Source organism: Tetrao urogallus (assembly GCF_951394365.1).
Source record: "Tetrao urogallus genome assembly, chromosome: 4".
Classification (NCBI taxonomy): domain Eukaryota; kingdom Metazoa; phylum Chordata; class Aves; order Galliformes; family Phasianidae; genus Tetrao; species Tetrao urogallus.
In genome coordinates this window covers 31,923,284-31,995,372 of record NC_136817.1, presented here as the reverse complement: position 1 = coordinate 31,995,372, position 72,089 = coordinate 31,923,284, and the positions used below count along the sequence as shown (strand labels likewise).

The following is a 72,089-nucleotide window of genomic DNA, read 5'->3' as shown; positions in this document are numbered from 1 at the left end:
TACACACTCAGCTGCTTCATTTCTGTCTGCAGATGACTGTCTTCCACAGAGACAGCTTAAGTAGCAAAAAAAAAAAAAAAGTGAGATGTGAACACTACTGTGTTGCATCAGTTATCTGCACTGCCTATCCATTTTGTGCAATTTAGCTGGTCTGAAGTGCACAAAAAGAGTCAAAAAAAGACCTCCGATATGAAAGAATCTTCAAGAGAAGGATAGAGTTCCTACCTCTGGTTTCATACCAGTTAAAGCACATCACAGAAGGGGAATGGAAACTGTTGATATCTGGAAGAAAAATCACACCCACAGTTCAAGGACATAAAAGAAACAATTATAAATGACAACATTAAATAAAGAGGTTGAAAAAAAGGTAAGAAGGAAACAATAAGTGTACAGAAATAACAGAATACACTGCTTTCCAGTGTCAGCCTAATTAAAAAACAATCCCACACACTATAACAACTCGCTAATGGTTCACAGGGCCTGGCATTTCTTTACTTCTCTCACAAAGTAGAGAAAAACAATAAGAAAAGAAAAACAGAAGTACACATTGACATTTACATTTCCATTCAAAAATACTGTCCATTTTTCTGTATGAATATAATCTACTTACTAATTCCCCCCTCACAAATACTGAAGCCTTAGAAGGTCAGATGTGCCACCATCAGTGCTCTTCCAGCAGGGGTCTGCCTCTCCCAGCGGTAACCTTTCCATTCCCCTTTCCTCATCCCAGGGTAGTAGAATTAACTGTGGCTCCCTGGCCTTCCCTCATCCTCACAGGCACATGACACTTCATAGGAGATTCATAGTTAGGGAGGAAGAAGAATGAAGTACCGTAAAGTTTTGGAGAAGGACAGAATACTGGTATGGAACCCCCCAAAAAAGAGCATGGAGGCAAGGCTGCACACTTTCAGGTCAGATTACATGAAGGTAGGAGAGCATCTCCAGTCACACAGCTTTCCACAACACCTTGGAGCAGCCTCTGCTTCTTTGCTCTTTCTGTGAATTCTTCACCAGTCTGGATTCACTCTAGACACACACGGATCATTTCTTAGCCTCCCTGTTCACTTCCACTCACACCCTCCTCTTACACTCTCCTCTTGTTCTCCTACTTACATCAATCCCACCCAGATCCTTTCATCCAACTGCTTTCCACCACTCTTGTCAGAAACACAGCACCACAAAACTAAGCTTTGCCTGCACTACTGAGGAGTCCTGATCCAGCTCTCAGTTTCCCAAACTTGGAAGCATGTAGTTGGCCATCAGTGTTGCAAAGCCTAGACTAGAATCTCTCCACCCATAAAGTATAAATCCAGGCATTGGAATAGAAATTCACTCTAACAGGAAGCAGGTGAAGTTGTAGATACCAGCTGGCTCTAGCTCTTGCATTCCTTTCTTCTGTTTTTAAATTTTAACTTTGACCCCATTTCTTTCTCACATGTACATGTCATTAGCCAAACAACTCTGTGTTTCACAATTAAATTTAAGAAATGATAATAAATTGCCTTTAGTCTAAACAAAATGAGAAAGCTGACACAACTTACCTTTCCTCAATAACAATTGAAGTTATGTGCTTTCCACTTTCCCCAGTGACAATAATGGAAACAATTTGCATTATTGTTTCAATGAACACATAAAGTAGATAAGTAGACATTGATCATACCTAGTGCTGTACAACAGATGTTGCAAAGAATGAAAGCCAAAACACTGAAAATGTTGCATTCCTAATAAACAAGCTGTTCCTTTTTTATTGCCTTAGTTACGGTATACTGGTAGATTCAGATAGCTCTGATAAATGTAACAACACAGATCTGCTTAATAGTCAAACACTGTGCAGGTGCGCTTCATTAATGTCAGACATGGAAGGATTGTCCCTTAGCGACTACAGATTTATATAGTTGAATGCTTTACATACTGCACACACTGCAACAAGCTGGATGCCATGACTCTAGGCCAAAGCAGAGCCAAAGTTCGCAGCTAGACTCTGCAACATAACTACCAATCAACTACCTTGCAACGCAAAACAGAATTTTTCCTTTAAAACTACCATGGGACATAAGCTTATATTTAGTTTTAAGTTCTTTTGAAGCTCAAGTCAGAATCCTCTTTTTTCCCTCAATCAAGTTTCTCACAGAAAAAGGTAATAATATTCTTGAAAAAGGAAAAAAAATTCTCAGAGAAAGCCATGCTTGCTGCCCTGAGGTTCATCTGGACACCAGCTTGTTGGGAGAGGCCAATAGGAGCTTTCATCTCCCATCAGTGCTAACAGACATAGCCTGTGATGCCACATTATGTAGTAGTCAGAACTCCATGACCATATAATTTGCCACATCAGACATGAGGACTGTGGGCTTTGTGTATCTGTATTTGTCTCTTCTAGTTTCTACTTAAGTGGTAAAAGAAAGAGTTGTGGTTTTGAACCCATGCAACACAACCATTCCTCCCACTGTGAGCTTGAATTTGTTGGTCTTACTCCTGAACTTCTTCCTATGCTTCAGTAGGACAACTTGTGCATGAAGCGAATAGAACTGATAATGTTTTAACAAAAGCTTCCTCATATACCATCAGCTCAGTTTCAATAGCTTTCTCATATTAAATGCTCTTACCTTTCCCAAAAGGAAAAACTAGCCAGCTTTACTTTAAAAAAAAAAAAAAAAAAAAACCACTAACATTTCCAGAGATTATTTCAGCTACAGCAAATAATTAAATTTGATTCTTGTGTTAAAAATATTCCTGATTTATTTTTGCTTCAAGTTTTTCCCACTTTTATTGAACTTCCACTTCTGAACTGGCAGCCTAACTCCCTTTGGATTGAATGTTTTAGCAAGATCTAAGTCATGAAACTTTCACAGCCTGTCAGAGCACTGAAATATCAACATACATCTATGTATTCTTCACTGAAGCATGTCAGCCACAAGCAGGTGCTGTGTAGCATTTAATATTATACTACTGCTAAAGAACCTGTGAGAAGGTGGGATTCATCTGCAGCTGCTGATGAATCACTTGTCTCATGCAAAGAAGAGAACAGAGGATTCTGAAGTACTTCTGTGTACTTCTCCCCTTCCCAGCCATAGGATGTGACTTTTGACATAATCTAGCAGTTAGTATGAACAGAATTAGTACTGCTTGTACTTTAATGCAAGCATCTGTAAGTACTCCTGTAAATATCAGAAACTTCACTGCACATATGCTCTAAATCCTCTTCAAGAAGGAAAAAGGGGAGGTTAGATTCCAAATATAGAAGGTGTTTGTCTTATAAATTCTTAACAGCAAAGGCTGCATTCAGGGTTTTCATCTGAATGCATATGCATCCAGTATGGCTATTTCAAGACGCACAGCAATGTGAATCACATGTCTAACTTCAGAAGGGGACTACAGGAGTGAAATGCAATTGGTAATATACCATGGATCTTCCCCACTTAGAGAATGAAGCCCAGAAATTTTCTGTGTGTTTCCAAGAGGCAAATTCGCACTAAGTAAACCAACTTAGGAAAGATGCCAGAGCCACCTCTAAATAGGGGATAACTGGAGTCCTTTCCCAGCCTTTCCCCATCTGCTTTGCTGTGTCTGTGTGACCTGCTAATACTAAAAAAAAAAAAAAAACCCTCTATGTTCACAATGACTCTAGAACTGACAACTTAATTTTATAATTATTTTCTTAGAGCAGCCAATTATTTATCAGAGCAGCCAATCCTCTTCACATTAAAAAAAAACCAGAGTTTTTTCCCAGTGAGAAGGAATGGGAAGCAGGTCAGTTCACAGAAAGAAACCACAGCAGAAGAAAGCAAAAGAGAAAGAAGGAACAAGGAAAAGCAAAGAGTAGGAGAAGTGACAGGCAAAAGGGAATGAGACAGATATGCTGTTCAGATCCCTCTGGCTTTGAGTCCTGCCAGTTATACCACAGAACTATGAACTATGAACAATAATGGGCACAGAAACCCTCAATACTTACACTATGACTTACCAGCAAATTATGTATTCACATGGTAGTAGCTTCATCTACACTGTCTTGCACCCATTTGCTTAACAGAATATCATTTTAGCATCAAAAAGCTTTATTAAGGTGTGTGTGGCATTTTTGCTGCTAATCGATATCCACCCGTGGAATCCCACTAGAGACAAGATCAAGTTGAATTAGCATGTTTAAAATATTTTTCTTTCTAGTCCCACAGATGCAAACTTCAAATGAAAAACTCACATGTGTGGGCTATACCTGCATGCTGGGTTTGGGCACACAAGATATTTCTGTGCCACTTCATCAACCCAGGCCTCCTTACCACACAGAATATTTGTTACAGCAAGGGCTTGTGCCAGACAGCCTCCTTTTATTTTATATCTTTCTGTACTTTTTACTAGACAAAAAATTTGCCGAAGTCTTGAAAAAAAAAAAAAAAAAAACAATGTTTTTTTTCCTATCCCTTGGCTGGTAGATAGAATTCTGAAATTAAGAGTACTGCAATTTCAATTAAACAATAATAACAGCTGTGACTGCCATTATTCCATAAGGTTATCTGCCACAATATTTTGTGGGAACACATAGGAGAGTAGGTAATATCTCTCAATGCAGTAACTTTGATCAATAATCTAAGAAATTATTTTGTAATTGCAAAGTTCTGTGTATTTTATAACCTAATCTTGAATAAAGAAAGGGGATATGGACAATGAAGCTAAACATGCTACAGAATAACTTGTCATTCTCAAAATCCATGTGTGTGTGGAAAGCCCGAGTAAAATTGCATCTCCTAGCTAAAAGGCAGTCCATCAAAGGAATCTTATAAAGTATATTAGAAAAGACCACAGGAAATCAGAAGGACCCAGACTCTCATAATGCAAGAATAACCAGATCTATTTTTTCCACACGTTGAGAAACCGATGTGAAAACAAGGTGGAGACTGGGTGAATACCAGATTTTAAAAATGCCCCTCCTGGCAATTACTAAGAGCATATCAAAAAGATGAAATACAAAGTGTTATACCAGTAGAATCATAGAATAATTAAAGTTGGAAAAGACCTCTAAGATTATCCAGCCCAACCATCCACCGACCATCGATATTGCCCACTACATCTTTAAGTACCACATCTTCATAATTCTTGAGCACCTCCAGGGACAGTGACTCCCCTGCCTCCACGGGCAGCCTATGCCAGCGCCCAACAACCCTTTCTGAGAAGAAATTATCCATAATACCCAATCAGCAGTTTCATATCAAACCACAGGGCACATTTCCAATATTATACGACCTAAGTCCATCATAAGAAGACACCATGATGACAAAGCCCTTGCCTTTTTTCCCAAGGAGGTATCACATGCATTAATTACAGCTGCCTCCCAGAAGAATAAGCCTACAGACCAGCTATGAGGGTCTGTGTTAAAGAAAGGAAACATGCCAAAGAAAGCATGAATGTTTCAAAAACACTTTTGGAGATGGCTTTTTTCCTAGATAAAAAACAGAAAAAACCCTCTTTTAAAAAACAAAGGAGAGAACAGTAAAAAAAAATAGAGGCAGAAAGGCAAGAGGAAGTATTCAGATAATACTGCCAAAGAAGTTGAAGTGGTTGCTGAAAGAAGCAATAGTAAGTCATTTTATCAGCTCAACAGAAATGCCAGATAGCCTGTTTACATTATCTGGAAAGGTTGTCAAGAATAAACAAAAAATACTTGAACACATGGGGGGGGGGGGGGGGGGGGGGAAAGTATCACTTTTTAAGGACAGACTCAAGTAGCACCCAGAGACATTTCCACAAAGAAATCACATTCCTAGAACTACACATTAAACGTATCACATTACAAAGTGAAGACTAGAAGACCCACAGAAAGTTGAAAATAGGAGAAGTGAATGCAGCAGAGGAACAATACGGGACCAAGAAATGCCTTTAAAATAACACCACATGAAGCAGAGATAACAGTTGTCTTACTGAGTGTGACTCAGTGCAACCATCATTGAGGTGAGCAAAACTATAGACATAAGTCATCTGCAATGTTATTTTAATCATTTTTTTTTCTTTAGCTAAAGCAAGCAAGAATAAGCTGCATTTCATGTGTTAGCCAGATTTTCACCCAAAGTATAATCAAAGGAGCATCAGATACCATTTAGTCAGCACACTTCATAGATTCTCCCAGCACATGGAGAGTTTCTATCACAAACCATTGCAAAGTGTCTTGAATTGTTATTATACCCTAACAAAACTAATTGCCATCATTACAATAGAGTTTACATAGTAAAAACATGGATTCAAAAAGTGGCTCGTATAGATTGTTATTTAATAACAAAGCACTCTCCAAGCTATCTTGTTTGGCATTGCCATTAGCTTTGGTATAAGAAAACACGACATAGAATATATGCATTTCTTTCCACAGAAACGACATAATCTGAAGATCTAGGCCCTGTGAGTGACAAAGCTTTAAGTGCTAGCTCAACAAAAAGATAAAAACAAGAACAGTGTAATAGTATTAAAAAGATTTGTTATGCAAAAAAAAATCTAAAAATTCCATACTAGACTGTAAATCAATCAGTTCATTAGAAATTCAAAGTACAACACAAGTCGTTCTGCATGCACAAGCAGTGAAGAAGAAAATCTTGAGGATTTTCAGAGTTAAATAGTTAATAAATGGGGAAGGAGGCAGGAGTATTTCCTTGTTTAGCTGAGACTTGATTATGAAAAAGCAATTCCCAGACCAAAAGACAATTCCAACCTGCAAACCCACAGCACACAATTTCCATCACACCTGATGGATCCAACAGTTAGAAAACAACCAGAGGTAAAGACTTGCACACCTCATCGTTAAGGTTATCAAAAAATTAACTAGAAATACTCAGGACATAAAAGATGGTCAATTAAATTTATCACAATTACTTCTTCAAACTTGTTGGAAGAAATACTGCCTGAGAACTAGGCCTCTCCTTACATTTTAAGATGAAATAACAGAATTCTCTGATACCCTTACAAAACTGTGGTGTTATAAAAAACATTCAGACTTCAAATAATCTAAACCTGGTATGAAACAGCTTTATTTCAACAATATTTGTTAATATTACATGCTATTTTTAGTTCTTGCAGCAAAACAAAACAATAATAAAGTAGAACCAGATTTTTATTCTTATCATTAGTTCAGCTAACTCAGTTTGTACTATAAACGATAGTCCTTATCTGATATCCAATATGAAAGCTAAATAAGTTTCAAAGAACAAGCTGAAAGGTACAAGTCTGAAGTTCACTCCATCATCACATTGTGATATCAATCCCTCTTAGCCAATTTAATGTAATTTTCACATGAAAAATATAGCCCTTACATACCAGTCTTCCTCCATGAGGTACAAAAACAGTATGGAATAAAATCAAGAGTGGGCATCAGTCACAAATGAGTAGTAACTGGGATGTTTACATATGGTATTTGCAGATGCTATTGCTACACAAAGAAAAGGGAGGGAAAATAACCACGCGGTATGATTACACAAGTTGGATGATGCTTTGTATTGCGCACTAGATTATCTTCAGTACCACGTGATTCAAGCTTTCTCTTCCTTAGGAGGACAGTAGCAAGAAAGCCACATAAAAAACAGCATCACTCAATTTTCTAATTACCTTAGTCTAAACTTCAGTTTTTAACTCCTAAATACGATGATCTGAGAGAGGAAAGTACATCAATTGTCCCCTTTATTATCATAAAATCCTCACTGGAAACCATGCCACAAACTAAGTGCAAGGAATATGGAGGATAAGGAAAGATACGAACAGTACTGAAAAATAAGAATTGTAGATAATAACTGTTTGCACTCTGACTGCCTCTGAAATGGCTATACATTAGTTCTTCCAGCAGCTTGCTGGAGATGCTGCTGCTCTTGTCACACATGTGAGAACAGTGTGGACTTGTGGATGTTGCTGCCACACAAGCTGAACAAAACCAGCACCCCAGTGTCACTCCTGTGTTCTGTCAAACAGACTGAGATACAGGACCAACAAATGCTTTATTACAGGAGGTTAGACTAAAAAAAGGACAATGCTGCATGACAGCAGACCTACAAAGAGACAGTCACGTCACAGAACAATTCTTGAAAAGATGTAGTCTCCAAGACCATTTTTCTTTTTATCTTAATGACAAAAGATCAGCTTCCTCTCTCAGTTACACACATGCAGTCCCTCGCTTGTGTTAAAAAAAGGCAAGCCTTTGACTCAGTCAACTGAAATAGCAAGCATGACTGTTCAAAGAGCAAAGGAACAAGACTAAGGTGAGAAATGGGAAAGCAGAAATATTGAGCACTGGAATGTGCAGAGGGGGAGGCAGTGACAGAGGCAAACCAGCTGTGCTGTCACACTGAAAGAGAATATTACAACAGGTGCTCTGTGTCAGAGTCAGAGACACTCCAGGCACACAGACAAGAGTGTTTTAAGATGCAGTATTAATGTATGATAACAATATGTATGCTAATATGGCAACTTCTATTGAAAACATGGTAAATTTGCATTTTTATAATTATTTCCATAGCTGCATGAAGATTTCTCTTCGAAAAAAATATCAAGAAAGGGTTGCCACTTTCACACATAATTCAGATCAAACAGGCAGTTACTGACTTTCCTTTTTTTCTTTTCTTTTGTATAGAAGAGACTCACCTCTACTATTTTTTTTTTGTTATTAGAAGGTATTTCACCATCAACGCCATTAAAAAAATATTTTTCACTGCTTCTGCAATTCGACGAGTTATAAAACCTGGTAAAGACAATGCCTTTGCACTTCTCAATTTGTCTCAATCTGAAACAGGGTTGCTGATTTTTAAATAGTTGCTTTTCAGCTTCTTGTTCAGGATTCCTCATAGAACTGGTATCTCAGCTTGTCTCCTACTAACTAGCAGACTGCTGCGTTTCCACAACAAACACACTGAACAAAAAGTACCCCAGATATAACCAATCTGATGTTTCTGAACTATGAAGGGAAATGCAATATTATTCACTGTACACAAGTCACTCCTATTTACTTTATGAAACTACAACAGCCAGAAAGAGCACAATAACACTATTTGATAAAGTTCTCAGCCACAAGATGCTATTTTTCAGCAGTTAACACTGTTAGCTGATTGGCACAGATGAGATGATCAAGATGCTCTTCATTTTGTAGTGTGACATCTGTGTGTGGCCATGTAGAACACAGCTTGCCTTTCACTCTCATCACTGTGAAAATACACCATCCACTGTATCACTGTGCCCCACATCCACTAATCAGTCTCTAGAAACATTCAGCAAGCATCAGTGGCACCATTTCCTTCACATGGGGGAATCTGATGACACACCTCTGCTTCATACACACTTCCACATCAGAAACCACTTTGTCAGACTGTTTCTCTGCTGCCGTGTGTTGCACAGCAACAAAATGCAACGGGATGCCAGTGTGAAGGTTCAACCTCTACTACCATAATACAAACATCTGTCTCTGACATCATGGGCCAACATCATAAAATAGGAAGCACTACTTCTGGAGCAGCCCAGTTTACAAAACAGAATTTTGAAGGAGCGTTTGACAAAACAAGTCTGTGGCTGAAGTGATTTTACTTTTGTATGCAGACTTATCTATCGGTGAAGGGTGTATATTAAAAAAGGGGAAATATGTAATATTGATTTTTTTCCCCTTTCCCAGTACTTGAGCTCTTGCCTATTAACCATTTTTAGTTTCATTTTCTTCTGAAAAGTAGCAAAAAAACCCCTCAATTTACACACATTAATATGAATATAATTAACTTCTTTTTTCCTGCTCAAATTTTATGTGATATTTGATACAGCACTAATAATAGGGAAATTTGGAGGTCACAAAATTAGTGCTGTGTGTCTTCCTCTTCACTAGTAATTATAGACAGCTCAGTGACTATTCCTGTGAATATTCATCAAAAGAAAAGCTCTAGTCACCTTCAATTTACCTGTTGCCTGCCTCTGTGATAACAACTCACCTGGAAGCTCTTCACAGGTAGACTAACCAAATGAACAAGGTTGTGAAGGCCCCTTAAACACACGAGACCACAACAGAGTATTTTTTACCTTGCACTCTTTTCCAAACAATCACAACTTTTTCTTGACTCACATCCAAAATATTCTTTTTGAACTCTCTCAGTAACAGACCCTCCTCTGCACAGTTTTGTATTATGTGCTCAGTTTTTCTTGTTTTCTTTGACATTCAGCAATCAGCAGGCCTGGCATGTGATCAAATACATTTTAGAGCTGAGTACCCCCTAACATATGGAATGGCTGCTGACATCATAGGGTCAACTGCAGGATAGATTTTCCTGCAGTCTTTGGCATAGCATATAAAACAGACTGTTAATTGCTGCTGTTCTGATAAGTTATATCCATTTTTTCTCCTCAGTAAGTTCTCAGAAGGCTGAGGAATCTTTGCAGTCTGAAATTGATGGATCTAATAAATGCATTATTAGGAACTGGATATGCAGTTCCTATATATGCAACTGGAAGAAGTCGCATTGCTGAAGATTTTAATTCACTCTTTATTTCTGGCTAGCTGGCAGTGCATTAAAACTAGTCACAGTACAGAGTCTTGACCCTCAACCCTCCACACTCACACAGTTTTATTCTTTATTTTGTAAATCTAATGTTCACATTTCCTCTGAAGACTATCTGAAGGACCAGAAAGTACAATCGCTTCTAATTAAGAATAACTTGCTTTTTAGAGTTATTTAATGTCTTATTACTATCTGTACACAATCAACAGCTCTCTGTGGTCGGCTTAGGAACATCCAGAAAGACATCCAACCCAAACAGAGAGAGCCTAAAAATTTGTGAGCCCCTTTATTTATAAGGAAATTAGGTTTACTTATATAATTTAAATTCAGGCCTGATCAGCCTTTCTGTATCCATGAAGAACAAGATCTGATACCCCAGCAGAGCCATGAGATTACATACACTTCTGAAAATAAATACACAACCTCTACATTTCCCTAGTACAATCATGGTAAGATCTTCCTTTTACCTAGACAATAACTGTACTTTGCAGTACTCCTTTCTTGACAGTTGTACCAAAAAAAAAAAGAAAAAGCCTGACAAAATGAGAACTAAGGATATTGTCTTATAAGGGACATTACTGGGAGAGATTTTTTTTTTTTAAAGGTATTAGGATTAGTGTTTATAGTCTGAACATATGTCTAGGCAACTATATTGGATATTGTAAGCATTGAAGAGGAATACAAATAGTTTAGCTTAATACAATGTACTGCATTTCAGGGCAATGGGATTTAATTCTTGTTTTAAGTAGCACCCACTGCCCTGAACTATAGGAAGCTGAATTGCTCGATACTAACCAAACACAGCAGGTTCTTGCTCCCTTCAATCAGATTAGAAGATGAAGAGAAGACATAAATAGGAATAGCATGTGGTGTGTGGTGTTAAAGGAAGGGTCATACAAATAGCACAGCAATATGCCTTGTTATTATCAATGATTCCTAATGACAGTTTGTGAAACAGTCCTTTTTGTTCACAAATACAGATATCCAAATCATAGAATCTTTTGAGTTAGAAGGAACCCTTGAGGGCCATCTAATCTAGAACCCCAACAAGGAACAGGGACACCTACAGCTACATCAGGTAGCTCAGAGCCCCATCCCGTCTGACCTTGGATGCCCCCAAGGACAGGGCTTCCGCCACCACTCTGGGCAACACATTTCAGTGCCTCACAACTCTTAGTGTAAAAATGCTTCTTTCCTCATATCCAGCCTAAATCTTCTCACTTACACTTTGAAAACATTTCCCCTTGTCCAACAACAACAGGCCCTGCTGAAGAGTCTGTCCCCCAACCAACACCACTTCCTGCACCATAAAATATACATCAAATAATAGAAATATGAATGGGATATAGGAAATTCTTTCCAACTGAGAGTTGCATTAGATGATCAAATTTTCAAGCAGAGCCAAGATTTTTATTCCTCTAGTCACTTTAAAAGAAATTCGGTAAAATACAAGTAGCAGACTGTGGAGAAGAACACATTTAATAGGACATGTTAATAGGCTGAATATTCCAAGAGTCCTCCTGATGTGCAAGAAAGGGGAGTTCTAATAAAAATAAATAAATAAATAAATATAAGAAATAGGAAAAGCAAATGCTGAGTTAAAGAGCAACACTGGGAAATGAGCATGTGCCAGTACAAAAAGGGAAGGGAGGGAGAAAAGCTGATAAAAACATGGCAAAAAAAAAAAAAGTGAGGAAAAATATGGCATTAACAGCATGCCCAGAAGAATGCTCAAAAGGGAAAAAAAGAAAAATAGTTTACTTTTTTGTATGAATATTCGAAGTTTGAGGAGGAGGGAATAATCAAGAATAGAAAGCCATGAAGTTATGAGTTATAGCCTGGAATTTCCTCTGAAGTTCTGTGACTTGAGTTTCACTGTTAATAAATTATCTTCAGAGACCCACCCACTATTCTGATAGAAAAATGGCCCCTCAGAGTGTGCTGTACTGTTTATTCTAATTTAATGCTCCCCGTAGGTGACAGAACACTTGAGACTGCCAACTGTCAACACATTTGACTGATATTTAGTATTAATGAGTCAATAAATATGCCCCTTTTGTTGTGTATAAAGAGGCAAGATGTTCTTTCCTCTTTGATTTCTCTTACTCATTAAAAATATACAGCCTTTCAAAGCATTCCCTGTCAAACAGAGATAATGGAGATTTCATTGGCCACAGACTTGCACATGCTGATCTATCTCCTAAACAAAAGTGTCAGCATGCTTACACAGGAGGAATCTGGCCAGCTGGAGGGCTTTATTGAATACTTAAATATAAAATTAAACCATTTGTAACTATTGCATTTACTGTAAAAATCAGCAGAAAGTAACGACTGAATGGGTAATTTAAAACAAAAGCACCAGCAGAGAAATATAACTAAAAGTCAGCCTTGGGAAATCCTGTTCCAGATCAAGCATAGTTGGAAAAGGGCTTGCATTATTTTTTTTTCCCCAATACAAAGCAATTACAGGCATTTCCAAATAATAAAAATCCATGAAGTGTTCAGGCATTCTAGTTTTTTTTCCTGCACTAGGTCATGTTGATAAGTTCCAGGATCCCATTGCCTGTTGACAGCTCTCCACATTTGACAGAACACTACAAAGACAAATGCTTATGTAATCAAACACTGTATATTTGTTTTTAAATGTACCCACTATTTTTAGTATAGTATCATGAAAACGAATATAGGAACTCATTGAAATTGAGAATTGTATTTTCCCTTAAAGAATCAAACTCGGTGCCTGCACTCTGAGTGCAACCAGTACAGGACATAAAATGTGGCTTGTACTAAATCATCTAAATCAACTTCTGCAACCTACTGCTGATTATAACATCACCTACTGTGCCAGTTTCAGCAAATTTTGCATTCTGATGACAGCTTTAAATATCCAGAAGCAAGCAGAATTCCCAGTTATTTTGAAAACCGGAGTGTCCCACTTCCAGACTCAAACTAAATAAAATCATAGAACTGGCTACTTCAAATTTTAAAGATTTTCTTGTAGTTGAAGTTCACCAAGAAGTGCTAAGATGTTCCTATATTGTTTTGTTACTAATGCAATGAAATTTCATATTCTCTTCAAATGAATACTCAGTGAAGTCAACATAAGCTTTTAATATTAAAATGCTCTGAGATGCCAGTATTGACATCTATATACAGAAGAAAGTGTTCTCTGAAGCATTCTCTCTTTAGAAAGATTCTCAAAATTCATCAGTAAGAACGAGCAACATTAACTCAAAACACCTGAAGATGCTCTACAGAACACTGACCTCACAGAAACTTACGGTTAACATCTCTTTCATAACGATAATTTTGCATAAATATTTCAATACTGGGAACACTCTAGGAGACTGTAAGAGAACTACCACTCTGCCACTGAGGCAAGCAGTTCAACCGAAAAAAAAAAAATCAGACAAACTAAAAATTTATATCACAGAATCACAGAATTGTAGGGGTTGGAATGGACCTCTAGAGATCATTGAGACCAACCCCATCTGCCAAAGCAGTTCCCTACACCAGGTTGCACAGGTAGGCTTGAACATCTCCAGAGAAGGAGACTCCACAACCTCCCTGAGCAGCCTGTTCCAGTGCTCCATCATTCTCACCGTAAAGAAGTTCTTGCTCACATTCATTCGAAACTTCCTATGCTGCAGCTTGTGTCCATTTCCTCTTGTCCTGTCTCCACGTACCACTGAAAAGAGACTGGCCTCACCACTATGGCCCCCACACCTCAGATATTTATAAACCTGGATTAGAAGCCCCTCTCAGTCATCTTTTCTCAAGGCTAAATAGACCCAGTTCACTCAGCCTTTCTTCACAGAATCACAAGGTTGGAAACGACCTACAAGATCATCTAGTCCAACCACCCTCCCATTCCTATCAGTGCCACAAGCTACTAAACCATCTCTCGTAGCTCCTCATCCAGGCACCTCTTGAACACTACCAGGGACGGCGACTCCACCACCTCCCTGGGCAGGCCATTCCAGTGCCTGACCACCCTTTGAGAGAAAAAGTTTCTCCTAATATCCAACCTAAACCTCCTCTGGTATAACTTCTTGCCATTTCCTCGGGTCCTACTATTTGCCTGGGAGAAGAGGCCAGACCCTTTTGCACCACAACCTCCCTTCAGGAAGTTGTAGAGTGCAATGAGGTCTCCCCTGAGCCTCCTCTTCTCCAGACTGAACAATCCCAGCTCCCTCAGCCGCTCCTCGTAAGATTTGTGCTCCAGACCCCGCACCAGTTTCGTTGCCCTTCTCTGGACACACTCCAGGGCCTCAATGTCTTTCTTGCAGTGAGGGGCCCAAAACTGAACACAATACTCGAGGTGCGGCCTCACCAGTGCTGAGTACAGGGGGATGATCACCTCCCTACTCCTGCTGGCCACACTATTTCTAATGCAGGCCAGGATGCCGTTGGCCCTCTTGGCCACCTGGGCACACTGTCAGCTCATGTTCAGCCGAGCATCAACCAACACCCCCAGGTCCCTTTCCTCTTCACAATCATCCAACCACTCATCCCCAAGCCTGTAACGCTGCCTGGGGTTGTTGTGGCCAAAGTGCAGAACCCGACACTTGGCCTTGTTAAACTTCATCCCATTCATCTCAGCCCAGTGATCCAGCTTATCTAGATCCCTCTGCAGGGCCTCCCTGCCCTCAGGCAAATCGACACAATCTCCCAACTTGGTGTCATCTGCAAACTTACTCAGGGTACACTCAATCCCTTCATCTAAGTCATCAATGAAGACATTAAACAGGATGGACCCCAGTACCGACCCCTGGGGGACACCACTTGTAACAGGTCTCCAGCTGGACTTCACTCCATTGACCACCACCCATTGAGCACGGCCCTCCAGCCAGTTCCTTATCCAACGGAGGGTAAAACTGTCCAAGCCATGGGCAGCCAATTTCCGCAGAAGGATACTGTGTGAGACCATGTCAAAGGCTTTGCTGAAGTCTAGGTAGACTACATCAACTGCCTTTCCCTCATCTACCAGTTTGGTCACCCAGTCGTAGAAGGAGATGAGGTTGGTCAAACACAACCTGCCTTTCATGAACCCGTGCTGGCTGGGTCTGATCCCGTGGACAAGCTGCATGATCTCTCCCAATAGGATTTGTTCCATGACCTTCCCTGGCACTGATGTCAGGCTGACAGGCCTGTAGTTCCCCGGATCCTCCTTACGGCCCTTCTTGTAGATGGGAGTCACATCAGCAAGCCTCCAATCCTCTGGAACCTCTCCAGTCAACCAGGAGCGCTGGTAGATAGCCAAGAGTGGCTTAGCGATCACCCCCGCCAACTCCCTCAGCACCCTAGGATGAAGCCCATCTGGTCCCATGGACTTGTGACTGTCCAGATGGAGAAGGAGCTCTCTAACTGTCTCCACCTCGATCTCCGGGGAGATACGCTGCATGTCAGCCCAGATATCCAGATCAGGGCACAAAGTGCCCTGAAGATAGCTGGTCTGACTATTAAAGGCAGATGTAAAGAAGGCGTTGAGGACCTCAGCCTTCTCCTTGTCATCTGCGGTCACATTCCCTGCCGCATCAATTAAAGGACAGAGATTATCCTTGGGTTTTCTCTTGTCATTGATGTATTTGTAAAAGGATTTCTTATTCTGCTTTACTGCAGTGGCCAGTCTAAGTTCAAGATGGGCTTTCGCCTTCCGGACTTCCTCCCTGCATACCTTTGCAACTTCCTTGTAATCTCCCCTAGTAGCCTGTCCCTTCTTCCACAGGACATAGACTCTCTTTTTCTTCCTGAGTCTTGACAGTAATTCCCGGCTCATCCACACTGGTCTTCTCCCCCTACGGCTCGCCTTACGGTATTCAGGGACAGCCTGTTTTTGCGCCTTTAAGATTTCCACCTTGAGGAGATCATATCTGATTCAATTAAATAAAAAAAATTCAAGTAATATGGAATAGTATAATAAAGCTCTCATTTTACATTTAGCCTTGTTTAAATCACATAATACATTTAATGGAAATCTGTTCAGATTTCTCAATTGTAACTAAAAAATGGTCCATTAAATAAATATGAGTAAAGCACGTGTAAAACAGCTCAGAAATCAGTTTATTTATAGACAGCCACTAGAAATCATCATTCAGTACAGCTGCATCTACTAGGGTTTTTCTGGCATCAGTACTAAGTTTACTAGTATTCAACCCTATTAATCAACAATTAGAAAAGAAATATGAAATTACAGCTCTGTTTGGCAAGCTTGGATGTTAAAAATGTATTTTACCACTGCCAAACCCAGAATTATATCCAGGAATAGAAAATACAGGTATTATTTATAGATTGGACACTGCATCCTTCAGAGTAATTAAGGAAAAAGAGTCAAAAAGGAGGAAACACTCGCTCTCCTTCCACTGTCAGGCTATGGCTAACAGGTTGAATTTTATCTTTAGAGCTGTGAATGGGAGAGAACTGAAGAGAAGAAAAATAATGCTATTATTTAGTGTAACATTAATGAGATCAAACCTGCGATACTACACCCAACTCTCATGCCAGTTTTTTCATTACATCTACAGAGCTAGAAAAGGTACAGCAATAGGCATTAAAATGATACAAGAAAAGGAGAACACAGCTTAGAGCAAGATTTTAAGTAGGTTAATCTACCTAAAAAAGACTAAAAAGTTGATACCTTCAGCAAAAATAAGAGATACAAAATAAAAGCTGTATAACTAAAAGACAAGGCAAGGGCAATGGTTGAAGTCAAATGAAAACAAGTTTAAACAAGAAATAGAGCACAGATATTTTACTCTGATTAACTGCTTAAACTGATTATCTAGGGAAATGCAGAATTCTCATCCCCTGATGTATTCACATGATGACTAGAAGTGATACATTGCACAAACCACCTATGAGGCTTGACGCAGCAGTTAAGAGGGAAATGGAAAGGCCAACCCTTCATAGAACTACAGAGATTCCTTCCAGAAATTAAAAAACAATTCTATTAACTTGTCCATACTACTGTGAATGACTAAACCAAAGAAACATCATTATCAGGATAGCACACTACATCCAGAGCCACCATTACACACCTCAGGCTGTCCCAGGTTCTTCAGGCTCTCAACAGGCATGGAGCCAAAGCTCAGGATGCACTCATTTCATCCCTAGAACACCTGTCATGAGACACCTTTGCTGAAAACTCCCAAAGCTTCTGGAATCCCTAACTGCCTAAACATAAGGGAACTGCTGCCCCAAGGGCAACATGCAATCAGATTACCGTAGAGACTGCAGTGCCATATATAACTGTTTGAAGTGAACTTCAAAGTATCCATGAAAGACAAAGGCCAGAATCGTCATAGTTCTGTGATTTTCGGTTTTCAGTATTCCACATCATAACATCACGGGGGGCACTGGGAGTTTAACTGTTAATGCTCAAGTCCTGGGTACCTACCCAGAAGAGAAGAAGAACTGCATTCCCCAGGGGACTCTGCAGTCATGGAGAGGAGATGGAACTCCTGGCAAGGTCACCTGACGGGCTCTTTTTTCCTCTGTTCTTCTTTGTGGGCTCTGCTCCCACCTCCCTGCTGCTCAGCTGGACTGCACATCTCACCTCAGCGCTGTGGTGAGGCCTATCCACCTTTCGGACATTCTCTCTCTCTCTCATTATATTTATTAGCTTCAATTCTGATTATATTGTATTATAGTGTGCTATCTTGCATTTCGATACTACATTTAGTAAACTAGTTTTTTTCTCCTCAGACCGTTGCTGCTGCTTTTAATTATTTTGGGGTCCCTTGTTCCCTTTTTCCAGAGGCACGGATCTTGCAAAATCCCTCTGCCCCGCTGGTCACAGAACTGGGCCAAACCAGCCCGTAAGCCACTGACAACAATCAAACAAATAAACAATCACTTACCCCTCTCTGAAGATCAAAGCTTGCCAAGCACTCCACAGGACAGAATCTCCAAGTGCAAACCCTTCCCTGGTGCTGGCCAGCCCTCAAATGCGGTCAGGCTGGCCACGAGTGAATTGCTCACACCTGCACTCCCAGAGCTGGCTCTGCCCCTTCACCAGGTGCTCAATCACTGGTTCAGGCCGAGCCTTAATGGTTCCCATAGAATTATATACAGGTGAATATGTACAATTTGCTTTTGTTGATCTGCCACCCATGGATCTAAGACCTCAGCTTGGTACAATGCTAGATCCAAGGAGTGGTGACAAGTCTCCCTCTTGATCTATTTTCACTCTTTAGTAGCTATTGCCTAAATTTACCTCAAAGTAGCTATTAAGGGAATAACACCTGCGCTAAAGTAACCCAACCAGGTGGGACAAGACACTTCTCTGTTCCTTTAGCTGTAGGAATCACATTAGATATGTGATATTCTTCCTCTCTTCAGCTGCTCCATGTCCTGCCATGGGAGGAGATGGCTCTGACTGCTCCTCCTTAAAAACAAAACTACCTGACCATCTGCCTTTCATCAGTTCTACTTCAGGGGTTTCATTTGTAATGGCTTTGGTAGAAAGTGTGTAATTATTTCTGAAGATCAGTCTTTACTGCCTATCTCTGATCAGAAAAATATCCATACCAGGAGAAGCAGAACTTTCACAATTCCCTAGAAAATAATTAGGGGAAAGGTTGGACATCTTAAAATAGCCACAAAATCCTCACTGCAGGGAGGAATCAAAACAAGCGGCATAAGAGATTGCCATTCTATCTCATTGCTGTCTTTTTAAATTTTGCTTCTTTTGCTGGCTAACAGTACTTCACATCTTAATTGCAATATTTTGATTCTAATGGTTAGAAGAAATATTTTATTACAGTCATATGATACCAACTGACCTAAACATAAAGAATGTCTGGAATCAGATGCTATTCCTTGAATTACTTGCTACATGAGATGAAGTTGGCCTTTCAGCTGTAAAGCTTGTGAGATTTGTTCTGCCTCAGTCAGCTCATTAATTCAAAGAACTTGAATTCAACTCTTAATACATCTTAATCTTTTAGTGGCATAAAATGTCACGCTTTGTATTTCCTTTAGAGAAGGTAATACAGACTTTTTTATATATGCACATGAGCGCCCATGCAATTATTTCATAGTCACTTGATAGTACTTCTGCAACTTTCCAGTTTAAGATAAGGTATGAATATTATTTCAGATACCTGAAAAGAGAAGTATGAAAACAAATTATCTTTAATGGAAGCACCATCACACAGATAAAATTCCCAAATTAACTGGAACTCAAAGCACCCTGATATCCAAAATACACCCTATATAATTACCACAATTTTAAAAAAATATTATATTCATTTTCTATATATGCTTCATGGTTTCAACAGCTACAGACCCATAAGTTAGAAAACACACTGAAATGTACTGAGTTTATTAATCATGTAAGGACAGTACAATAGAAGTATTATTAAATTTAACTTCTTAGTTCTGAAACTGCTTGTTTTGGAACACATTAAGAGGAGGTCAACACAGGCACTGCAGTCTGCAATTCATGTATTAGATCGCCAATTTCACGAGGCCGGGAACCGCACAGGCCCCGGCATCCGCTACCACAGCGCCCTCTCGCGGGCGCGGCGCAGCGCACACGGTCGCCTATCGCTGCAGGGCGGCGCGAGTGGGCGGTTCGCACTCGGCCGTTGTTAAACGGGACGGTGCATGTTCGGGTTCTGGCAGGCCGAACCAGCGAAGGGGATGGGGGACGACGTGCTCCGCACCCCCCCCTCCCCTCCCCCCCCCCCTTCCCTCCCTCCCCCTTGGGTTTTGCTGGGCTCAGGCATTCCCTGCCCTTGCCGAGCAGCGTTTCACTATTCCGCTGGCACTTAAAAGAAACCATCTAACAGCAAAACTGTGCCGTGGGGCTGCTGTAGGAGCAGGAGGAACTCTTGTCCTGCTTGAGCACGTCTCATTCCAAAAGGACCGACTGCTTTTTCAGTAGAAAAAAGCTCAGTGGGGCCAGGCAAGGAGGCTCTCGCTGCCCTTTAGGGCCACACGTGATGTGGGATGGACTTTGCCTTCCCTTGGGCTCAGGCACAGACAGTGTGTGGGCACCGGCTGCCAGCATGGGAAAGGATGAGGTGCTCAGGCAAGAGCTTGGCCGCCTTCATGACATCCCACTCTACAAATCCTTTGTGGCAGGCTGGCCACAGGTGGAGGCCTTCCAAGCCCAGCACGATGACCTGCTCATCGCTACCTACCCCAAGTCTGGTAAGTGGCTCCAGGGGAGATGGGGAGGAGAAAGATGGGGCACAGCTGGGTAGTTCACAGCTCCTACACTGCTGGCCCCTGTAATGCTTACCCATGGGCTGCAGGCACAACATGGCTGAGTGAGATCCTGGATGCAATCTACCATGATGGCAACTTGGAGAAGTGTCGGCGGGATGCGATCTATAACAGGGTGCCCTTCCTGGAGATGAAGGTCCCTGGGATACTGAGCGGTGAGCATCTGAGGGCTGTGCAGGGAAGGAGCAGTGCTGGAGCGGGTGTGGGGTCAGGGCACTGAGCCTCCATCCTACAGGTGTTGAACAGCTGGAGAAAACCCCATCCCCACGGTTGGTGAAGACCCATCTGCCAGTTCACCTCCTCCCGGCCTCCTTCCAGGAGAAGGACTGCAAGGTAATGTATTGAAGCAGCTCCCAGTCTCTCTCCCTTTGGGGCACTAGTGAGGGGACACCACTGCTGCCCCCCCCAGTCACAGCCTTGGCTCCTTTCAGGTGATCTATATGGCTCGCAATGCCAAGGACGTCGTAGTCTCCTACTACTACTTCTACCAGATGGCCAAGATCCACCCTGATCCTGGCACACTGAGCGAGTTCCTGCAGGCATTCATGGATGGGAAAGGTAGGACTCCCCTGATAAATGCCAGTGAGGAGGGCATCCTTTGCTGTGCCATTTTTCAGCTAACCCTACCCACATCCTGCAGTGGCCTATGGGTCCTGGTACAAGCATGTGAAGGGCTGGTGGGAGAAGAGGCACGAGAAGCGGCTTCTCTACCTCTTCTATGAGGATATGAAGAAGGTGAGGATAATCTGGAGGGAGGGTCTGGAGCCTACCCCTGCTGCCCCAAGCAATTTCTGAGGGAGTGCCAGCAGCAAGCATCCCCACTCCTGCTGCTCCTCAGGACCCATGGGGAGAGGTTCAGAAAATCCTGCAGTTCCTGGACAAGGAGGTGGCAGAGGAGATGGTGGCAAGGATCCTCCATCACACCTCCTTCAAGGAGATGAAGAAGAACCCTACCGCCAACTATGAGACAATGCCCACTACACTGATGGACCACAGCCTCTCCCCATTCATGCGGAAAGGTGGGTTTTGGCTTGCGGTGCCTGGTGAGTGGAATCCCCAGGCCACACTGCAGCCCTCATCTGTGGACGCAGATATTTGGAGGGGCAGGTTTTGCCTCACATGCTTTCCTACCCCCTCAGGCATCTGCGGCGACTGGGCGAATCACTTCACTGTGGCTCAGAATGAGTGCTTTGACCGGCACTACCAGCAGCACATGGCAGGCTCGGATCTCTGCTTCCAGATGGAGGCATGAGGGGTGCACACTGTGGGGGCTCGGCACCCAGTGGGGAGCAGGCACTGGATTCCTGCTGCAGCAGTGCCAGACTGGGGCACGCTACCATTCGTTTTTATTCCTGTAATAAATTGCAATAGACAGAATATTGCCAAGAAGCTCAACAATTGCTCTGTGAGTGGAAAAACCCCGAAGCAGCCAGAAGGTACCCACTGCCCCACAGTACCTCTTTGCCTAGGTGTGTTTATGCCTCTGAATTGCTGCAGATTGCTTTGCAGAGTGGGCAGTAGCAGGGCAGAAATATCCATTGCCATTGTACCAGCCCCAGGTTGGCAGGGCAAAGGCAAGAGGAAACACCTCATGCCCCACTCAACTCCAGCACCCATTCACTAGCATAGTGACATGGGATCATCCCTGCTAACCCACAGTTGCAATGCTTCTGCTCAGGCATCACTGGGGTAACCTGCTCTCCATCCCTTTGGCATCAAGGATTTTGCTCTGGAGCCTCAAATCTCACACCTATGCCATTTCCAGCTTTGTTTTTTTGAGTTTCCAAAATAGTGACTTTCGGTACTGAGGAACATCTCCACGTGTCTCCAGCTGCTGGCTTTGCCAAAAAGATATGCAACCTCCCTCCCAGCACAGCGTGTCTCCCTTAAATTCTTTTCCCAGCAGTGCTCTGGCTGCTGCTGGCACTGCTCTTTTGCAATTGTGTAAACTTTAGACCCTCCTTCTGGGCACGAGCCTAAGTGCTGTGTCATAGCAATGAGCTCCATGCAAGTGACACCCTTCCCCAGCTCCATTTAGGATTGGGTGCTGAGCTCGGCTCATCATAGGTGCTGGACTCACTCCTCAACCCGCCTTCGGCTCCAGACCCTGCATGCCCTTTCCCTCCCCCAATGACGTCCCGATTCCCAAGCACCTCCCCGTGCCTCCATCTTCTGTGTGGGGAAAGGAAAACAAAGCCCCCCGTGTCTGCTGGCAGAGAATCCCTACTCTTCGCGTCACACAGCAGCAGGTAATGAGCAGCCCCCAACCAGCCTCTGAAACGCTAAACCTCAAGGCCGGAGGGGCTCAGGAGGGGGGAATCTGATTTCCCTGCCAGCTGCAGAGTGTTGGCTAGCCACTCGCTGGTCGATCTCTGCAATGCCAGCTTTGTGGGGTGGTGCGTGCAGGCCCTAAGAAATGGGTCTGGGAATCTCTACGATCACAAAAGGGGTCTAGAGACAGGTCCAGGTCTTTGGTTTGCCAGATGCATTGGTGTGTCATGCCACCCACACCAACACAAGGAAAAGGACAAGTTATCCTTCAGGACCCGCCCTTTGCCCAAGGGGCAGCACTCACTTTTCTCAAAACTCTTCTTCTGCTGCCCCAAAAGCTGATGCCAGGCAGGATAATGGGCTTTTTCCCCTCTTGGCACCCTCTTTTTCCCCACCTTTGGCACCAAAATTCAGGGGTTCCCAATATACCTCACAGGAGGCAGGCGCCACTTCCCAGGACACCAGCACACCAGACAGGGTTTCCTCCCATGGCCACTGAGCTCAGCAGGAATTTCAGGGCCTGAACAGGGTTGAGGTGGCCCTGTGATGACCACACTGCTATCCTGTGTCCCTTGTCCCCATCAGAATGGGCACAATGGATGCCTATCTGCGCCAGCCCTGGAGCACTGTGCATGCCATCCCCATGGTTACTGCCTTTGCTCAGAACTGGGAGAGAGTGGATAACTTCCAGAGCCGCCCTGATGACATCGTGGTGGCCACCTTCCCCAAGTCTGGTGAGCAGCCTCAGCATGGTAGAGGGGCCATGCATGGGAAGATTCAAGGTGCATTTGGGTGCCTGTGATGAGTTAGGCAGGAACAGCACCAGCCAGAACCTTGTCCCTTCCATCCCAGGCACCACATGGATCAGCGAGATCGTGGACATGATCCTTCAGGGTGGTGACCCCAAGAAGTGCAAGCGGGATGCCATTGTCAACCGGGTGCCCATGCTGGAGTTTGCTGCCCCCGGGCAGATGCCAGCAGGTAGTGGGCTTTGGGCAAAGGTTACCCCCAGGTTGGAGGGGCCACACTGGCTAAAAAGTGTGGGAGCAGGTTGTAGTTTTCAGGTGTATCCTGCTAGCAGTAGGAGTGCTTTTTGTAGGCACAGAGCAGCTGGAGGACATGCCATCCCCTCGTATCATCAAGACTCATATCCCAGCTGCCATCTTACCCCAAACCTTCTGGGACAAAGGCTGCAAGGTAACAAAGTTGGAGAGGACATAACAGGAGGGACGCTGCAAACTAAGGGTATGACCAGCCCTACTAGCACCTTGCAAATCCCCATGTGCCACCAACACCAGCTCCTCTGCAGATGATCTATGTGGGCCGCAATGCCAAGGACGTGGCTGTCTCCTACTACCACTTTGACCTGATGAACCAGCTGCACCCTCACCCAGGGACATGGAACCAGTACCTGGAGGCTTTCATGGCCGGCAAAGGTGGAGGGGGACCCATGGGAGCATATGGGGATGCTGAGGGTGCTGCCATGTGGTGACGTTCATGGCCACTCTCCCCACACAGTGGCCTATGGTTCTTGGTTCGACCACGTGCGGGGCTACTGGGAGCGCCGGCAGGAGCACCCCATCCTCTACCTCTTCTATGAGGACATGAAGGAGGTGAGGGGCTGGGGCTGATGGTGGCTGAGGCTTGGTGGTACTGGGGTTGAACACCAGCCCTTGCCTCAGGATCTCTGCCGGGAGATTGCCAAGGTGGCCCAGTTCCTGGGGCAGGAGCTGACGGAGGTGGCACTGGAGGCCATTGCCCGTCACACATCCTTTGAGGCCATGCGGGACAATCCCAGCACCAACTACAGTGTTGTGCCCTCCCACATCATGGACCAGGGGGTCTCCCCCTTCATGCGCAAAGGTGAGCAGCCACAGAGGGCTCCCAGGCCCCTCATCTCCTCTGGCCCCACTCACTCCCTTCTCACCCTCCCAGGCATCACCGGTGACTGGAAGAACCACTTCACCGTGGCCCAGAGTGCGCACTTTGACCAGTACTATGCGCAGAAGATGGCGGGCACCAACCTGTGCTTCCGCACACACATCTGAGATTCCTTCTCCTGTCTTAATTCCACAGCCCTGTATCGCCCACCCACGCCCACGGGACCACCTGAGCAACACCATGTGCTCTTTCCTCTTTCTTGGTGCTGCTAGAGAGAAATAAAGTGTCCTTGCTGAGCCTACTCTGTGTGCTGGCTGCTGCATCCCTGTGCTTGCCTCATCCCTGTGCTTGCCTCATCCCTGACACACCTATGATCATTCCCCAGACTGGGGCCACCGAGTTCAGTACCCATGAACTCCGAACTTCCCTGGCGCTTGCTCCTCCTTCCTTGTATGTAGACTGCTGACAAACATTTCCTCCCACACATACTCCGTCCTCCTCACTTCTATTCCAGAGCTTCCGCTGGACCTGAGCCTCCCTGTCCTCTGCTGCTACCTTGCCTGTGCCACCCTCCCGGTATCACCATCCTGTTGCTCTCCCGCTGTCACCACCCTTGTGCAGAGCGCACACTGCCAGGTGAGGCCTCCTGCCTATACTCAGCCCCTTGGAACTGTAGGTGCCTCATGGGACCAAGTGGGCAGGGCTGCTCAAAGACTTGTGGGACCCAGCCCCTGGCATGACAAGGCATGGGGTTTGGACTCTGCAGGGGTGCATACAGCACCCCAAAGCCTCCTCCATGGATGGGAGCTGCTGCAGGATGTTCCCAGTCCTTGTCTCCATGCTTCCCTCCCTAGATAGGAGGAGAGGAGTGGTGCTCGGGGTGGTGCTTCTACTACCCAGGACACCTTTGGGGCTCCACTCACTGTTCTAGAGGCTGCAACTCTCCAGCTGTGCATGCAGACTGGTACCCACAGGCCAGGAGGACAAAGGGGTCCTAGGCTGCTCCCCCAAGCAGTTGCCTCCCATGAGTCCTCCACTGTCCCCATCAGGATGGCTACGGTGGACAGATACCTGCGCCAGCCCTGGAGCTTGGTGCATGGCATCCCCATGGTCTGTGCCTTTGCCCCAAACTGGGAACGCGTAGACAACTTCCAGAGCCGCCCTGAAGACATTGTGGTGGCCACCTTCCCCAAGTCTGGTGAGCAGACCAAATCCCAGCTGTGGTGGTCCTGGGGTCAAACATGTGGCACAGTCAGGACCTGCTATCTTGGGAAGGCGCATGTGGACTTTCCTTTCATCCCACAGTACTCATTTGGAGTCTGGGGACTTTGGTGGTGCTGAGAGTCTCTTCAATATCTTCCCCAATGGGCCAATTTCCCCAGGCACCACCTGGGTCAGTGAGATTGTGGACATGATCCTGCAAGGTGGCGATCCTGAGAAGTGCAAACGGGATGCAATCACCAAACGGGTACCTATGTTGGAATTTGCTGCCCCTGGGGAGATGCCAGCAGGTAGAGGGGGAAGGGCTTATCTGGGGGCACCCCACCAGGGGCTGTGCCCAGAGGCACACAGGAAAATCCTTTGTGGTCCCCAGGAACAGAGGTGCTAGCTACCATGCACTCACCCCGTGTGGTCAAGAGCCACCTGCCTGCACATATCCTGCCCAAATCCTTCTGGGACAATGGTTGCAAGGTAGCCCTCAACTTCGGTCTTCCCAGCACTGTATGTGGTGTTCAGAGCCTCACCACTGGAGAACCAGGTGCTGTCACCAGCCTCTTCCACAGATAATCTACGTGGGTCGCAATGCCAAGGACGTGGCCGTCTCCTTCTATTACTTTGACCTGATGAACAAGTTGGACCAACACCCAGGAACGTGGGACCAGTACCTGGAGGCGTTCATGGCCGGCAAAGGTGAGGGGAACCCATGGGAGCACACGGGGACACTGAAGGTGCTGCCATGCACCCTCATGGTTGCTTTCCCCACACAGTGGCCTATGGTTCTTGGTTCGACCACGTGCGGGGCTACTGGGAGCGCCGGCAGGAGCACCCCATCCTCTACCTCTTCTATGAGGACATGAAGGAGGTGAGGGGCTGGGGCTGATGGTGGCTGAGGCTTGGTGGTACGGGGCTGAGCACCAGCCCTTGCCTCAGGATCTCTGCCGGGAGATTGTTAAGGTGGCCCAGTTCCTGGGGCGGGAGCTGACGGAGGTGGCACTGGAGGCCATTGCCCGTCACACATCCTTTGAGGCCATGCGGGACAATCCCAGCACCAACTACAGCACTGTGCCCTCCCACCTCATGGACCATAGCGTCTCTCCCTTCATGCGCAAAGGTAAGCAACCTTAGTGGGTTCCCAGACTCCCTGGATCCTCTGGCCCCACTCACTCCCTTCTCATCCCCCTAGGCATCACCGGTGACTGGAAGAACCATTTCACCATGGCCCAGAATGCACACTTTGACCAGTACTATGCACAGAAGATGATGGGCACCGACCTGTGCTTCCGCACAGAAATCTGAGTCTCACACACCTTCAGATTTCTGCTTTTGCAAAAATAAAAGAGTTTTACTTCTGCCTTCCCACTGTCTCCCCAGCATCATTTCACGCTCATTTGATACCAGCTGCATCACTATATTGAGCATCATCCACTAGGACACACATCTAGCTGTGCACACACAGCTTTTTGGGGGGAGGAATAAATAAGTCAGAGATGTGCTTCCAACACATGGGAAACAAATATGTTTTCTGTCTCCTGTGCACATCTCTGCTGCCACCCTGCACACAGTGGTCCAGTGTCCACCATCTCCATCCTCATATATCCATCAGCAGGTGCTGATGACAAGCTCCCACTGAGGTCACACAGCAGCTGAGCCATGGGAAAGAAGCATGGTAAGTGGAATGGGGCCAAAAGCATCCCTGGCACTGCCGAGAGAGAGCTGTAGTCCTGTTTACTGTCAGAGACCTGGAACATCCACTACTGCTGTCTCTGAAGGAATCTCTCTGAAGGTGTGATTTCTTTCCCAGATGCAGGTGAAGTGATCCAAGGCATTCAATAATGACATTCTGGTTTTGCTGGGTGTTGCTTGTTTTGTTTTTACGCCCCTTATTTCTTGCACCAACACAGCCACCAGTCTTTCATTCACATTCATCTCACCCCATTCTCTGGCATTCCATGGGTGTTCCTCAGGCCATCATCCCCTGGCCATGTATTTCTATGCTGAAGAAATCTGTACGAACGCTGGATTGCTCCTGGCAGTCCTTCTCGCAGCCCCTCAGCACCACAACATGACAACTAGCTGCAGGAATTTCCTTTCACTTCTGCTCCTGCTGCTTCCAGAAAGCACCACTGCTTTTGCCAGACTGCTCCAACACGCATGCAAATGACTTGGTTTTAATTTGTTCCAGGCACTTCCTGTCCTCTACAAAGCCTTTGCATGCCTGTGTTGATACAAAGCCAGGTCTTGCAACATTCCCTCCTCTTCCCTTCCTCTTGCTTCTCAAGTGGCACGCTGCACTCACATCAGCAAAAAAAAAATAAAATTATCCCTTTTGTAATTCCCCCTATACAGAGGTGGGCTCTGCTCTGCCTCCAGATTGCTTTCTTAGACTACAAAGCCTGCAGGTGGATAATGCATGGAATCAAAGATAGGTACAATTGGTGAATTTGGTCAAAATTTAGCAGAGATCTCATTTGTTTTTCATTCTCTGTGGAGCTTCTAAAATATAAATGCATTATGAAATGTAAGTAAATTCCTGCATAGCTCAAAGCAATGGCTGCTGTACACTCGTTGCCAGAGCCCATGACAGCCTGGTCTTTTCCTGATTGCTCGGTGGGACAACTCCCTGCTGAGTCCAAACTTCATGCACTAAAATCAATTACCTCTGAGCTGACCTTGCTCAGGGAAAACCCTGACACAGACAGGGCTGAAAAGGCACTGGATGGCTTCCACCATACCTACACTCTCCCATTTGCAGATCCGGTGGTGCCCGTGGCTCATAACAGTCCTGCAGGAGGGCTGACACCAGTCTCTCCTGACAAGATGAAGCACTGACTGTACACAAAGCTTGGCCTGGATCCTTTCTCTTTTTTTTTTTTTTTTTTTTTTTTTTTTTTCCCTTGCAGAGTGGAAAGGCCCAAGCATGAGCTATCCCACTGTCTGTATACTTACATGCAAAGGTGTCCATGCAGCATCCGAGCAGCAGTGGAGAGAATTAAAAATCTGAAACTGAACAAGGAAATATTGTAAGCAGAGGTACATTTTGTTCTCTTGCAATGCTGAGATAAAGTCACAAGCTGGCTGAGAAATGGCATTATGGCACAGGTCTCAGCTCATCACCTGTTGCTGGAGTTTCCCTCTTACGCTTGGGGACTGCGAGGGCATCAGTTTTCTACTGTGGACAGCATGTGTTCCTCCATCTAACTTCCCATCTCAACCCACACTTGGGGATGAAACAATCTCCAAACAACCTCAGTCTTCTCCACCCACACATTGCCCTCCCTTTCAAATACTTGTCTTTTACCAATTCAAGACTTCCAAGTTTCTGTTTAGCTCCAAGACTGCTTTCTGGAAATAACACATAGGAAACATGATGTGATTCGGTGCTTCTCAGGGCAAATGCCTCCCTTCTCAGCTCAGGTGCTGAATTTTTGAGGTGCCGGTGGTCATCGAGGCTTTCTTGCCGTCACATTTGGGAAGATGTGGAAGATGTTTTTGTACCTGTGTGTGAAAAACATGAGGCTGGATGCCCTAACCTTTATGTCATTAAACTTGAGTAACCTACAGCTAGCCATCAGAGATCAGAAGTTGCATCAGTTTCTGCAGCCATTATGCTGAGTAATGCTAGATATGTAAAAGTGCAGGCACGTAATACCATTCACTTTCTTCAGCTTACTTTTCTTTTGTTTGCTGGATTTCATCCTCAAATCCTCTTAAGGCTTATCTTTTCTGCGTTAAGAGTAATGTGAGCACCACCTTTAAAATATGTCCTCTCAAATCCTACCCTTAAAGGAAGGCTTTAACCCTCTGGTTCCTCTGGCAATAGCTCTTGGCTTCTACAGAGGAATTTGTTACTGGGGGTTTAGAAGATGGTAAAGGTATAGAGGGCAAGACATATGAGGAGTGGATGAGGTCCCTGGGTTTGCTCAGCCCAGAGCAGAGGAAGCTGAGGGGAGACCTCATGGCAGCTACAGCTCCTCACAGGGAGCGGAGGGGCAGCGCTGAGCTCTGCTCTCTGTGACAGCGACAGAACCTGAGGGAACGGCATGGAGCTGTGTCAGGGGAGGACCACGAGAGTGTTTAGGGAAAGGCTCTGCACCAGTGGACATGGAACAGGCTGCCCAGGGAGCGGGCACAGCCCCAGGCTGCTGGAGTTCAGGGAATATTTGGGCAACGCTCTCAGACATAGGGTTTGGGTTTTGGGTGGTCCTGTGTGGAGCCAGGGGTTTGACTCAGCGAGCCTTGCAGACCACTTCCAACTCAGGATATTGTATGATTCTATGATTCTCAACTGAGTTTGCCATTCCAAGCATCAGTACAGATGAGGAATGACTGGATTGAGAGCAGCCCTGTGTGCACTTGCAGCCTGGAAAGCCAACCACATGCCGGGCTGCAACAGAAGAAGTATGGCCAGCAGAGCGAGGGAGGCTATTGTTATCTTCTACTCCACTCACAAGATTCCACCTGCAAGGAATAATGGTTTTAAACTAAAGGATGGTAGATAGAGATCAGATGTAAGGAAAACACTCTTCACTGTGAGGGTGTTGAGGCACTGGCACAGAGAGCCTGTGGATGTCCATCCCTGGGCCAGGCTGAATGGGGCCCTGGGCAGCCTGATCTGGTGGGTAGCAACCAGCCCACAGCAGAGAGTTGGAACTGGATGGGCTTTAAGGTCCCTTCCGACCCAAGCCATTATCTGATTCTACAATTGCAGAAAAACTGCTGGAGGTGAAGCCAATTACTGTCACAACATGCTGCATGCTGGTATAATTGCCCCAAACAGAGGGTTTAGAAAGTTTATGTATTACAGCCAAAATTTAAGATAAATACAGACATGTATCTTCAGATTTGTATAGTTACCAGTTAGTAACATTTACCTCAACTTTTGGAACCAAATGCCACTCGCAGTACTTAACAGCAAGGCTAACATGCAACTCTTGAAAAGCTTTGCAAACAAAGTACAAGATACTCTTTGTTCCAGTTTGTAAGTGAGTCTATTATATAACAACCAATTTTTTTTTTATAACAGCTAGGACCTTAATGGGAGCAAAAAATATTTTTAGCCTCAGAAACCGTATCTCTGACCTACAGAATGCAAATCCTTCTGAGAATCTGGCTCTGTAGCAACATCACAATATTCCCTAGCACAGAGAAGACCATCCAAACTATTAGATTACCAAAGCACAACAAAGCAATGAATAATCCTGGAAGACATGCCTCCTTATGATCATCCCATATTGTATTGCTCCCTCCTATTGAAAATACATGTTCAGGGTGAAACTTATTTAAAGTCCTGCCCAGTGCCAAGCCTTGCCAGAGCTGCCCAGGCTCAGAGCAGGTGAGCTGCAACACACAGAAGCAAACCAGCACAGCACATTGCATCGTATGAACCAGAGCACAATGATGATTTTGCACCTTGGAAGGCTCTTCTAGGTAAGAGATTTGCTGCATGGCATTGCTTCTTTCAACTTGCTGAACCATGTTAGATTGAGCATACCATGTTCTGTCCCATTTTGATTCCTAGTGATTAAAAGCTCCTTTCAAGACATAGTGCTTACATTTCCAAAAGAGAGACAGCCCAGAAGATGCTCAGGTTCCAACTCAAGAAGCACTTCTGGCAGCTAGGAGGTAGTCAGACCCATCGTTAGATATCCAAACCAAGCCTACAATATTACCAATGTCATAGTGCTGATGTGCCCCAGACAGCAGCAATGACCGCTCAGCACCAGAACTGCCATGATTTGTATTACTTAAACAGTGTAAAAGGGTTGAGATGGCTTACTGATGCCTGGAACATCACTTTTTTCCTGTTAGTCCCATCACAGGTGTCCATCTGGCTTGTGTAGCCCCAGGCTCTTGCCCCAAGTCTGGACACACCTTCATGCACACAGTTCCTGCAGCACAGCTGGTGTTGGCTCAGCAGAACCCTGTGCATATTCTGGGAATAAAGAGTAAAAAAATATATTTTGCATACGTAATTTGTATCATAAAAGGTAGAAACATTAAAGTATGCAGGCATCATGGCTTTTGCAATTGAAAACAGGCCTCAAGTCAGATATGGCTGTGCATTCTTCAGCAAATTTCAATATTCCTTCAGTGTTTACAGAGATACCACTTATTTTGTCATAGTTACATATCTACCAGCAGTTACTGACTAATATAGCACCTATATAGTGGAAGAAAATCCCTATTATTTGCTTTCATGTCCTCAGTAAGGATTTTATCCCTTTAGGGAGAAACTAAAAAAGTACAATAAACAAAGAATTAAATTATTGTGCAAATGGACAGGTCTGAGGGAAGCAGGGACTTCTGACAGCGCTGGGACTGCTGCCATCCCTATCTAGGGAAAGGAGTACCATCAGGGGGAGGTTAATGGTAGAAAACAGAAAGGGAAAAGCAAATCACCAAGCATCCTTTCCTATCTTTGGTTCAGAGACCACATAGGTTTGAAAGGCCCTGCTCAAGCAGCAGCAGACTCTCACAGACAACGCAGAGGTGTAGTGCTCCCAGCTGGAAGAGAAAGCTGCCAGGCTATCTAGTCCTCAATTCTGCCATGGCCACAAAAGCCACCAGCTCCAAGAAATGCCTCCAGCTTCTTGCTTTCTATGTGGCTCTGGTAGCACCTGTCTTCTGTGGGAATGTGCTGGTCTGGCCAACGGAGGGCAGCCACTGGCTAAACGTGAAGACGGTTATTCGGGAGCTCATCCGCCGTGGGCACAGTGTCACCATCCTGGTGTCCAATGCTTCCCTCTTCATTCAGCCAAAGGCTGAAACCACTGAGAAATTTGAGGTTTTTAACGTGCCCTTCAAGAAAGACACCATTGCAAACCTGATTGAGGAGATTGTGGCACTGTGGCTGAACAACAGGCCAACAGCCTCGACCTTCTGGCAGTTTTACAGAGAGCTGGGGAAACTGTCTAAAAGCTGGCACCAGGTCAACCGGCAGATGTGCGATGCAGTGCTGACTAACCGGGAGCTGATGGCTCATCTACAGGGCTCTGACTATGACCTGCTACTGTCAGACCCAGTTACTCTCTGCGGGGACCTCGTAGCTCTCAAGCTGGCACTGCCCTTCGTGTACTCCCTGCGCTTCTCTCCAGCCTCAACTGTCGAGAGGCACTGTGGCAAAATCCCAGCCCCACCATCCTACACACCTGCGGCCCTGTCTGAACTCACTGACCACATGTCCTTTGGCGAGAGAATTAAAAATATCCTGTCTTATCACTTGCAAGACTACATTTTCCAGAGCTACTGGGGAGAATGGGACATCTACTACAGCAAGATCTTAGGTAAGCTGTTGCTACATAGCTTCTTATTACTCAGCTTCCCATACTGTGAGCTACAGAGCTGGGAGCATAGAGGGTGGCAAAGGGAAGGCCTGGAGGGGGAAGCAATCAACACACGGCCACCAACAAATTTTTCATTGTTGTCAATATGTGGAAAAGTGGGTAAGCCACCAGTGAAAAGAGTCAGGCAGTTGAGGTTCAGGTTGGATATTGGGAAAAATTTCTTATTAGAAAGAGTGGTGAGACATGGGCACAGGCTGCCCAGGGAGGTGGTACAGTCATTGATCCTGGAGGTGTTCAAGAAACACAGAGATGTGGCACTGAGGGACATGGTTAGTGGGCATGGTGGGGGTGGGCTGGAGGTTGGACTGCATGATCTTAGAAGTCTTTTCCAACCTTAATGATTCTGTGATTCTTTGACCTTTTATATACAGCATGTAATGGCTGTCTGAACCAGTAGGCCAGAGTGATTTCTGAGACCAAAATAATTAATATCATCTACAAAACAGAAGCCGCATTTTTCTGGAGATCCTGCTTCAATCTAACCAGGCAATCCTTACAGTCTTAAGTCAACATTCACCAAACTGCCCAAGTCAAGTACATTCGTATCAACTGCACCCACCCCTGTCAGGATGCCGTGCTGGCATGGTACTGTGTGAAGACAGGAATCTGCAGGCATTCCAACTGAGGGATTTGCCATAATTAATTCTAATGTAGAGTCTTAAGAAACTTTCCCAGCACAGTGCACTCTCAGCATGGAGAGCTCAGCTCATACTTCTTCCCCTCCCATGCTCACACTGAAAGCACACAACAGAACTGCTTTCCTGGGGCAAAGCATCACAACTAGGTGAGCTACAAGCCTGCCTTGACCCTCAGTAACAACTGAGGTGCACTGTGCTTTTGCAATAGACTTCACTTACATCACTGGTAAAGAAAACCAATCCTTTCTAAATACAACTTGTTTTGTGCAAACGGACCTTCCACCTACAAGGGAACAGTAAAAATAACAAGCCTTCCTCAAAGGCTTTTGTTTTGGACTCTTCTGAGCAAATATATAGAAAAATGTGCTTGGGTAAGTACGCAATCAACATGACATGTTTACTGAGCTCACACCAACCCTGTGTAACAGGGCACCTCCAAGTCTCACAGGACGCAATATGCCTGTATGCTGCAGGACTCCACAAGCACAGAAAGCTCTTGTCATGTGTGCAGTAGACAGGAGCCTCAGCTCAGCTTCTCAGGGCCTGACCACCACTTTCACTTCCCCTGCATGCTGGAAAGGGTGCTCTTGACAGCACAGGATGCACAGAAAATGCTCTGCCCAATGACATGATTGGGAAAACAAAAATAGGTAGGACCACAATGATTATTTCTGGCACAGTGAAGAAGTCACACATCATTTCTTACCTGGAAATCAGAAGTACGGCTGTAAATAAAGCAGCTTAGCAGAGCTTCTGGTTCAACTTACAGCATAATACTGGGACCTGCTGGCAGACAGGACAGCCCCATGGCCATCAACTTGCAGCTCCAGTCTCCTTTCAGGACACCTGTGGAGGAGGAAAGTTCATGTGAGGACAGCCTTATTCTGACACAGAAGTTGCTTGCTTTACCACATCATCTCATCTACATGGAGATCAGCTTGCCAGCTGCAACCCTGGATCACCATGCTAAGCGTACTGCAAACAGATGCTCAGTGGCTTCACAGGGCAAAAAGATGCACAAGTGGGTGAACATTTCTCTGAACATCATTTGCCACTGGAGCTGCCAGAGGAATGACAAAGTCACCTCTTGTACCAAAAATAACACAGATGATAGCTAGATAGGCATAAAAGCCAGGACAGCTCAGAAAGCCAACCCCCACAGGGCTGAGTTCGCAGTTCTCTGCATTGCTTCAGAGGAAACCTCTTCCAGCTTCATCAGGTCACTGGCCGCCAGATGGAGCCAACTGGTTCCAGTCATGTTTTCCCCGGGAAAACATGTTATCCACGACGGGATTTTGCACCAGCTACCTTGGCTCTTTGCCTTGCCCTGTCATGCAGGCCCAGCCCATTTCAGTGTGCTCTGCTGCTCCCGAGGAAGCAAGGCCACTGAGGCACTGAGAAGCACTGTAAATCATGTCAGGAAAGAAGGTGTCTGTGCTGTGGCTGCTGGCTGTGCTGGGCTCCGTGTCTGGTGGGAAGGTGTTGGTCTGGCCAGTTGACAACAGCCACTGGCTCAACGTGGAATTTATCCTGCATGAACTTGTAGTCCGGGGCCATGAGGTGACTGTGCTGCTGCCTTCATGCTTCCTTATCCTCAATGGCACCGAGCCCTCACCTTTCCAGTTTGAGATGGTCAAGGTGCCAATCAGCAAAAGTGAGATGGCTGCCACAATGGAGGAAGGTCTCTATTTTTGGTTCTACGAGGAGAGAAGGTTACCTTTCTGGCAAAGCGCTTACAAGATGATTGACGTGCTACGCAAGTTAGAGAATGTAACCAGAATCATTTGCGATGGAGTTGTGAAGAACAAGGTGCTTATGGAAAGGCTGAGGGCATCTGCCTTTGATGTCCTCCTGGCAGACCCACTGATGCCCAGCGGGGAGCTGTTTGCAGAGAAGCTGGGTATCCCTTTGATATATACCATCCGGTTCTCCATGGGCAACACACTGGAGCGGCTCTGCGGGCAGCTCCCATCTCCTCCTTCCTACGTGCCAGCCAGCCTAAGCTCCCTAACAGACAGGATGACCTACACACAGAGGATAAAAAACATGTTCTCCTATGCTCTGCAGGACTTCGCATACCATTACATTCTCTGGAGACACTGGAATCAATACTACAGTGATATTTTAGGTAAGGCTGCTCTTACTTGCAGAGATTACACATGCTTTACACATTGGTCTGCAAACCCAGAGCCTTGGTGCCAACGTACAAGTTAGGACCAAGGCAGTCCTGAATTTCTTTCCTCCAAAATATTTGTGTCACAGCAAACAACCCAGGCAAGAACAAACATTACCTGTTTCTACCTACAGCTACAACCATACAGGTACTTTTAACATAGGCAAACCTATCAAATGCTAATACCCCTTGAAACAGCCTGTCAGTCAAATGCAACAGACACAAAGAAGAGAAGAATACCACTGCATTTCTACCAAATGTTACTACTGAGCTAAAATTTCTTAAGAAGAAAGCTATACATTTTTTAGAAGGCTATCTACCAAAGTTACCTCATTTTCCTTTAGTAACACGCTCACTCCTTAGCTCTCCTCATAATGAAGATAAAACAGGCTCCCTAGGTCTTTATGGATTTGGAAGAGCAGCTGTCCCTGCAGTCTAAGAAGAGTGCAATGCACTGAGTCTCAATGGGCGGTGATACAATTCCCCCCGCAGCAAGGAAAAAAAGTATTCGGCTTTTTTGAAGGTATCTTAAAGAAGTATTTGGAGTTGCTTACTTGTTTATCTAATAACAACTGCAGAACTAATTTTTAAATTTTATTTTAAAGAGTTCTTGTCACGATTAGGAGGAAACAGGATAATCTTCATTCATTAATTAAGAAATTTATTTATTTATTTTGTGGTGGGGGAGAAGGAATTAAAAGGTTGTTATTTCTATGTGAAGATTTAAGTGCCTTTATTTTTCAGATCTGTAGTAGTGTGTGGTTTTGTTGAGAGAGCAAAGTTGGCAGGAAGTCTTACTACTGGAGTACTAGCTACATATTTATTTGTGTTGCTTATCAAGTTTGGCAGCAGCTAGACAGCCCTGTGCTGGAAGCAATGCATTTTGCTGAACCTAGGCTGTGTCAGCTTCAGGCTGCCTTAAATGAGTGATTTATTGGGTTTTCTACTAGTCATAATATGTGTGCATTAGCACTTAAGGTTATACGTACAAACTCTATGTAAGCCTACTTCTCACTGACTGCAGTCTGCTGTATCTCCTGTCTGAGCTGTATCAGTGCAGTGAGGGTCCCATGTAGAGGTGCTGGGCTCCTGGAGGAGTGCCCAGGCCCTACTTCAACTCAGCATAAGCCTCATCCTTCTGCTCAGGAAAGAGCAGATGCCTGTTCTCTTCCATTTACACATCAGTGGCACAAGGCATCTTTGATCTATCTGTGGGATTGCCTTCAGGAGGGGAAATTAGGATTCTTGTGTTGGACTGCCCTGAACAGCGAGGGGCAAAGAAGGTGAGCAAAACCCAAGCTCTCCATTTCCTCCTCTTTCTTCCATGGAATGGCCTTGATGCTGTGATGACCTCTGCCAGGACTGTCCCCTTCCAGTAATGAGCCCACAGCATCTGGTAATGATGAATACAGGATGAGAGAACACTGCAGATTTGTTGTGAATCACAACATGATGTTGTGTCTGCACATAGTAAATCAGGAGATTAAAACCGTAACCAGACATACAGCTAATTTGGTTCTTAAAGGGCAAAGAAGCAAATGTGGGCTGTAATCAAGTGAAAAGACTGAGCTCCTTGGGCTCCCCTAGCCTGAACTGCTGTGCACAGGGATGTGTACCTTGAAGATCTGGCAGCAGGGTTAGGGCTTCTGGGCCTTGCATGCTGCAGGCTGCACTTTCTGGTGAGCAGAAACAGGATTTGCTTTCATTTTCAGAGGTTGGCTGCAGATTTGCAGGAGACTCCAGAACAGGATTTACTGCTTGCCCAGCTCTCCTTCAGGTGGTGTTAACTGTACTGACGCACTCTCTTGACAAGGCTGGCACCAAGTGAATCTCATTTTTACTGGCTGTTTCCAAAGCTGTTTGCACACTAAAGTAGTGTAACTGTTTCAAGCATGCTCAGACTGGAGTTGTGTATGGACTGTTGAGATGATGAGGCAAAGATTCTCCTGGCTACTCTGGACCTTTGCATGCTGCTGGAGTGTTGGCTTTTGTGGGAAGGTGGTGGTCTGGCCCACCGATGTCAGTCACTGGATCAACATGAAAGTGTTGTTGGAAGAGCTGATTCTCCGGGGTCATGAAGTAACTGTGCTGGTACCATCAACAAATCTGCTCATTGACTACCAAGACACGTCATCTCCTTTCACCTTTGAGGTCCTGAAAGTGAACATCACCCAAGAGACCCTGGATGCTCTCTTGGAGAACTTCCTCAATCTCTGGATAAATGACCTCCCTAATCTGTTCCCCTGGACGACTATGTGGAAGATGAAAGAAGCCATATACTCCTTTTCCAACTTATCAAAGCACTCCTGTGATGCCTTGGTGTCAAATCCTGAGCTGATAGCAAGGCTGCATCAGGCCAAGTTTGATATTCTAATAGCTGACCCTCTAGCTGTATGTGGTGAGCTTGCAGCAGAACTCCTGGCAATCCCTTTTGTCTACAGTTTCCGTTTTTCTGAGGGGAATGTGGTAGAGCGGCTGTGTGGTGGACTCCCATCTCCACCTTCTTATGTGCCTGCTAGCACAACAGGATTGACAGACCAGATGTCCTTTGTGGAGAGACTGCAGAATTTCTTCTTTTACTTTGCCATGGATTTATTTTTCTTAAAGTTTTGGCGAGATGAATGGGATGGATACTACAGTAATGTCTTGGGTAAGGCAGCTGTTGAATAGTCTCTCGTGCATAAATTGTGCTTTTTGAATGTTTGGAGAGCTTAGTGCTATAGTCACAGAATATTTCCTTAAAATGTCTCAGTGTTGTAGATGACCTCCCCGAAGATGTAGTCCTGCGTTAGAAGAGAGCACATTGAGCTCCTTCCATCAATGATAGACGGGAGGGAAAGGTCTCTGAAGGAGGCTGTAGATTACTACAGTAGTTGAAGACACTAGTCTCTGCTGTGTCACAGACACAACTCCATTCCACTTCTATACTTTAGTTCTCTTTAACATCTGCTGCATTCATTTGATGTAGAAGTTTGCAGACGACACCAAGTTGGGAAGGAGTGTTGATCTCCCTGAGGGGAGAAGGGCTCTACAGAGGGACCTGGATAGACTGGATCGATGGGCCAAGTTTAACTGTATGGGTTCCAATATGGCCAAGTGTCAGGTCTTGCATTTTTGTCACAACAACCCCAGGCAATCCTACAGGCTTGGGGAGGAGTGGCTGGAAAGCTGCATTACAGAAAGGGACCTTGGTGTACAGTCAAATGAATATGAGCCAGCAGCATGCCCAGGTGGCATCCTGGCTTTCATCAGGAATGGTGTAAGCAGGAGTAGCAAAGTAATCCTGCCCCTGTACTCAGCATTGGTCAGGCCTCACCTCAAGTACTGTGTTCAGTTTTGGGCACCTCAGTACAGTAAGGACATTGCGGTTCTGGAGCAGGTTCAAAGAACGGCAACAAGGCTTGTGAAGGGCTTGGAGAATGTGCCCTATGAGGAGAGACTGAAGGATCTGGGGCTGTTTACTCTGGGGAAAAGGAGGCTGAGGGGAGACCTTACTGCTCTCTTCCAATATCTGAAAGATGCTTACAGCGAGAGGGGGGTTGGTCTCTTCTTACTGGTGACAGGTGACAGGACGAGGGGAAATGGCCTCAGGTTGCACCAGGGTAAGTTTAGTTTGGATATCAGGAAACACTTCTTTACAGAAAGCGTTGTTAAGCACTGGAATAGGCTCCCCAGGGAGGTGGTTGATTCACCATCCCTGGATGTGTTTAAGAACTGTCTGGATGTGGTGCTCAGGGATGATTTAGCTGAGGGTTGTTAGAGTTAGGGTAGTATGGTTAGGTTGGGGTTGGACTTAATGATCTTTAAGGTCTTTTCTAATCTGAGCAATTCTATGATTCTATGAACAGATCTCTGATTTCTTTTATTCTTTTCTACACTTTAAGCAGAGTGTTTTCATTCAATTTTTTAATTTTTTTTTTCATTCAAAATTGTAGTAGTTTCAATACACAGTAATGCACAATTTACCTTATTTCTTAGGAGAGCAGAGATGATAATTGTGTTAGTCTGACAGAGGTTGTGCTTTATCTTTTAAGGCTTGTATAGCCTAACAGATACTAGTGCAGTCCTGTTACATTTCCATTTAAGGATGTTTAGAGCATTTAGTTGCAATTTTTGTCAATAAAGGTACTGCTGGTCAGTTCTTCTTGTGAGCTGCATGCCTGTTGTAGTTCCTATAGAGGAATTCAGAGGACAGCTGTTGTTTCTTAATTTTGAGGACAGGCACTTCTACAGCTAAGGTGGCAGTGGATAAAGACTGGAGGGTAAAATCATTGTTTCACTAAGTGCCAGCTTCTGGAGATGGCTCCATTAGTAACATGGAACCAAGATTGAAATTGAGCCAGTCTTGTTCTAACTAGGAACACTGGCTGTCATTGGATGAAAAGGGCAAAGTTGCATGCATTCATGTTGCATGCATCATCTGGAGGTGCTATCTGGCAGCCCTGATTGGGATGGATGCTAAATGTAGGTTCGTCTTCTCCAAGAAGACCTTTCTGTCATCATACAGAGTTTGAAATACAGTTTCCTTAATCTATATACTCAAAACTTCTGTTCTAGCCTATTACAGCACATGGCGTGACTCAAAGTCTATAAAAGATACCTTTCAGTTAAATGGACATTGAACCTTGTCTAGAATATCCACGTTCAAACAGATAACAAATGAACAGCAGGCACAAGGGCATCTAGTCTATTGCCCTCCAATCTCTTTCTCTGTTTTCAGCGAACACCTCTACTTTCCAGACTAGCCCTTTTTCCATGAGCTGAACTTTTCTACCATTAAGACTTCACAGTTGCACACTACAACTTAGCGACACTTTTATATCACTCCAGTAGTAATGCAGGTGTCATTTTCACCCCTGTAACTTTATAGCTGGATCACTGCCCTCTACTTTGGAAAAAAAAATAATAGTAACATAGAAAAAAGAAAACCACCACCACCATTTTATTTCTTTTTAATGCTGATCAAGTAGTTTAAGTTGCTCTATGGGCAACTTTCCTCCTACTGTTTATTTTGCTTGGATACTATTTGCATTAGATTGGCCTTGGAAGATCATTTAACACTTTTAACCCTTTTCCACTCTGTAGGGAAAATACCACAGAGAACTTGCAAGATGTGCCTAAGAATATGTATTTTCCAAATGGGAAGCTATAAAAGAGCTTCCCCCCCCCCCCCCCCCCTTTTTTTTTTTTTTCCCTGCAGATGAATTTCTAAAGACATTTTGCCTAAAACAGTGTTCCAGAAGCTACATTTTGGGCCAATTTTTCTTTATACATTTCAGCAGAAGTTTTCCCAGTCCCCAGCAGAACTCGGGCTAACTGTACCTGTTTTTTTCACTGTAGTCTGAGCAGCCACAGACTGAGACATCATTTGAAAAACACAAAAGAACTTGGTTAAAAACTTTCTTCTTCCCTGACTTCTGGTCATCACTTTGTGATTTAACGTTATGTGGCCGTAACTTTTCTGTGACCATTTTCTTCCTTCAAATTTTTTTTTATTACAAGCATAGGTAATTACATTTTCCAGCAGTACAGAAAATGCACAGAAATTAAATGCTTCCCAACTTGTTCATATACATTTATCCTGAAGGTTCAGAATGGTTTTAAAGATACCTTTGCTTTGTTTGCGGCAACTTCAGAAGACTGAAGAGGGACGGGACAAGGAATAGGTCTAGATTTGCCCAGGTTTTCTCTTCCTGCTCACTTTGTCAGAGTACACTGACTGGGAGTACCAAAATGCAAAGGTGGGGCTAGTATTTTGCAACCTACTGCAAACAAGATTATACTCATGATTGCTGTAAACGCTTTGTACCTTGCCCACAGGAAGGCCCACAACCCTGTGTGACACAATGGGGAAAGCAGAGATATGGCTAATCAGAACATACTGGGATTTTGAATTTCCTCGCCCTTTCCTGCCCAACTTTGAGTTCGTTGGAGGACTTCACTGCCAGCCTGCAAAGCCACTGCCAAAGGTATTCTGACTTTGTTCTGCCATTGGCTGGTTATCTACAAAATCTGTTTTCATCCCTGATAAGACATGTCATGAGAAAGCTCATTCTCAAAACAGATGTTCTGCTGCTGGTGGGAGCAGGAGGGATCTATTTAGCAATCTGCCCAGGCTTGTACAAACTAGGGCTGGGTTTACAGCTTGCTGTCGAAAGACAATAGGTGAGTCAGCAAGGTGGGTATTTATTTTAGGAGAAGCAGGTGTTACCTCAGAGCAGTGAAGTGTAAAATTTAAGACACTTAACGAAAACTGATGCAGCAGGACACTTTGACAAGAAACACTCTTTAGACAAAATGGAGCCAAGACTTGCAGAAAGAGACCAGTGTTGAACACTTTTTCTATTGGTGCTCATTTCAAGACATCTTTAAGGGAGTAAAATACTCTGCATTTCCAGGCTGCTATGACTGGTAATTTTCAGGTAGAATTTGAAACTCCTGGATATTGATGATGATGAAGACATAACAAGCTCTGGTCTAGACTATTACCTCTGCAGAGCCTTTTAGGAGGCAGGATATTTTGCAGTATAAATTGTTTACTGAAAAGGAAGGGAAAAAAAAAAAGTTTTCTTGATTCTTAACTGTTATAACTCTTAACTGCTACAAGGGTTGAGTTGAGAGAGAGGTATAGCCATTCCCCTTTGGATACTATTACTTCATTTCACATGACGCTAACTCAAAGAAGGAACAGGAAGATCATAGAATCATAGAATACCAGAGGTTAAGTCTGGTTAGCAATACATGCTATACTACAGGAAATGCAGAACTGGCTATCAAAGTGACAGCAGTGACTTGACTACTCAGGATGCTGCAACAACCTGTCAGTTTTCAGCAGTGTATCCCCCTGAAGGTCTGCATACCATGACAATCTATGCCAGGGAGGATGCCTGAGTATGCCTTCTCACTCCAGTGCCAGGATCCATTCCTGCTGGTCATGCTCTGAAAGAAACATTTCCTGAAACTTCCTGACTTGCATTCAAAGAGATAAAGCTTCTTCTGCTTGCTTTGACGCTTGTCTTGCCCCTTCTTGGGGAGAAGTTGCTTGTTCTGCCGAGGGCAATGTGTATCTTTGCAATAGCATTCTGTCAGCAGAGGCGCCTTTAACACCACGATCATCATCTTAATAAACTAAATAAATTATACTCTCTCTTCACATAATCCGTGTAATATGCATTGTGTGATTACTGTTCGTATGCCTTCTACTCCCTAGGAAATTGAAGAATTTGTTCAGAGTTCAGGGGAACATGGCATTGTGATATTTTCTCTCGGGTCAATGGTCTACAACCTAACCACGGAAAAAAGTAATGTGATTGCCAAAGCGCTCAGCCAGCTTCCACAAAATGTGAGTTTACTTTCAAGTATAAAACAACCTGCCTTTTTTTTTTTTGTCACTAACACTTCCTTTAGCAAACCTACATTTGATTGGTCTGATTTTTATCTGCATCTCTGCTGGAAATCCCATGGCCAGAAGCTGGGCTTTGCAGAAACAGACTGCTGAGTCATCTCAGGTAGAAATAAGGTATTCCTCCTCCCCATTCCCAACCCAAATGGTGTGGAGGTAGGTCATAGGCCAAAATAACTAACCGAAGATCTAACTTAGAGCCAAAGCCGTTTGAATTACTGACAAAGAACATGTGAGTTTGAGATAATGCTCTGCTTTACACGTAGTAACACAGAAGATAATGCTGCAGTCACAGTGTTTATCTCAGTGTTCCTTTCTTCAAGGTTCTCTGGCGATACAAAGGTAAAAAACCAGACGCCCTGGGCTCCAACACCAAGATTTATGACTGGATACCCCAAAATGACCTGCTCGGTGAGACTGATTTTATCTGGGATGAATTACACCCTTGGAAAAGCTATTTCCTTTATTTTTCTGCTAAAATGGCTTATTTGGGTGAAAGAACCCCAACACTTGATGGCTACAGTTACTTCTGTACCTCAAGCAGCAGAGATTAGTTCTTGAAGCCATAATTTCTTAGTTTGTTTTTGACTTTATGGTGAGTGGAAGATACATGGAAGATACAACCATACCCTAAAGGGGTAGGGATCAGTGGCTCAGGAAGGCAGCAATTTGAGCTTAGCTATACAGATGGATCTCTTAAGGAAAAGTCCTAGTCTTACAGAGCCCAGTGACATCAGTCTGCAAGGACTAAGAACCACATAAGAATAATATTTCAATAAGAAAGAAATAAGAAATTTCAATAAGAAAGAAAGTATGTGCTCTGGACTTCATCCCCTGCAGTTCATTTCCGGGGCACGTTCTTCAAAATACATCAGGCATCTTAGGTCAACAAGAAGGCTGCAGAAGAGGCTATTATGAACCTGAGCCAGTGTGAAAACTGTAACAGCATGACTACAGAAAGGCTGAGATATTACAATAGTCTAGAGGAATATACCAGTTCACATACTGCATTCAAACACAAATGTGTGAGTTAAGCTAAGAGAGCATGCTCTGGTGCCAATCCGGAAGTCAGGGTGCATTTGCTCCTGTAGTTGACAGCTCTGATACTCCTGTGAATGTGGCCTGCTGCTGCTACACATGTCTCACCTTCCCTGTTGCAGGCCATCCCTTGACAAAAGCCTTCATTACTCATGGTGGGACCAATGGAATCTATGAAGCTATTTACCATGGAATCCCAATGGTTGGGATTCCCATGTTTGCTGACCAGCATGACAACATTGCTCACATGAGGGCAAAAGGAGCTGCAGTTGAGCTGGATTTCAGCACACTGACAACGCAGGATCTAGCTGATGCAGTGAATACAGTCATTAACAATTCTACGTGAGTTTTATTCTTCCACCAGAGTAATGTTATTTAAACCTTGGGTTGCTGATGAGACATGCTGGCTCTTCTGGGAACTCAGAATATTGTGTAACTGGCACTTGGGTCTTAGAGAAAAAAACAAACCTTTTCTAAGAATCAGCATCTTCTCAGAAAAGAGAGACCAGCAATTCTACTTTGTATTGAATTTTAAGATTCCGTTGAGAAAGATAGCTTTAGAGCAATCCTGAATCATCCTGAGATGATTCTCTGTTCACTGCTAGCATAAATTCTTTGGATACACTGCATGAAAATGCAAAGTTGTTTTATCTATTCTCTGTATGGAGCTGCAGCAGTTCTCTTACCTGAGTCTCCAGTATCCTTAGGTTATTGTAGCAACATACCTGAACAGATGTAATAAAGTTTACATTGCTTTTTTACAGAGTAACTGGAATCATTTGGCATAATTTTTCTTTGCAGAAGATTGACTTTCTCTATTAAAGTTTGTATCTCAAGTTCTGTGCAGATAGGAATAAACAGGGCTGGTTTCTAATATTTTTATATAATGTTGATGAAAGTAAAAGCAGAACTTCCTACCTTCCTCAAGACAACAGCCAGTGGTGGAACGGGGTTGTTTTCAGAAATCAGTGACAAATCTCCTGTCTCTTTTTTCAGCTACAAGGAAAGTATTTTAAAGTTATCCAAGATACATCATGACCAGCCAATTAAGCCTCTGGAGAGAGCTGTCTTCTGGATTGAATTTGTCATGCGTCACAAAGGAGCAAAGCACTTGAGACCAGCTGCTCACCATCTTACCTGGTACCAGTACCACTGCCTGGATGTTCTGGCATTCTTGTTCACCTGTGCAGCCATTGCTGGCTTCATTCTTGTCAAGTGCTGCATGTTTTGCTGTAGAAAATGTAGTAGGGTCACCAAAAAAAAGAAAGAATAGATATTTTGATCCCATCAGCAGTCTTTCTTCTCATACACTGCTTCAGTAAAGCATTTCTGCATATTCCTTGGTAAATTCAATTATTAAGATATGCTTTAAGTTATGCATATCATGAAGCACCTCATTCAACTGGGTTGTACTAAAAAAGCAGTTAGAGAGCTGCTTGCTAAGCCAGCAAATCACTTTTGGCCTCTATAACATTGAATTATAGCTGTCTAATCCCTTGGGAAGCTGTTAGCTGATCACACAGTACTCCTAAAATGGTAATTGCTGCTCTAACTTCTCAAATTTGGTTTGGCAATCTTTTTAAATTCAGCCCTTCTGTGGTCCTGCAATTGGTATTCTTAGCCTCTGTCCTCCCCCATAAAGACACCTATGCTTGGTGATTCAAAACCGAAACACCTCTCCTGCCTATATACCTTTCCAGATTGAACAGTGAAGCTCTTAAAAAAACACCCAACTGAAAGGCTAACATCATAAAAGACAGGGAGTTGCCAAAGTCTAAAGATTATCTCATCCCTTTCTACAAATGCACTACTTAGTGCTATATGGGAGATCAGAGTTCATCTGAGTCCTGAAACCAGTAGAGAAACTGCTTCCTTTCCTCAGGGAACCACTCCTTTTTCCCATCCAGTAGGCTTGGATTCCTACTGCACACATCATCATTTCAATTACACCACCACAAGTGTGTGAAAATAACCTATACGTAACATGCTTGTGTTAACCACAAATCCTCTGAGCCATAGTAACTGACAAATCAGAAAAACCTTGAGGTAGAACAAAGTAGTCATGTCACACACGGGAACAACACAATAGTTACTTGTCTTGTCTGAAAATACTGGTGGGAAAATAATGCTGCCTATGGCTCTGACAGTGATGTTAAATCACTGTTGCACTACTGGAACTATTTAAGGAGACCTTACTGATGAAAACTGATGCTATTCAGGCCTCCTGCTGAAGGTGAGGCTATTCGACTATTATGCCAGCATACTGCCTTGATTTTAACTGATGTTTGTTGTATTCTGGATGTTGCAGACTTGTTTTCAAACAGACTAAGAAAAATTACCTTTGTTTACATAATAAAATCCCCCTCAATATATTAACTTTTCAATCGTCTCCTTTGTTAGCAGCTTCAGTTCCACTGAAATATCTTCATACAAAAACCTCCACAAAACTGTAAGTGAATGATTTCCAATCTAGAGCGATTAGAACAAGCTTACTAGTGTTTCACATGGTAACTAGGAATCCAACATGGTCATAACAGGATGTGCAGAAGCATGTTAACAGTGAACACACAACAATCGGGTCGTAGAGCAGAAAGGTTTCACAAAACCTCTTCGTACAGCTGACTCTTGAAACTCAGCTTCACCATACTTCATCACCGAGTCCTCATCACCCAGCTTTGAAAGTAGAAAACTGGCTGAGGATACTAGTTCTGCTGATGATAAGGACAGTAAGATTTCTAACATATATTTGGTACATTTTGGCATTGGTCAGACTGAGCAAACAAAGGATACAGGAAATACAGTGTTCTGCACTTTTGAAGATTTGAGAAGGTACTTTAATTCACACAATCACAAGGGTTGGTTGGAAGGGACCTCAAGAGATTGAGACCAACCCTCCTGCTAAAGCATGTTCCCTACAGTAAGTCACATAGGTATGCACCTAGATGTGTCTTGAATATCTTCATAGCAGGAGATTCTGCAACCGCTCTGGGCAACCTCTACAAGAAGCTGAGAGAGCACAGGAAAAGTCCTTCTGCATGTTTGTATGGAACTCCCTACATTCAAGTTTTAAGCCATTGCTCCTTGTACTATCGCTACACAACACTGAGAATAGCCTGACCTCATCAGTTTGCCTCTCCCCTCCTTTTAGATATTTATAAACATCAATCAGATCCCCCTTCAGTTTTCCCCAAGCTGAGCAGATGACTCAGCCTTTCCTCATATGGGAGATGCTCCAAGCCCCTTATTATCTTTGCAGCCCTCTGCCAGACTCCTACTTACTCAGAGTAATTTGGCTTATCAAGCATTAAATTTAAGTCAAGCTTAAAAACAAAACAAAACAAACAAACAAACAAAAAAAAAACAACAAAACCTGCAGCAGCCATTATTTCCAAATGAAGCAATGAAATATCTCAGAGAATGTAGGTGGTCTGTGGTGCTCATCTCAAACTGGCCACAATAAGCACGCTCAATTTGACAGCCCAATCTAATTCCACTGCACATCTCTTCAGTTCACAGTTTTGAGGGAGTTTAACATGTTAAACTTCTTGAGGCATTTAAAGAATATTTCTACATGGAGGTCACACTTTTTACTCATGTTTACTATACAAGCATAGACTGAAATACACAAAGCCTAAAACACTGTCAGTTCTAAAAAAGCATCTGTTTCCACAATCGCGACACTGGCAAATCCTATATTGCAGTTCTGTTAAAACAGCTCAATTATACTGTGCTGCAGAGCTGAAGGACTACAAAGAGTGTGCTATAACTTGACAATTAAATCAGAAGACAAAAAATAAAGGTTATTAATAAGTCCACAAAGGCAGTGCTACAGATGCAGGTTTTGAGAACTAGAAAGCTGCTGCAGAAACTGAGAAATGTCCTCTATAACTTTTATCTTTCTTCGCAGTTCTATACAGTTAGCATTTAGATTGAAATAGTTTCTATTTACAAGAAATAACAAGTGATGCAGTAATCTGTACAAGGAAGATACGGGAGAGATACGATTGTGGCTGAGAACAGCCTGTTAATAGCACGGAGATCATTTGAAGTTAGAAGACCTTAACTTTGATTAGCTGCATGAGTTGCGTTAATCAACTACCTCATTGAGGAAACAGAAAAAGCAGTTACCTTTTTGCTTCACGTCTCTTGCTCAATTTCACTTACTGCATTTACCTTTAAACAATTTTCTCAATACTTTCCTGGAACAGCGACATTCTAGGAAAGCAGGTAAGCTTAGAAGATCAAGAAACTCAGTCTGGAACATCAACCATTTCAACAGTTACCAATTTATTTTTATATAAAAAAAGAAATGGGAGCAATGTAGAGTACAGCAATATTTCCTGTTCCACACACGCAGGTTGTGAACATTCCAAGCAATGTGTACATTTTGGAAGGAGACTAGACAAGATAATTGACCAAAATGTTACTGAACACGGGCAGATTTTTTTTTTTAAAAAAAGGTTAAAAATTAGATATCAATATTGTCTTTTTAATATTGCTTTCATTACTGAAGACTGAAAAAACACTTGACTTTACAGACAGTTAAAAACAAGAAGAAAAGAAGAAAGCTGCTATGGCACCGCCAGTCAGTCAAAAATCATTCTTAATATTTGCATACTTGATAGCAGCATTCTCCCACAGAACCATGTGAAACTACAGGAAGAAAACATCAAAGCAAAAAAAAAATATATATATATATATGGCAGTTTTCCATCAGTATTCAAAAACCTAGAATGAAGTTACTAAGTAGATGAACACTCACTGAGAATCAGTATGTACATTCTTGACTGTTTTCCATTCTGCTCCAATAGAATTGTCAAGTGTCAGCTTTGCGTATTTAGTTTTGGCCAAACTGAGTTTTTCCAGTTCACAGTTCACTGCATGCTTGGAATAAAGAGGGTCATTATAAATCTTTCTACACAATGAACTTTAAGTAGAGAGCTGAAAATAAAATGTACTACTTGTAAACACACAAAAAAATACAAGCTCTTTTTGTTTCAAGTGAGCACTGGTTCTAAACAGATTATCTTCGGTATCTACCTCTTTCTCCTCTGTCTCTGTCCCGGTCACAAATCCTCTCTCTCTCCCTTTCCCTATCACGGCCTCTGTCACGTTCTCTGTCTCTTCTATTATCTCTAGGCCGGTCCCGTTCCCGCTCTCGATCCCTCTCTCGAGGCCTGCTTCTCCGACCGCTGACAACTGCTTGTGTGCGGCGAAGAAAGTCGTCTACCCTCATGTCATAGTCGTGCTGTGATGAAAGGACAGCTGTTTATTTTCTTTGCCAGATGAAAATTCCCTCCCTGTCCTTATCCACAGGACTGGCTGTAACTCTTCAGAAAGCCCAATATGAAAGTAATAATTGAAAACAAAACAACCACCAAAAAAATCAACTGAAAACATGCACCCATCAGTACAAGTTTCTTCTGTCATCTTCAGGGCAGCACCATACGTCTGTGTTTCTAGTGTGCATGGAGTAAAATGAGGTTCAAATGTCAGATACCAGCAGGAGATCTGAAAGCTAAACAGCTTTTGAGGACAGCTCAACAATCAGAAGTTTTCAACAATTTATTCTAGTTTTTGATGTGCCTTTAAGAGTTATAGAGCTCTCCATTAACAGAAAAGTTTCTTTTTGTGCATGACTGCATGCAATTATAGAAGGCTACATCCTTATTCAAACTGAGCTTCAACAAGGAGTTCACAACTCGACAACTGTATGCCAATTTTAAGCAGACATGTCAGTTTAATGCCACATTCCGGTAATGTCTCACTTCTACATGACCTGGAAGAGAAGCTTTTCAACAATACTGAAAATAACTCATATAGTTTGATTAGGTATCTTTCAAAAGAAAACTGTATTTTCAAGATCTGTATTGTCCAAGTCAACATGTTTCAGGGTAGACTACCTACATCTGTACCCCAAATTCCTCCCATTTCTAACCTAAACTGCAGACTTGCCTTCCCTTGTCTTTTTGGACACTTACTACTCGTTTGTCTCTATATCTTGCTTCATGTGGTACAGGATGATGTCCTGAGTATGGAGGGTGAGCTTGAGGTGGAGGTGCATGGTGCTGATAGTAAGGATGGTGTGGTGGCTGCTCCATACCTGGATACGGTGGCTACAAGAAAGTTAAAGGCAGTCTGTTTAATGTTCCAAAACAAAGGTATGTACACAAAATGCAGCACAGGGAATACACAGCAGAGGTTACTTTCATTCACGTGGAAATACAAACATCCAAATACACAATTATTAGGCTGTGATCAGATGTAACAGGTTATTTCTCATGAAGCACGTGTGCTTTATCATTGCTCTACCACTGATTTTTCAGAAGTTCAGGGAACATCCTGCCCAGATCCAAAACATAACCTCTTCCCATATCTACCTTAAGATGATACTGTAAGTAAACTTTTGTTACTTAATTCTGTTAACTATAATTTTTTTTTTTTAATAACCATCCATAAATCTTTTGTCCAAACTAGTAAATTATTAGATTCTTTTCAGTGCCATGGCTACACATACATACTGTTTTACATGAATATGCTTACTCTGCAAGGCAAACTATTCAACAAAATGCTAGTTGATTATATTATTATTAATATTTAAAACAAGGCATCTATTTGCTGTTTTACTCCACTTCTTTAATTGATCAAATCATTTATTTCAGATATTACTGAAGCATCTTGGCTTGCATTCCTGTTCACAAAACAAGTAGGTGGAAGCACTGGCTTTTACGATATTTATGCAGCATGCTTAACGGAAAGGGAAAAATGACAGGAAAATCTGGAGGTTTAGCTGTGCTTGATAAACTACTCCCAGTCTAACAACTTTGTTCATTTCTTTCAGTTATAAGAAGTCAGAGCTGTGTCTCAGATGAGCAAAAATGAGAGATATCTCCACATACTGCAAATCCTTTTGCTTCCACAATATACACAAGAGCCAGAAGACTTGTTACAGCTACACAAAATCATGACCCTCACTCTAGGTCATAACAAAGTAACTAGTTAAAATGACTTTTTCCTCACTGGATGAAGAAACCGAAGCTGAATTTAAGTACTTAAGCAATTAATTTCAATGTACATAACTGCAAGTACATGTATTCACATATATGCTCACCTGGACAGGGAAAGAAATGCATTTTAGTGCAGTATGTTTTATTTTCATCATGCTGTTCAGTGTGCTCGGCTATTTTTCCACATGCTTCACTGCCCTAACCAAAAGCAAGCCACTGTGTAACACCTCAACATGCCATGATCCTATGCAGCAAGTCCAGTTCTGAAACACCTACTGTCTGAAAGAAAACTCATTACTACAAATCTTTAGTTGAACATAAAATTTTGTTGCATCCTCTTGCGTGGGCTAAAAGAAGAGGCTGTTGTCTCCTCTGAGCTTAGAGCTCCCTGCAGGTTCAAGATTAGTCATGTTCTCACTGCTGTACTACTGACTAGAATGACAGACTACTACTGAGAGTAAAGTAAAAATACAAATAGCTGATATAAATCACAGCATTTACAGCAGAGCTACATTTTAGAAAAAGGGAAGGGTTGAGCACAGATTGGATGCACTAGGCTTCTACAGCAGGGTACAGAAAAGCCATGCTTTGCAGAAAAAGGCAAAGTTGAATAAGACACAAACCATTCCTTGCCATGGTGGTGGTGGTCCCATGTTGTGGAATTCCCTCACGTAATCGTTGTAGGACTAAAATGAAAGATAGGGATATTAATATTTGTGACAGGAGTTCTTCAGAGCTGCCGAAAGCTGAATATAGGAACTTCCCCCAACATCAGCATGCACAAACTTACCCCATTTAAAAACACATCTCGTCGAACTCCTGAAAATCGTCTGTTGGGAATAAAAATTTGCAGAACTAAATTCACGTTATCCATTCGGACAAGTTACCAGGACATAAGAATAGCATGAACACACCTTACCTGTCTACTTCAGGATACCTGGGATCCTTTATATACCCTGTTCAAACATCAAGCAGTATTAATTTATCATTTCATGACATTAATCTTTAAATACATACTAATTAGAATCTATTCTCCAGCTATCAAATTTTAAATTATAGAGTAACACCCATTGTATTCAGTTTCAACATAACTATAGAAAACTTACAATTTCTTGTAGACAATACAAAGTAGCATAACATAGTAACAAAAATTGTATTTTACATATATAAAATATATATATATACACACGCATAGGAACTTGCACACAATACAACCTATGCAAACAAAGACATGGAATTTTATTTGAATAAACTGGGAATGCCCACAAGCTTGAGGAGGACTGTCCCCAGACAATCACCACATGGCCACAGCTACTTAACAACTACGCACTCAGTAGAATCCTACTATTCCCATCAATTTATAAGACCAATTTCCTAATAGGTCTTGAACAAACAGTTATACAGAAAATTAAAAAACAAACAAGGCAAAACCACCTGGAAAAGCCTCACAGAATAAAGAACAGTTTAGAATGGGGACTTTTTACAGCTACACAAAATAGTGCAAAACACCAGGCATGCTTATATTGCTAATTAAATAATGCCTTTGAGCTTAATTAGATTTTACATTTTTGCTCTGAACCCTAAATAATGGTGTTGAAAAGCCAGGAAGCAACAACACTTCTATTTTTCTCTCCAAAGAATACTAAACTTGCAGTCAAACTGGACAGATAAAAGCAGATTCTTAGGAAAGATTTAGAGATCTACTACTGAAACAGTGGGATATATATTCCCAATAGCAGTGAAGCAAGATCATGCAATTACAACTGACCATTTTTTAATATTTGCTTTCAGAAAAATAAAAATCTGCAATATTACCATTGCATAATTATATTATTGTTCTACTACCATTGCAAACACTTTTCCGGAAAGTAACAAAATTGCTTTCCCACATTCATGATTTGACCCTCTCATAAAAGGCAGTAAAAGTTTATTTTCCCTTCCTCATGTTAAGCTCGTAAAAGAAAAAAAAAAAACTATCTGAAAATACAACTGAACATGTAATCTAATAAACCTGCTACTCAGGCAACTCCAGCTCGCTTTTTCAGCTGGAAATTTCTGATAAACATTTTAATTTGACAATTACTGCATTGACAAGTGGGTAGGCATTTCAACTAACCACATTTAAAAGTTTAAGAGAATCGTGCTTAAAAATTTACACAGTTGTGAGATTCTTAAAAGGGAACAGTACAGAACAACTTCTCACTCAAACCAGTAAAGTTAGTGCCACAGGAATTCTGCAAGAGGTGGGTTAAACCCAAAAGCAGCACTTAGGACAAATCCTTTGCTGTTTTTTTTTGTTGGTTTTTTTTTTTTTTTTTTTTTAAATTCCAGCCACATTAGGACGACACATTTAGAATTTATAAGGATGCACTAGGAAACACTCGTGAACTGGCGCACAGAAATCTTCACAGTAAGATATTAACCTGGTCTTTGGTGAAACTCAGGGGGATAGTCAATCCTTGGTTTCTTCCTGCTGTTATGAATATCATAATCTTCTGGTCGACGCCTACATAAATTAGATATCAGAGATTAAACAAGGTTGTTTGGAGCATTCAGAACAGCAGAATACCTCAAAGGAATATCTTGAGCTGCCCAGAATCTCCATTTAACCATTCTGAATTCCATCTGATTTAAAACATTCCACAGCTTAAGTATGATCTCAAGTAATCAAGAACAACAATCAAATTAAATACCCCTTCCTATTTTACTTTCTGGCTACAGGTGCTTCAGTAGTTAGGAAAGGAACTCTACCCACTGGTACCTCTGTAACAAACAAAAGGTAACAATTTCATCTGAAAACATAACTTAGACTCATGCTTGAGCATATGTTCCATTCTATATTCTGAACTAGTTTGTTGGACAACAGAATTTACACTTCTAAGTCCAGTTAAAATAAATGGTAAAGCATATAATTACAGTCAAAAGGCACTAATATTACTATATTTGCCAGTTATGGTGTGAGAGGGCTTATTTTTGTACATTTTAAATAAAACTGTACATTACTTGTGAAATGGCTTCCTTCACTGTAGCTTAGCTTACTTCACTTGTTTAGCTAGGCAGGCCAATAATATTTCTAACAACTTCTGATCTAACCAATTTACCAGTAATGCATCAGTGCCACTGGAACAGGAAGCTCAAGAACACTTAAGCTCCCTAATTAAAATAATTAGGGCTCTCTTCTACACAAGCCACCTTTTCTGTAAGAGAACTGTTACCTGAGAATCTTATTCTCAGGGAGGAAGCTTCTTCATGAAACAGTTAAATTCCAGTCACTGTTTAATACAGAACCAAAAACTGGCTGCTAATGCTGTTTTGTCAAGGAACATAAACACTAATGGGAGGCTCCAATGCTAACACAGAAGCATTTCTATACAAATCAGCTACATACCCCTCTCTCCCCTCCCCCAATGAGCAATAAAATCATTTACAATAAAGACAGGAAATTGATAGTTTCTTGTAATGCTTAATTACTGTGCAACTTGCTCGCTGGGCAACAAGCTTTCTTTTTATGAAGAGCCATTTTTCCTCCCCCTTCCCAATTTCAGTTTTTAAAGCCCACTGTACCCAGTTACTAAGCTTTTCTTCTACGAGCAAAAAGCCCAAAAACCAAACCAGTTGCATCTACAGTAAAATCAGATCAAGAAAAACAAAAGCTGGTGTAAAGAATAAACATACCGCTTTCTTGTAGTTTTGAGAGTGCATTTACGACCGGTATAAAATATGATAGAAACAGTTCATATAGTAGTCCAACTACTGACTTTTAGCTGTAAGCCACATACATAAATGGAGGCCCTGGCAGGCATGAGAAGGTGTGGTGCTGTTATATGTATAGTTTGCAGTCCATTGCAAAACCTTCACTTGTATATACTTTATTGCACTGGAAACCTCTTAGCTTAACTTCACAAGCCATCTTGGTGTTCAGTCCTTTAAAGCCAAAAATAAGGGGATGCTGCCAGGTTTCCTCCTACCTACTCGTTACAATGTCCTTTTTTTTTTTTTTTTTTTTTTTTTTAAAGATCAAGGAAATGGGGACTCTTGTTAGGTATCTGTACCTACCACAGGATGTTTCCACAAGCGGAAACGTAACCAAAGGTTTCAGCCCAAATCATACATCAGTCTGTATGCAAAGTGGCTACACAGGGAAAAGGTGTTTGGCAGAAGGGCTAATATCAGTTCTTTGCAAAGACTTCTCCAATTCTGTAACAAGTTACACCCCCTTTTATCCTGGAAAATGATGTTAAGTTCATATAGCAGTGATCAATAACCATGTCGATCCTCTAAAAATACTTTAAGTCCACAGGTACTGCCAGCATCTGGAAAGGTTGTATATACAGACACAGCAACAGCCTGTTGGTTTGTTGCCGGGTCTCCAAGGGCCACTCGATCCCTTTTGGAAAGAACCTATTGTTTTCAGAAGCTCAGCAAGATGTGTGAATTCAGTGGTTACATGTTAGAGAATATCTGGCAATGGGGTTAACACAGCACGGTGACACAATTTGAAACAGTCCCAATAATGCTCCTCCTCTTGAATATCAAAATAAATTAAATATTTTATCCTCAAAATGAGGCGGCATCTTCTGAAAAATTATCAGTGATCCTTATAAAAGTCCCATAATTGATAAGGCTTATCCAGAGACACACCTGAAAGAAAAGGCTTTTACAAGATATTAACACATTTTTGGCATATAAATATATCCTTCTCTCCATCTACCCTCCTCATAATAATGCCAAGCTTACCTACAGCTAGTGTTACACATTGCATTATCTCAATAAATTATCTGGTCTAAACTAGACGGCACTTTAAGAGCTTTCTTTTTTTCTGCAAAAACAAAGATCCCCATTTTCCTCTTGAATAATGACAGACCGGGAAATCATGTGAAATCCTCAATGAAGCCACAAACTTGTCCATGCAGCTTGATTTGAGGATTTTCTCTCTTCTTTATCGCAGGGAAAGCTTTGACGAATCACATTCCTCCATCACGTTATTCTGATACATGTGCCTATTATCAGTCCAAAGAACGTTTCTAACCTTCCCACGTCCCGAACGGGGTCGCGACGAGATGGTCGTCCTCTTGATCGGGGCTGTGAGTGCATTCTTCTCTTGTGCCTCATTTTATGAATGAGTTGATACAAGTCAATACTTTCATCAGGAGGGAACAGAAGACAAAGCTGGGTTCCGCATTCCGGCTCAATTTCCTACAATTAGTTAGAAGTTCAGTAGCGATTTATAAACCAAGATAAGAAAAACTCTCCTCAATTACATAAACAATACATATTTAAAACAAAAAAAATCCCCTAAGAACAAAAGCTTAGACCTCAGCATCACCAGAGACAAAGCAACATTCACTTACATTACCTTCCACTCTTAAACTAAAAATTTTTATTAAGAAAGTCCAACTCCCAGGGCAACCTTATCTCCCCATTAGGCATTCAGGCCACACCACTGTTTTACTACAATATCAGAGGACTGTATTTCACCATAAAGAAAACTATCACCTATTACAGTCAGAAAAGCAACACATGTAGAAGGAGAAAAATCCATCCTAGCTTCACATAAAAATTCACGGCCTGATAAAACTGACTATTACCACTCAAAAAAGAGTTAGTCAGTCAGTGATCGACAGATCCATGAAAAGTACTAGATCAACACCTGGCAGCAGTCAGAACAAGCAAATCACACGTCAGGATTATTAGGAAAAGAAGAGAGAACAAGAAAATCATTAAAATCATTATACCACACTGAAAGTTCATGTTCCACCTACTCCTGGGGTGTAGTTCTGATCCCTTCATCTTTACAAAAAGAAAAATAAAGGCAGTGGTACAGGGACAGAAGAGCTGAAAAAATTGCAAAGAATGTGATGTGGATAAGTGCAGAAGTAGAACAATCCTTATACTGAATGACTGAACAGGTTGTGACTGTTCAGATTAAGAAAAAAGGAGAAATCTTTGGGGTATGGAGGACAATAGCTACAAGAGGAGAGTGACACTGAGTTGCTTGGAGGAGAGGGACAGAAACTTGTTGACCACTTCTTCTGGTATAAAAACCTGGGGCTATTAAATGAAGATAGCAGGAAACAACTGCAAAACAATTGAACAAAGCGTTTTCTTCAGCCTGGTGACTAGCAGGCCTGGGGAGCATCCGGGGAAGTATGCTGTAGATATAAAAATCTCACATGAGTTCTAAGGGTAAGAGTACACATCCCCAGAATAGAGATCCACTGGGGGTTACACAAAACGTAGATGGATAAATGACAACAACATCAAGAAATAACCCAAGTTGAAATGCTAGAAAAGCAAACATCAGACATTTGTTCAGTACCTAACAGTACAGCAGTATTATGAAAAATTAAAAACTCACATCTAGATTGCAACTCTGTAGCAAAGTGCATAAAACATTAAATAGATACATGTATTTTACCTTGATCATTTAAGAAAAACGTTAATGGAAATATATATATTTTTTAAAACCCACTAAATTTGAACAAGACAGAAGATACTATTTTACTTCTACTACCTAACAAAGTAAATGTATCTATGAGGAAGAAAACAAAAACAAAAAACCCAACAACAACACATGAAGTATACATTTTCCCACTCAGTATGGGTGAGCACACAACTCCCATCTTGCCTCTGGAAAGCAGAACCCATTATTTTAAAATCAAGGTTACTCAATTCCAGCAGCAACATGCCTGCACTCTATTATGTCTGACAAGACAAAAAACCCAACTTGCTACCATTTACTAGCATATGCTTTACTACGCTAGAGACTATGCCCTAAGATAAACAGGAGAAAGGAAAAACACAATGAAGAATACAGCTGGAAACATCAGAACTGGTTCTTAAAAAAAAACTGATGCTATACAGGTTTACACACCATACAATTCATGACATTACATTTCAGTCTCAAAATATCACTTCTGAAGCATCAAACATGTTTATCACAAAGAAGAACATCAGCATGCTTTGGTCTTCTTCTTCTTCCTTCTTCCCTAACAGCATTAGAAATGACATGAATGCCTTTGTCACAGTACTCTAACGACAAGTAAGTGATCTAAAGAGATTCCAAGTCTTCTATACGTACAAACTAAGCAAGCACTAGAAGAGGCAAATTATTAAACAAAAAACAAACCATAACAAAAAACAGCATTAACAAACCTGTCCATCACGTCCAATCTTGACCGGCTTATGTTCGTTCCAAGGATTGGTCAGATGAGCAGACTTAGTGAACGGCAATTCACGCCTAAATATGCAAGTGGTATTATTTACAGTTTTGCCCTCATATTTTTACTTTTAAATAATAACTCATACAATAAAACATAGCATAATGAACAATTCTGTTAACCTTCGTAGTGGCATGTCTCTGAATGAATGTATTAGTACCAGAAGAATTCACGATTTCACATAGTATAGTCCATCCCATGACAGCCTATTTAATACTGGAATAAGTCCATCTCATTAAAGAAATGCTTGTCTTTATAAAATATTGAGATTGTGCAATAATAAACAAGTACAATCTGAATATGCTGACCAGTCTGTATGAGACACAGTATCTTCATATAACAATGTCACTGAAATAAAATCCAGGACGCCCCATCCCTGGAGGCATTCAAGGCCAGGCTGGATGTGGCTCTGGGCAGCCTGGTCTGGTGGTTGGCGACCTTGCACATAGCAGGGGGTTGAAATTAGGTGATCACTGTGGTCCTTTTCAATCCAGGCCATTCTATGATTCTACAATCTTACTCTCAAGCTAAAATATCTTTGACATTAGAGTAGGTAACTTCCCAAGGTTCTTTCCAACCTTGACTTTCCCATAATTACAAGTGAAAATTCCTCCACATTTTTTCTTTCTGCCAGCACCAGAGCTCATGCAACTGCGCAGTAACACTTATGGGACCAATACAGCTTGTTTTCTTGAGACTTGTAACTTTTTCTGTTTTACTCGATTATAGGAATGAACATATTGCTCACACCCTATATGTAATGCAAGCATCTCAACTTATTTTTGAACACTAGCATTTCCCTTCTTCAGCCAGATGACATACATGAGATGAACACAGGAAAAAGCATTCTGAAAGGATGGCTGTTTGTCACAGCTGTCTGTCAAGCGATCAGTTGCTTCTCATCAAGAACTTCTTGATTTCCTAGTTCCAGGGCTATATACTTTCCTAGTTCCAGGGCTAGAGTTTAGTAAAAGAAAATACTCAAAAAAAATCTCTAAGCTAATTAATGGACAACAAAAAATATTTGTACGTCAGGTACAGATCTGAGTGCCACGCTCAACAACATAGGGCATGGGTACATGAAGGATGGAAAATACATCTATTTATTATCATAAATAAATGATAATAACAGCATATTGTTAATAAACAGAAACATAAATGAACAATTATTTACCTACAGATCCAGTCAATTTTAAAGACACCTCCCAACATTTTTGCATTCATTCCTGCAGGCAACACCCAGTGTATAGGTGATCCTCCATGATGGGATTCTGAAGACAGTCTTGCAAATCCTAGGGATTTCACACCAATTTTAACAACAGAAAAGCTACCACACAGAATGTCACTTTCACTTACCTTGCTAAAAGCTCATCTCCCTTACCTTGGAATTTGCCACTCTCTCTTACAGAAAATATCAAAATGACACTCCTCGCTGATCTAAATGCAGCATTAAGTTTCTTTTCATTCACTGGAAGGGTTGACCATACTCCCTAAAACAGAACAATCCCCAACCCACAACCAGAAGAATTAATGTCAAGTGGTTCAGCTGACAGAAGATTTCAAGTACATAGCTTAGGTGAAGAAAACAAGACCAAGCTAGTGTTCAGAGATAAAAAAGATAATAAAAAAAAAAAAGAATGGTATTTTTAACATTAGTTCTTTCAGAAAACACTTTTAGCCTGTCTCATGATAAAACCTTCGGAAAAAAGTTGCCTCGTCTTTTTTGAACAATGTAGATGCATTGACCACTTATAAGGTTTCATTTGTAATTACAACAGTTGATGATTACGTCTGTCTTCAGGATTTTTAAGCAACTTTGGGAGTTCATGTTTTTTGCCTTTTTTTTTTTTCCTCCAAGAAAACATATATCAGGGGGAAAAAAAGCAGCATCTATGAAGAATGCTTCAAAAGCAATGCTTCCTATTTTATGATACTGACCCACAACATCAGAGGTGGATGATGGTGTTACGGTAGCAGAGACTGAACATTCCCACCACATTTTGCTGCTGTGCAACATACGGCAGCAAAGGGACAGTCTGACAAAATAGTGTCTGACACAGAAGAGTATAGGAAGCTAAGGTTTGTTATAAATTTCTCCATGCACAAAAAATGATGCTCTTTGACATTCATCAATGCTTGCTGAACACTGATAGAGACCAAATAGTGGCCATGAGCACACTGAGGTGGTCGGTGATGCATTTCAGCAGTGGCAACAGCAGGTCACCTCTGCTGGCACAGACCTGGATGAGAACAGCATGCAGGCTCCTGTTCATTGGTGGTGAAAATGCACAGCTAATGGCTGTGACTGTGCTGAAAAAACAAGATTTTTCAGCTGAGCATTTGCTCTATCAAATAGCACTACTGTGCTCGGAGGTTGTTTCCATGGAAATAAACAGGAGGCACTAGATTCAGAAAGACTTCTATAAACAAAAGGTGGACAGGCAGACTTGAATGACCCTGTTGGCATGATAGATTAGCAGAGATCTTGCAGGCTTTGAAGTTCCTTTAGCAAATGCACAGATATCAAAGACACCACACCAACACTTCAAACTAGCAACACAACTCAAAATAGTTTGTTCAGCATCCAACATCTTCACTGGCTAATCCCTACCTTTTACCTTCCACCAGACATTTGTGCAGCCACGTGCAGAAAAGCCCTCAACCTGCTTTTAGGCAACTGAGCTTTAAAATAGCCATTTTGCTGCACAAATGTTCCGCAACATCAGCTCCCCATTTGATTTCTCAGAACAAGTTCAGAAGAGAAGCTCATGCTTGCTTAATATGCTCAAGCTTCAGCCTCAGAATATTTTCTGTAGATAAAGAAACTGATCTTCAACAAAAAGAAAGGACAGAGAGTAACATGTTTTTATGTCCTATGCTGTGCTCAATTACTGCTCATCTGACTTTATGACAAGCCAATTCATTGGAATAGTCACCAAAAAATAATTCATTTTCTTACTCACTTTTAGTCAGATGCTCATTGTTTTAGGTTTGTTTGTGAAATCATACTGTGAGACAGAGCAACTTCTTACATTGGCTACACAAAAGTCAACTTAAAAATGCTGTGAATCACACAACATTAAATACTTACACATCCTTTCTGTTCTACCTTTTCAGCAGCTGATGGATACAGACAGAACAGCAGGTAATATCACACTGCCAAGATTTCATAGAGGAAACCCATAGAAACAAGAAGCCCTATGCTCCAATAAGGAACACGTGTACAATTCCACTCAATGAACTTCTGCCCTTAAGGAAGCAGCAGCCAGGGTGGCAGCTCACCCCTCCAAACTACTTCCATCAGCAACTTCTCAACAATGCTGTGCCCAGACAAAAATCTATCTGCACACTACAGATTCCAAAAGCTCAGCATCACCAGAGATCCCACGTTCTCACAGACTATCCTGTACCATGTACAAAACTTATTTGATCACAGAGAAAGATCTAACACAAAGTGAAAATTGCAAAGTACCATAGCACTGAAAATGGAAAGCTCCTTCAAAATTAACAGAACCAGGAGACCCACAGTGCTGGATTTATTCAAGAACCACTTGCCCTAAACCATATTCTGGTAACAGTTACTACAATAACTTTTTTTTTTCTTCTTTTTATAAATAAAAACAGCTTTTCAAAAAAGACAAAATCATTTTCCAGAACATATGAAACAAATTCAATGCACTAATTACAAGGAGTATTCTAAATTCTTTTCAATAACTAGAACTTAATGTCTCGTATAGAAAAATGACAACATTGCATACATCCACTATATTTCACAACTGGTCACAACTTGAAGTGATCAGATTTACAGAAGAATATTGTAGATTCACTCAGAAAATACCATAAGGCTAAAGTACCTCAGAGAAGCCCCAAGCAAAGGAGATAGCTTTCAAAAATTTCCTGAACCAGCTATCCAGTGGTTGCTGTTCCCTCAACATTTTCAGAATCAGATTAAACTCCAGCCTTCATTCACTCATGGGTTAAGGCCCCTTTTTAATTTTATCAAGAACAGTGACGGATGGCCTAAAAACTTCTCCGGGTTACAGTGGAAGCAGATTTGCTAACCCTAAAGAATCAGGGAGCATTAGCTTTCATCATCACCTCTACCAAGATCTGAGTAATGAAAAAAACCATGCACGTACCAGTGTATAATCAAAGAATATTAGGATGTTATAATCACAAAATAAACAAGAGAGTTAGGCGAAGTAGACTATGATAACAAAAGAGAATAAATGGAAAGCTTACCCCTATCCTGGACTCACCCACAAAACACCAGCAGAACAGAACTCCAGAAGAGATCCTTCCCCACTGTTAGTCAGCTCTTAAATAGGTCTAGGAGGGATGCAGCCTGGCTCCACCCCTTCCGGCAGCACAAGTGAATTGCCTTCACCTGTGCTCCTCTGGCTGACTCATGGCTCGCCTCAGGTGATCAATCAGAGGTTCAGGCCGTGACTCAGCAGTTCCCATACAACCAGTATGCTTTTTTACAGTAAGCTGTGTCTGAATATACTCAAAGTGATCAGTTTCAAGAAAAATTAACATACCTTAGCTTTAGCAAGTGAAACATTTTCATGGTTATTACTCTTGATGAGAAAAAATCTTGCATCTTGGAGAATGTATTTAAGTTTACTTGTTTGGTCTGAAAAAAAAAGTGTAAAGTAAGTTCAACTGTAAAAATTCAGTTTTCAAAAATGTTGCTGTAAGTATAGATAGTTATTTGCCTCCTTCAAAATAGACTGTATCCCACCCAATTCCTACCTATGTATCAAAACAGTCAACCACCCAACTTCAAATTTGAAATCTAAGCTGTATAGTACAAAATGCCAAGGGAAATCAAACTAAAACTTAAGATATTCAAATAAAGAAAAAACTAAAATTAGCAGGATTCAGTGATGTTCCGATATATAGGACTTATTTCCTTCCTTGAGACTCCCTGAATGAATATCAGGAAACATACATATCAACATTAATTATCCAACAGATATTACTGATACAGTCCTCTTTTTACATGGAAGCACTTTTTTTGCTTTGATGCTTCTGTGAGGAGGAAAAAAGGCTGAAATTTTTGCATTACATTCTCAACACATGCAAAATTAGCTCAAATTTACTCACTATGCTCACCGTTACGGGCTCAAAATGCTTTATATCGGAACATTACTCTTTACACATAATTTAATGAACAGAGACAATGGCTTGCTGTGGAGCATGCATTAAAAATTCAAATTTAAATGATACCTTTTTGGACAGCACGAACGGAAGATGATAATTTCTCATGCTTCTTTTCTGAACCTGTGTTTAGCCAAAGTACATTTTGTTCAGATTGAGCCTTAATAGAGATAATAAACAATTTCTACAGCCTTGTCACATACAATTTTCATTCATGACAAATTACGCTTTCTGGCGCGCACCCACACACACAAAAAGATACTGTTCCATGTGCACGAGTGTTTCTTTGTTTGTTTTAATTGTTTGGTTGGTTTTGGGTTGTTTGGTTTGGGTTTGTTTTTTTAAATAGTATTTGAACAGTTTCCTACTCAGAAAACTAGTCACTGAATCATCATCTTCCAAGTTTTAAAAAAAAGTGAAAATTCCACTTAAGCAACAGAATAGCATTAAAGTAACAAGAAAGCCCACATCCTCCCCCCACCTCCCTGAAAGGTACCCACACACAACATGCTAGAAGTCAATATTAAATTATACAAAGCTACATACCCCATAAATCTCTACAGCCAGTTACATTTATTTCAGACTACTCATTAAGACTTGATGCAAGTCAGGACAACAAGCAATAAAAGGAAAGAATACCTGCATAGGATTCAGATGCAGAACTTCCACTTCTATCAAAGACAATTGGAGAGATACCTCTCGCTCTCTTCCTTTCTTTCTTTTTCTCATCTAAAGAAAAAGATACCAAAGAATAGCAACATTTTAATCATTATGCAACAAGCAAAATTCAGATGCAAAGTATCGAAATAGGCAAATATTCATAATGGTGAAGTTAGCACTTAGCTTACACATTAAAATCCTAGTTGCTGCTTCCAAAGCAGCATTTGCTTCTTTTGCATATGCAAAAGCTTCACATTCACAAAAAAAGACAAATGCCACAAACCCAGAAATTGCATGCAAAGTTGAAAGACAGAATTAATCTCCTAGGTGTTCTAGTAAGGGTTGTTTAGTTCTTCTCTTCAGCCTTCAGCAAAATTTACAGAGCACAAACTCTTGACAGTGACATGGACTTGCTTGCTCAAAGCTTAACAAAATGTCAGGAAGTACAAAAACAAAACACTGTAGCACACAGTTAGTTGCACTCTAAAAAAAGGGTATACTACAGACCTTTTCAGAGCAACTATTACATATTTACTTGTCTTTACGTTATACTCCTCTGTTCGATAATTCCAAATAACAAAGCTGAATCAAAACACAGATGTTAAGCAGGACTGCCTATGAAGACTTTAGATCAAGAAGCTAAACAAGAGGAAATTCAACAATGCAGTAAGCTTCTTCTAAGAAAAATTTACACTGTACTGAAGTTTCTCCACTGTACAGCAATTACAATAGAGCTGACCTTTCTCAAGGCTTACTTGATCCAACTCCTTTGTCTGCATATATAGAAACAACTAGGGGAAGAATGTTCAGAGAATACTCAGAAAGCAGGTTTGCGTGAACCTGAAATCCTCCAAACAATGCAGTACTTATGTCGTTAACATTTCCTATCTGTAACTCAGCACCAGTTACACTAAACAACTGAGAAGCATTTGTTTCTAGTTTTTGCTCAAAACTTCTCTTATTCCAAGTTTGTCTTAATAGCTAATAATTTCAACTTACACTCAAACTTGCTGTATAGAAGGCAGACATTGCTCAACTACCAACACCATCTTTTCTCTGATGAAGACAGTGCTTTGACTGCACCAGTTTACCTGGTCACTCATCTACATGAATATATAATAGCTTATCTCCAGTAAGATGAATTGCATGGGAAATTAAGCCATGAGAAAATGTTAACTAAGAAACTACTAACTATGAAAAACACTAACATCTCAAAGCACTGAGCAACAAGGTCCAAGCAATCAAGAATATAAATCTTCAGCATAGAAGTCCTGGTACCTGCAAGTGCTAGTATAATGAGAAATCACTTCCCAATAGGATTCTTCTTTCCCTACAATATTTCAATATTAATATCTTATTGACTCGTGTTGCTGAAGATTACTTTACACACGTTCATTAAACCGTATCCTACAGTTAGCTAAACTCTCAATGGCAAGGTGTTTCAGATCAGGATGTTAAATGCCACCTACCTGATTCATCTGAACCAGAAGCAGATCTGACTGACCCGTCTGTGAAAGAGGCAGATTCAGAATCAGAATCGCTGGCTTCACTTCGCGTGTCATAGTCATTTCCTTCCTTCTGATCTCTCTCATCCTGTTCATACTCTTCTTCATCCTCTTCCCCATCTTCTTCCACCTCTTCATCCTCCTCCCCTTCATCATCATCTTCTTCTTCCATTCCTTCCTCCTCGTTTTCTGTATTGCCTTGTTCAGAAGAACCACTGCTACCAGTCTCATGGTCTGAACAATATTCCTCAGAGTTAACCTCTTCTTTAGAAGAATGGCTGGATCTGCTTGGTCTTCTATCCACATCATGTCTCATTCTCTGATGTTTAAAGAAAAAGTGAATCAGTGGTCACATAACATTGTTAGGATGCACACACAGTCCTAAGAGAACGTGCCTTATAAAAGTCTCAGTCGTTTTATTTATAAGGCAGCAAGAACATTTAATACCTCTGAACCATCTGGTGTGGAAGACTTTGCCCTTCTGTCAATATCCCTCTTCCTCAGACAAGTCTTTTCTGGTTGTCCTTTATAAGGATCCCTGGAACTGCTTGACACGCGTGTTTTTCGATCACCATCTGGGCGTCTGTTTCTATCAGACCTCTGGTACTCCTCATTCTTGTATTCTGATACTGGCTTTCCTTTTGTAGTCACTATTCTCTTGTTATTGCTAACTGATGAACTAGGAGGCTTTGGCAACATCTGCCTCGATGAATGCACAGAAGGCTTTTGTCTCTTGCTTTCAACGTTTTCCAACCTGTCACTTTTTCTTTTTGATCCTTAAATAAGAAGAGATATCAAGCTCAAAGTTATTTTGTATAGCAAACCTGAACCTCTACAGAGACTCCTGCTTTCTGTACTTTTGGTAAATGCCCTGTTGCACTCAGTTGTAAGTTCAGTAACAACATTTAGAAAGGCTTGTTTGGAACAGCTGATGCTGTAAAATTTGCATAACACTTTAAAAGAGCAACTAATCCCTTAGGTTTCGATAGGTGTTTTCCAAACATCATACATAGGAACATTAAGCAAATGCTTATGATATTGGCCTAAAGCATATTAACAACTAAGCTAGAACAAGACTTGTGGACCCCCTGGCTCCATTTCACTTCATTAAAGCAAACAGTACAGACTTTTCCAACAGCAAATACACTCATGACAATGCAGCCTCCACAATTACTTCTAAGGCAAAAGGTAACCAAGTTAAAGCTTGTTTGGAAGGTCACGTGAAAGAGTAGACCCCCTTGGAAGACATTTACTCCTTAACTCTTTGAATCAGGTTCTAAAACCTATTACAAAGACTTAACCCTAGTAATACAGACAATTTTTTTTTTCTTTTTACACCTTTTACTTAAGACATCCACTACAAAAGTCACCTACCCTTTTTCTCACTTTTATCTTGCTCACTGTCCGGGTTATATAACTCATCATCTTGGTCAGGAGCATCAGTTAAAATGTCATCCAGAACATTTAGTTCACCATCTGAAAACAAAAAAGAACAATTATAGTCTGAAGACACAAACTACAGTAAAACTGGTATTTAGAAAACAGAACATTTCCTTTACAAATCTACCACACAGCAAAAATTAAAGTTCTCTCGATTTTGTTCTTTCCAAAATCTTTCCAAAATTTTGCTTAGATGCACGGATTGAGTAAAAAAAAAAAAAATAGAAGAATTAAAACATGCCACGGGATGCATTTAAATCCCTGAATAAGGTCCAGCTTGGCTCCTCACACTATACTTTGCAGGAAAGCTGACCTATAAATGGAAGCTTAATAAATAAGCCAGTACAAAATTTGAAAAATAAAAAAAAAACCAAAACAGCAAGAGACTGGGATATAGTCTGAATGCCACCAGCGAAGTGGAGGGACCTTTCTGCTCCAAATTCTGAAGATCTTGCAGCTTAAATTATTCCCACACTTCTGTACTATTATTATTGTTCTCATTGCCATGTTAGGAAGGGAATTTTGTGATATACCTCTAAGGAAGAAGCCAAAAAAGGGCAAGATAATTCAACAGAAAGAACGTAAGCTAGGTCATCCCACTGAAGAAGTGGAAAGACAAATTTGCTGTAAAATTAATTCTGAGTTGCTCTAAAACAACTCTGCAACTAATTCACTTTGATCAACAGGGAAAGAAAAAAAAAGAAAATCCATGCTAGAAGCAGTAAATGACCACACTTGTCATACAACTTTTAAAACTTGTCACTGCTTCCAGCTGTTTCACTTTGAGTGAAACCAGAGGGGATACGTGGTGATTCCGGTAAAAGGATTCCTGGGATGGGAGACAGCAAATCATTACTCTAATCACATTCAAAATAAGACTGGACTAAGCCCTAGCACATAAAAGGAAAATAACAGAGAAAGTATTAACTTTGCAGTCTCATATTATTTCTCCTACTTTCTAAAATTTTGAGCTCTTTAACTCTTCATTGCTGCCAGTGATTTTATTTTCTGCTTTAGAAAACAAAAGCGGACGGACGGCCAGGATTCTTGTGCAGGACTGAACTGGAATAAAACAGTAAAGAAAGTCACTCCAAGTTGGACTTCTTTACACCAAAACCTTGAGCTGTAACACAAGATAAGTTTTACAGCTCAGTATTAGAAAAAAAGATAACCCACACCAGAAAGGAAATTGACTTTTATAAGCTCCTCTCTTCTATATACACCGGAATCACCATATGCTAGCTTCCCTCCTAGCACTTCTGTGACAAGGGAATGTAGAAGTGGTCACTGAACTGCACAGCTGCTGTTGATGACGCAAAGGAAGTGGTGCACAGAGAAGGTTAAGTTTTTCAGCAGCAGCATAAAAGGACATTCAAAAGTAATGCAGACCTTTATGCTTGCAGATACTATACATCCATATACAATATTCTTGCCATTAATGATCAGAAATTTAAGGGACAGGCTGATAGCTGTGCAACTGCTAAACAAGGTTTGCAATTTCCTGGATTGCATCACGTTCCCCACAAAAGACCAGGCAAGTTCACAACATATGATTTTATTACTGGAGACTAGTGAAAAATAGGTGTACTAGAATTAAATGCATCACCCATCGCAGATCACAAATACTGAAACTCAGCCTCATTTCTGTTTTAGGGAGGCAACAGCATACTTGTGTAAAAGATAATTAACCTAGCTACTTAAGTTGCATGCAGAAGTGTTAAAAAATTTGCCTATCAGCTGCTTCCAAAACAAGTGAAAAAATAATAAAAATGTAATGGAATAAGCAAGTCTGATGCAGACTCTCTGATAAGTGCTTTCAGGATTAGGTAGGCTTGATTTATAGTCAGAACCCTAAAGAAGTACCCCAAGGAGAGAAGGAAAGGTTTCCCCACCCTTTCTGTGATGCGTTTGACTCCTAAGAAATTTCCAGATGTATTTAGCAGCCTGCTGACGTAAAAAGGGCAGTGCGACCACACAGCTCCTACCCGTCACCTACATCAGGTATACTGCCCAAATGCCTTTCATAACACGATTCCACTCACTCCACTGTCACTGTCAGCGTTCAATCAGATAGCTAAATTATCTCAGAGAGATCAAGATAAGCATCAGGAAAAGCACAAAAAAAGAAACAGAAAAACAATAGAGGGACAGATTTCTTACAGTTCATCTCTGCTGAAGGGGGAAGGTCCACATGGGTCCATTTCACTACAGACACTCCCAACTGGGCTCTCCTGCAACTCATCTTATGTTGACTCCGGGATGTGTTGGATCCCTCCATGAACAAATTTAACTCACCTGAAACAGCAGGAAAGTAACCTGGGGAGAGTGTTTTTCCTCTGCTGGCCAAAAGAGTTAGATCTATTCAAGGAAGGGTCCAAACAAGAATCTGAATTGGCAAACAGAGGGGATAAGACCAGGCAATTTAAAACTGAAAGGGTCAGTGATGTTTATTTTCACTTTCCCTAAGCAGTGAAATAGCATTTCTCTCTTGAAAAGAGTATAAAAATAATATCACATTTACAGCAGAAACAAATTCAGTTACAAACAAATGTGCATTAATATTTACTATTAAGTTAGAATCAGTCCTTTCTGAGGGTAGAAAAATGAAAAGCAAATTAAAACACAAAACAAAAAAGCTTCTTGTCTGTTACTCATGATTTTATCACTATCACTGATTAAAAAAATAAAGAAAGAAAAAACATCCTAACAACAAAAAAGGGCAAGCCTAGCTGGAAAACATGGTTATAGGAGTTGAAATTTAGAAAGTCAATAGTAAATACTCCAATTTCACTGCTTTCCTACAATGACAGCTCACAGCTCAAGTCTGTTTCAAAACGGTCAATTATATCTAACCTCTCTAGTTTTAAAATAATAAAGGTAAGAATCAAACATCAGAAATACTTCTAGTTGTCAGCTCTAACAAAATCTAGTAGGAATTTTAAACATGATCTGGTTTCACAGTAAGTGTTAAATGTAGCAAACTTTCACCATTCTGAGATATGGCCAAAGACATTTGACAGCCTGCAAGAAGGTTTATGGGAAATGTATATTCCACAGAAATATAAAATGATGCAAACCACCCCACACCACGTGTGATCCTTTTTCAGAAAACTGCCTATAATCTGTGCTAGCCACCAGCCAGCAATCTCCTACATCTGAATTACGCTTTAACTTCTTTAAGGCCAATTTAGTGAGGAACAACGTATGTAACAGATAGTATCTCAGGAACCGTGCAGATCACTTAAGCTTCCGCACAGGAAGTTTTAAACGTTCAGAATATACATTGCCCTGGACAAAAAACTGATTTCAAGTGTATTTACCCACAGGGCCTAGTAACCTTCAGCAGCTCCATAAAGCAGTAAAACCATTGGAAAGTATCAAAGGAATGCAATTAAAAGCACCTAATGTCAGTTTCTGCTTACTGAAATGATTGTAGCCCTTGACAGAAAACCCCCCAAAAAAGAAATATGGCCGTGGTTCCCAGTATAGCTGCAGCAAACCGGACGCCTCCGGAAGCGCCCACCCCAGTGAGCAAGGCTCAGCTCTTTGCCCTGTGCCCCACTCCCCCCCAGTCACCTCGCCCCAGTTGGGCCCCGTCACCTCCAGCACCTCGCTGCCCCCCAAAGTGCCTGCCCGCACAGAGGGCCCGTGCCACATCCTCGAGCCGGCCCCAGCGAGCACCTACTGCCCCCCTGCTCTTCTCATGGACGCTCCCAGGGCGAAGGCCCAACGCCACCAACCGAGCAGGCCCCACAAAGGGCGGATGGCTCAGGCAAAGGACAAGCTCCCGAACCGCTCCCCTAAACCCGGCGCCCAGCCGCCACCCGAAGCTCCGGGTACCTTTCTCCTCCCTGCTGTCCGCCGCCATCCCGCTGCCGCCGCCACCGCGACGCGCTCAGCGCTCAAGATGGAGGCACCTTCTCCCAGCGCGTAACAATTCCCGCCCCCCAGCATGCACCGCTTTGTTTACGCACTGAGCTGCAGCCGCCGCAGGTGGGCGGGAAGATAAGCGGCGCTCGGTTGCGCATGCGCCGTGGGAGAAAGGCAGTGTGCGCATGCGTAGTCCTGACGTTTTTAGGGGAGTTCGACGGGATGGGTGCCTGTAGTTTGTTCTGCTTTAGTTGCGTTTGTGGCTTTAGTGTTTTTTTCTGTTAGCAAGTGAACTGTAAAGAAGGAAAGAAGAGTTGAAGAGGGGTATAGAGGTGGAAGAGACGGCCTTGCTTTCTTAGTTTTGGGGGAGGCCCGTGTCTGGTGTTTTTGTATTTCTGTGGTGGGTGCCTGAAGTGGTGGAGTTCTTGTGGCTCCTTAGTAGGATATAGCAATTGTGGCTTTCTCTACTGCTGGGAATTGGGCTTCCCAGATTTTTCTCAGATGTGTAAAAGGCTTGTGGGTCTGAGGGGA

General features: G+C 42.2%; 5 protein-coding genes across 8 annotated transcripts; 4 read left to right on the top strand and 1 right to left on the bottom strand.

The window, feature by feature from the left end:
• Window positions 1–20,506: 20,506 nt before the first annotated feature.
• Window positions 20,507–21,978, top strand: LOC306945684 (sulfotransferase 1 family member D1-like; the record flags this gene model as incomplete). Its single annotated transcript, XM_079534457.1, has 7 exons — window positions 20,507–20,651; window positions 20,756–20,881; window positions 20,962–21,059; window positions 21,158–21,284; window positions 21,367–21,461; window positions 21,565–21,745; window positions 21,866–21,978. The coding sequence occupies 7 exons, from the start codon at window positions 20,507–20,509 to the stop codon at window positions 21,976–21,978; spliced, it is 885 nt and encodes a 294-aa protein (XP_079390583.1).
• Window positions 21,979–23,583: 1,605 nt separating this feature from the next.
• Window positions 23,584–25,045, top strand: LOC306945374 (sulfotransferase 1B1; the record flags this gene model as incomplete). The annotated part of the gene is made up of 6 exons (XM_079534100.1): window positions 23,584–23,731; window positions 23,850–23,978; window positions 24,097–24,194; window positions 24,307–24,433; window positions 24,516–24,610; window positions 24,680–25,045. 6 exons carry the CDS (start codon window positions 23,584–23,586, stop codon window positions 25,043–25,045), a joined length of 963 nt encoding a protein of 320 aa, XP_079390226.1.
• An 883-nt stretch (window positions 25,046–25,928) lies between these two features.
• On the top strand, window positions 25,929–27,395 carry LOC306945682 (sulfotransferase 1B1-like; the record flags this gene model as incomplete). The annotated part of the gene is made up of 7 exons (XM_079534454.1): window positions 25,929–26,076; window positions 26,261–26,389; window positions 26,473–26,570; window positions 26,663–26,789; window positions 26,867–26,961; window positions 27,030–27,210; window positions 27,283–27,395. The coding sequence occupies 7 exons, from the start codon at window positions 25,929–25,931 to the stop codon at window positions 27,393–27,395; spliced, it is 891 nt and encodes a 296-aa protein (XP_079390580.1).
• Window positions 27,396–32,646: 5,251 nt separating this feature from the next.
• Window positions 32,647–45,966, top strand: LOC306946158 (UDP-glucuronosyltransferase 2A2-like; the record flags this gene model as incomplete). The annotated part of the gene is made up of 6 exons (XM_079535126.1): window positions 32,647–33,382; window positions 42,074–42,222; window positions 43,464–43,595; window positions 43,979–44,066; window positions 44,816–45,035; window positions 45,690–45,966. 6 exons carry the CDS (start codon window positions 32,647–32,649, stop codon window positions 45,964–45,966), a joined length of 1,602 nt encoding a protein of 533 aa, XP_079391252.1.
• A 3,750-nt stretch (window positions 45,967–49,716) lies between these two features.
• On the bottom strand, window positions 49,717–71,556 carry YTHDC1 (YTH N6-methyladenosine RNA binding protein C1; the record flags this gene model as incomplete). 4 transcript variants are annotated; one of them, XM_079534720.1, is made up of 18 exons in its annotated part: window positions 49,717–49,941; window positions 50,675–50,809; window positions 52,324–52,386; window positions 52,491–52,530; window positions 52,620–52,656; window positions 54,124–54,206; window positions 56,730–56,896; window positions 58,856–58,940; window positions 60,095–60,212; window positions 60,302–60,410; window positions 63,462–63,556; window positions 64,153–64,206; window positions 64,723–64,812; window positions 66,213–66,567; window positions 66,696–67,024; window positions 67,623–67,724; window positions 69,849–69,983; window positions 71,529–71,556. In XM_079534720.1, the coding sequence occupies 18 exons, from the start codon at window positions 71,554–71,556 to the stop codon at window positions 49,717–49,719; spliced, it is 2,250 nt and encodes a 749-aa protein (XP_079390846.1). The 4 variants fall into 4 exon arrangements, with proteins under 4 accessions (XP_079390846.1, XP_079390847.1, XP_079390848.1 ...); XM_079534721.1 differs by lacking the exon at window positions 64,153–64,206; XM_079534722.1 differs by lacking the exon at window positions 69,849–69,983.
• Window positions 71,557–72,089: the final 533 nt, after the last annotated feature.